Source organism: Panthera uncia, chromosome B1, assembly GCF_023721935.1.
Source record: "Panthera uncia isolate 11264 chromosome B1, Puncia_PCG_1.0, whole genome shotgun sequence".
NCBI classification, from domain to species: domain Eukaryota; kingdom Metazoa; phylum Chordata; class Mammalia; order Carnivora; family Felidae; genus Panthera; species Panthera uncia.
Window position 1 is genome coordinate 97,447,344 of NC_064811.1, and position 70,321 is coordinate 97,517,664.

At 36.6% G+C, this 70,321-nt stretch overlaps 1 long non-coding RNA gene across 1 annotated transcript; it reads right to left on the reverse strand.

Moving 5' to 3' along the window:
* Positions 1-26,646: 26,646 nt before the first annotated feature.
* Positions 26,647-52,709, reverse strand: LOC125923053 (uncharacterized). Its single transcript, XR_007457872.1, has 2 exons — positions 52,618-52,709; positions 26,647-26,741 (listed from the first exon to the last, which is right to left on the reverse strand). It is a non-coding gene; the product is annotated as an uncharacterized LOC125923053 (long non-coding RNA).
* Between the last annotated feature and the right edge of the window lie 17,612 nt (positions 52,710-70,321).

Genomic DNA, 70,321 nt, shown 5'->3' on the forward strand with positions numbered 1-70,321 from the left:
AAACACGGTCAAGTTAGAAGAAATAAATGGTCACTGACTCTTTTGCCATTTTATAACATTGAACGGAGACAAAGTAGAGATAGATAGTCATTAAATCTCATTAACAAATTAGAGATTATAAATCACACTGACCTAGCATCAATTATCTTCCTTCCTAGGTTTTAAGATATGAATACTTGAACAGAATATGGAGTGCTGAATTCATAAATGTGATAAATCTGGCTTTGAAAGCAAATATCCGCCTAGATTTTATATATATATATATATATATATATATATATATACACACACATATATGTATGTATATATATGTGTGTGTGTGTGTGTGTGTATGTGTGTGTTGCATATAAAGAAGCAATAGAAGTATGTCAAAGTAAATGAAGATGACAGACACCTATTTGTATTATAAAGAATTTACACTGAAAAATATCTTGCTTACCAAGTGAAAAAAAAAAAAGAACATAAACACAACTTCAACACAACTTCGCCAATTTTTCTTCCTTTCCTTTTTTATATCTCAAATAAGCTGATTTCCCAAGAAAAGTAATGTACCAGTAAATGTCACCACAATTCTACAGTGCCAGTGTACAGAATTAATTGAAGCTGCTGGTTTGGAAGGATGGTTGTTTTACTAGGCAGTTCGGAGAGCTTTATTTTTCATTCTCCTCCCTGTTTTACAAGAAAACAAAATGAATTGATTGTGGCTCAGTACATTCTACTTATGGCCTGCTTTATTATTAATGACAAGAACACAGTAAGTCATTTCCTGATTATATCAAAATTTAGAAAGAAAGGATAAACTGAGTTAACATTATTTTTCAAGTATTATAATGTTCTTGGCCATTTGAACCACATCATGATTTTAAGATGTGTTTTAAGATTCCCTCTTTAGTTAAAAAAAAGAGGAAGAGGGAGAAGAAAAAAGAAAAACTTGGGGTTCATTAAATCTTCTCTTCATTGAACTACACAAACTACACCTTTTAAAATTGTAAAACTAAGCCTCTTTTTTGGAACATATTTCAAATATTGAAGAATATTTCTGTTTGTTAAAGATTTAGAACTCTTGAGACTTTTTCATTAAGCATAGCTTTTGACCTTGAGAACAAATATAGCCATTTCTTCAATTAGAAATCAAAACGTATTGCAGTCATGGTTTGCTAAATATAACCTGTGTTTTGGTTGCCGGGTAGTGTTCCATCACTAATCAATCACAAAACATTTTTAAACATCATTGTTTCAATGCCTGTAGAAAGCATCATGAGAAAATATAAAGACTGTTAAAATATTCAAGATTTCTGAAGTTTCAGAAACTAGAAAGAAAAGAGCAGATGTGTGAGCTGTAAAAAGGAAAACTGATTCTATCTTATGCCATTTTATAATTTTGCACAGAGACAAAGGAAAGATAGACAAATAGCAATTAAATCTTTTTAAACAAATTTTTATCTTTGGAAATTTTAAGAAAAAACTTGTACACGAAAACAATATTCTAGTTGGGGGGGGGTTGTTTGTTTGTTGCTTATTGGCATTATAAATTCACTTTCATGTTTTGACTTTTCAAAGACTTTTATTTTTTTTCCAAATTTTTATTTAAATTCTAGTTAGTTAGAAAACAGTAAAATATTGGTTTCAAGGGTAGAAGATTCATCACTTACATATAATGCCCAGTGTTCATCACAAGTGCCCTCCTCAATACCCATCATCCATCAAACCCATCTCCAGCCCACCTCCCTCCATCAACCCTAAGTTTGTTCTCTATCTTTCAGAGTTTCTTATGGATTTTTTCCTTCACTCTCTCTCAAAGACTTTTAAATGTATATTGCATATGGATATTTATATTGGAATCTATCTTTAATTATAAATATGCTCAGATAGCATTACACAGAAATTTGTACAGGGGAACACATTTTAAATTTTTCTCTTCTTGCCTATTTTTTTAAGTACAGAGGACACTTTCTCACTTTATTCATGTTTAAAATACATAAGTTACACTGAATCTATGAGACTAAGAGAGTGCCCATGTGTATACAGACCCTTTGCAATTACCAACCTTAGTAGGAGTTCTAGCCTAGATTTGACCTTGAGTTAAGAAAAGAATGCTATAAATGCCTTCCAATATCTGAAAGATTTTCCCATGGAAAGCATGAATGGGTATAAGCTAAACAGAAAGGCAGAGTTTTATACAACAAAATAATGGCTTTCTAACAAAGTAAGTTTTTCAATAATGAAACAGACTATTTTTAAAACTTCTCATTACTGAATTTATAAAGCAAAGAATGATTTGAAATGTTTTAGCAAAAGAATCAGGAACCTCAGAGGGCATCTTAGAGAAAGGAAAAAGAGAGTGGAATGCTCTTCCATCAGATTTTATTTCTCCGATTTTAACAGGTTTATGGGAAAGACTCTTGAGTAGAATTTGGAATGAATAAAACAGTCAAGAAATGATATCTGTTCTGGAAGTGCTCATGACAACTAAACAAATGATCAAAAAGCAACAGGAAAAGTAGAGTTACAGAATAAACATCCAACTATCCTTTGAAGAGACATGAAGGAAAAACAAACCTAATATTAAGAGTTTAAGAAGCGGCCAGCAAAAGGTATGCATGCAACAGAATCCAAACATAAATATACCAAAAAAAGGGACCAATCCCTTGACCTCAAAGAAATGTCCATGACCCTGAACAGACACAGAAAGGCCAACAGTGTCACTGTGGTTGAAACTAACATGTATCAGTTCAGAGGCTACATGTACTAAAACTCTTTCCGCAGAGTAAGCACAATGGTCAACAGTCAATTTACTGACCTACCAATACATCCTATCGATATCTCAGAAAGAAAACATAATAATCAAAATCTCATTGGTGTCTTCTGCTGTGCAATCAGTTACTGCATCTACAGTTGTTAGGAATTACTCATTTGTACCTTGAGTAGGAAGGCAGTAACATCCTTTATGGGTCTAGTGTTCAATATACTCTCTTCCTCCACCTTTAGGAGTAAAACATGAACCCTGTACACAGCCCTCCAAATGCAATCATGTGGCTTTGGGCACAGCACGTGTCGTTTGTTTGTTTGTTTGTTTGTTTTTAATGTTTCACCTATCAAGTTTCAACCCCTTGAAAGGATTTTTGAAAATACTGACCATTGACTTCAGGACTTAAGGAAGAACTGAAAGCCTGATGCCTGCTGCATTTCAAACCTGCATTACTACATTTGTTAGGGCCCTAACTATAGTATTTATAACTACAAAACAAGAAAGATATATCTATCCTATAAAGAATTTAGCAATATAGAATTTCAAATCCTCTAAAATATTTCTCATTAAATAGTACAGTTAGCATGACCAACAGTTTTAAACTCTTAATGTCAATATTTATCAGCAAAGCAAGTTACCCTACATTGCCATAGAGAATAAAAGAATACTATACTGACCATTCTCCACCCTGCACAATTGCATCAAGAATGGAAGCAAAAGTCTTTATTTGCTCAAATCTTTATTGAAGTGCTTAAGGTTGAAATGATATGATGTCTGGGTTTTGCTTCAGGATACCTGAAGATCAAAACCAAAGATGAAGTACAGGGAGATCAATGAAACAAAAGTGATTCATGTCGATGTTGTTGAAGCTGGGTTACAACAACACAGGAATTCTCTATACTATTCTCTCTTCTCCCCCTATATTTGACATTTGAATTCCTCCATAATAAATGATAAATAAAAACAAACAAAAAATGTTAATGTTAATATGCCTATTTATTGTTCAATTCATTCCCTTCCTTTTAGCTTCCTCACTGGAACTGTGAGGACAACTTCATCTCATACAAAACTAAAAATAAAGGCTCAGAAGAACTTTCAGACTGACTACAGCAAAGAAATATTCTGCTGCTGTTTCTAGATTCATTTTCCACCCCAAAGACTAGGTACTAGTGGAAACAAAAAAACCAAATGGAGGAGAAACTGAGATGAAAGATGACAACAGGAAGTAAGTGGGGTCTTCAAAGTGGGAAGGGAGAGAAGAACCTAAGCTCTAAGGTGCCCTTGAAAGTTCAAGCTCTCCTAACCCCAACTCTGTCCTGATGAAAGAAATGGCACTTGATACACTTGTGTAGCTGGTGTCACAAAAAGATATCTACCTTTAGCCTCCAAACAAGGTGCAATAAACAAATCAATGGAAATCCCATTCAGCCCAGTATTTATGCCCAAATGGCATCACCACTGTGCACAGGGAGCTTTGCACAATCAGACTGTTTCTTGTTTCTTTCAGATATCTGAAAAAAAAATTTGCTTTGAGAAAACGTTGAAGCTTAACTCTCCAATTTTTTCAGCATTATTGAGATATCATTGACAAATAAAATTGCAATATATTTAAAAGGTACAACAGGAATATTTGATACAACTGTACATTATGAAAGAATTCCCATCAAGTTAATTAACACATCCATCGCCTCACATATTTACTTTATTTCTTTGTGTAAATTCCACTCTCTTAGCAAATTTCAATTATATAATACAGTATTATCAACTGTAGTCACCATTTAACTCTCCAAATTTTAATGCAATGTGAAAAAGACACATTTTAAAAAACATTAGAAACCCAAGTGAGAAGTAAATCTTGTATTTCTCATTACCTCCATTCTAAATAAGGGAAGTACCAAGTATATCAGTCCTCTATTTGTGATACAACTCCTCAACTTTGTGAAGTGAAAGCAATACACGTTCAGCAAAAAGCGTACTTTGAATTTTGAATTTTGGTCTTTTCTCAGGCTAGTGACATGTGGTATGATAGTCTCTAGTGAGGCTGGGCAGCCACAGTGAGCCACAGCTTCTAGTCAGCCACCAATTACAAGAGGAAACAAGGAATACATACATTTAAACAACCATTCTGTCCCTATACAACCATTCTGTTTTTCACTTTCAGTGAAGTGTTCAATAAATTACATGAGATAGTCAACATTTTATTATAAAACAGGCTTTGTGTTAGATGATTTTGCCCAACTGTAGGCTCATGTAATTGCTCTGAACATGTTTAAGGTAGGTTAAGCTAAGTGATGATGTTTGGTAGTTTGGGTGCATTAAATGCATTTTTTGTCTTACATTGGGTTTATCAGGACATAGTCACATCATAAGTTGAGGAAGATCTGCATTTTATTAAAAAAAAAGTTTTACACTTATTTATTTTTGAGAGACAGAGAGAGACAGCGTGAGCAGGGGAGGGGCAGAGAAAGAGGGAGACACAGAATCAGAAGCAGGCTCCAGGTTCCAAGCTGTCAGCAAAGAGCCTGATGAGGGGCTCGAACCCACGAACTGGGAGATCATAACCTGAGCCGAAGTCGGACGCTTAACTGACTGAGCCACCCAGGCACCCCAGGAAGGTCTGCATTTTATTTTATTTTTTTTTTCAACTTTTTTTATTTATTTTTGGGACAGAGAGAGAGACAGAGCATGAACGGGGGAGGGGCAGAGAGAGAGGGAGACACAGAATCGGAAACAGGCTCCAGGCTCCGAGCCATCAGCCCAGAGCCTGACGCGGGGCTCGAACTCACGGACCGCGAGATCGTGACCTGGCTGAAGTCGGACGCTTAACTGACTGCGCCACCCAGGCGCCCCAAGGTCTGCATTTTAAATTCCATTATTAGAATAATTAAAGAAATTGTTCATGTCATGGTGTGAGAGCTAGAGAATTCCAGGTAACACTTCATCTTTAGTCTGACTTTTAGATAGAACCATCTCTAGGCTGACAATTTGCCATATAATGCACCATCCATCTTCTTTTACTAAAGTAGTTAAAATCTGCATTAAGTTAAATACACACGTCATAGGTCCATATACTTAGAAACAAAGTAAAAACTTAAAACTTCAATGGAAATCCAGAACTTGAATAATAACTAACATAGTAGGTTCACATTTTTCCAGTTAATTTCCTGATTTGTATCAGATATGTTGTCCATTGAGGATATTTTGAAGAAAGAAATCTAGATCAGAGAAAACCAAATATTTGTCTTTAGGCACTTTGAGCTTTAACATATTAATAATGATAACTAACATTTATTAAGGGTTTTCTTTGCATGAGAATTACTTAAATATGCAGATCATCATGCAACCATCATAACAACTCTAGGAGTAGATGCTATCCAGAATAGATATTTGCAGGGGCACCTGGGTGGCTCAGTCAGTTAAGCATTTGACTTTGGCTCAAGTCATGATCTCATGTGTTGTGGGTTTGAACCCTGTGTCAGGCTCTGTGCTGACAGCTCAGACCCTGGAACCTGCTTCAGATTCTGTGTCTCCCTCTTTCTGCCCCTCCCTTGCTTGTGCTCTGTATCTCAAAATAAATAAATAAATGTCAAAAAAAAATTAGGGGTACCTGGGTAGCTCAGTTGGTTAAGCTCTGACTTCGCTACTTGTGGGTTCAAACACCACATCGGGCTCTGACAACTCAGAGTCTGGAGTCTGCTTCAGATTCTGTGTCTCCCTCTCTCTCTGCCCTTCCCACACACACACACTCTCTCTCTCTCTCAAAAATAAATAAACATTAATTTTTTTTAATTAAAAAAAAAGAATAGACATTTGCAAATGGAAACTGAGGCTTAAAGTATTCCTTAACTTGACTGAAGTCACAAAACTAGTAAATGGTGAAGCTAGAATTATCATATTGTATAACTTTTGAGACACCATTCGATTATACCTATCAGGTGTCAGTACAACACTTATAAACTTAAAGCTGTAGAACTGGACGTACTTGTTTCTCTGGACTGATGTACAACTTACCCAACCAATTTCTCATGATGGAAAATTTATGTCTCCCTCTCTTGGCCCTCAGGAGAAAGAGACACTCGTTGAGAAATTAACTAGCTGTAAAGGTAGTGACAGTCTATAACTGATGATTGTAGAAAAGGATCATTAGATTTAAGGATACCATTTACAAGGAATTTAGCAGAAAAATTACACTGGGGACTAACAGGCTACTGTTAAAAGTATTAACTGGTTCAGTTAAAAATATGGTTCCTAATAGAGTAGGCACTTAGGTGGTGCTTGGGCAAAAAGGGATATTGACCCTGAAGTTCAAATGGGGAAAATCTCAGTAGATTGCTCAAATAATTCTAGAGCTACAGACTTGTTTACTGATGAGTTTGATCACAGAAACTTAATTGTGCCCGTCATGACCATCTACAACCACATAAATAATCTATAGTGAATTTCAGGAGCACTGTAGCATATCCACTTAAGAAATATTAGTCCTTTTATACAAAATTTGATTTTATATAAGTAGACAGTAACTTAAAGACAGATACACTGATGAATATCAGGATTTAAATTCATTAATACATTTTTACTTATAAAATAGCTACAGTTCTTTAGGTCATGAGGCTAATGTTGACAACATGTAGAAAGAATAGTGTGTCGAGATGTGAACACATACATGTTCAATATAAAAGATTGGCCTTCCAGGTCAACCACCTTGAAGCATATGTAAGTTGAGTCCTTTAGGAAGCAGATGCCAAGATGGAATTAAATGTTGAAGAGATTTATCAGAGGAAGAGACTACTATGATGGGGAAAATATAGGATAAAATAGGCAGAGAGGGAAAGGATAGGACCTGAGGTCCCAGGGTGGGGGAAAACACATATTTTGGAACAATGCTGGGAGGGTCTGACTACAGCCAATCCCCATGGGCGTAAGGTTCCTCTTAAGAATGTAACAGACACCACCTACTCCCCCTCAGGTTTCCCTCAGGAATTTGACAAAAGACCTGACTAAAAATAAGTAGACCATAAACTGTATGACCCACAAGGAATGGTATGGCTATACACTACCCCTCATACAATGGAGATAAGCCAATCAGGAATGGACAACCCAGCACCTAGAGTTATCCAGCCAATAAAGGTAAAACTTGTGAAGGAACAAAGGGGAAGGTACAAAGGTCTTCTAAAACAAAGACCCTTAACTATAGTCTGCAGACATTCACTTTCAAATGTCCCCTCTCTGTAAAGAGAGCTTTCCTACTATTCTTACTTTCTAATCTTATACCCTAATAAACTTTTGTGTGCTGCTCATTTTATTTTGTGTCCACCTCTTCATTTTTCAAAGTGGTGAGACAACAAACCCCAGGTATTGAGGTAAAAAATCCTGCAACACCACCAAGGATAAAAAACAGAAGGCAGAAGGTAGGGAAAGCCTTCAGACCACAAGTGCAAGTTTCATACCAGTGAGAGGAGAGGGGAAAAGAAAGAGACTCCGTTAGGAAGAGTCTCAGAGCAGTTATAAGGATGTTTCAACCTAGCCAATGGGGAGCTAAAGTCATGACTTAGAAAAAGTGTGGCCTTTAGAATGAATAAAGTAGTGAATACAGAGGGGCAGCAGCTGAAACTGTCAGCCAATCATAATCTGAGCAGCCCATTTCTATGGCCATTTCCAAAACAATGTATATATTTTTATATAATTATTAGAGCCAGTTCTGTTTGCAGTGCCCAAATGATCATGACACTTTTTTCTCTCATGTTCATGGTTGTGACTAACTTTCAACACTCTGCCAAAGAATGTCAGAGGCAGCTGATATCAGAGATGAGGTAGCAAATCAGCCATTGACATTGTCCTGGAGAAAGCTTCCCTCTCCCCTCTCCATGCATGGGCAGGCCTTTCTAGGCATGAACTCAAAGGTGTGAATTCCCTTCTCCCCTTCTCTCCATTCCTTCCATGTCACTCTTCCACAGAAATAAAAATATAGTAAGCCTATATCAAAAACAAAAAACAAACAAAAACAAAAATAAAAATAAAGAAACAAACAAAAAGCAGAGGAAAAGAAAAAAAAGTAACCTCCTTTTTCATCTATTTGAAGCCTGCTTTGTCTGTCAAAGAAGAGAGATGGGATTTATTGCACTGTTTCAGAAATGTTGTATGAGGTGGTAAAAATCAGCATTAGGATTTGGATTTAAATAAGCTTAGGTCTGATGCCAGCTCAGCTGCTTACAAATTATGTGACAGTGGATATGTTCCTCATTATCTTTCTTTTCTGTAAGATGGGTACAAAATATTACCTTATGGATGTGTTAAGAGGATAACAAATAGTTTATATAAATGACCATGGCACAGAGTAAGTGCTCAATAAACTTCCTCACTGTTAAAAGATTATTAATCTTTCTGAGAAATAATCTCAAGATTCTGGGAGATATTAAACAGTAAGACCCTTTACAGACATTGAACCTTCCTAAAAATGTTCTCCAAAACATAAAAAAGGTCAACCTGTATTCTTAGACCATGTTAATTCTGTTGAGCATATGCATTATCTTAAAAGTAGAAACAATAACAAAAACAAAATTTAAGCACAAATTGGCATTCCTAAAATTCAGACTTAAGATTTGCAAACAAACATTGAAATATAACCATTCCTCACACCCCACTTTAAAAAAAAATGAAAACAATCTTGAATAAATTACATATAAAATAGCAGTGAGGCTCATTGGGCAGTAATTCTATCTTCCCTCAAACTGTGTCTCCCACCCCACAGTGTTGGGGCTCACAAATCCCTCTGAAACTAGAATCACATCCTAATGTAACAGAACTTTTGAAAAATGACCCTCAGTTTGGAAATTATGTTGAAACAGAAGTTGATGTCATAGATTTAGTATATACTGATTACTTTTATCTAATCTTAAGTGATGATATAACCAGAGATAACCAAATGACAGAATACATAGAAACTTCATTCAAATTGAGAGAGAATGATTATCACATGCTAGGCTCAGCAGAACAATTAAAATAAGTTCCTCATGCTACCTGAATTATATTTAATGCTGTGTTTGATTAAGAATTAAAAAATAGCACAAATCCTAAATATAAAAACTCACCCTACTGATGCTTCTTAGCACCCAAGTCACATCTAAGTGTGAAAATGTGTTCTGGGAAGATCAAATTTCCCATCTAGTTGTCTAAAGGATATTAACCCTCCATTATTTATTAGGTCTATTATAAAAGAAATTCCTGCATGGTCCCAAAAAAGAAAAAAAAGTGTCATGGTTCCCAGGGAGAAAAAATAAAAAAGCAAGGATTATCCTTGAAAGCAAAGAGAGAATAGATTTTTTGTCTTTTTTTTTTTTTTTTTTTACCAAGTTGTCAGAGGAGTTGCCATGGGTACCGGGAGGGGCCTAGGTTTAAATGTCAGATTTCTCTGCAACTACTGTCTTTTTAGCATTCTTTCTTTGTTATTCTGTTTTCTCCTCCATGTCCCCCCACCCCGCCCCATTTAACTAAACATCCATTTTTCTCTACCATTCTTGAAGTACCCTTTTTTCCCCAATAGCCAAAAAAACTTTTTTTTTCATTTAAGTAAATCATTGCTTCTATGTTCTCTCATTGTTTCACTGCACCTATATTTTTATGACATATAAGGGAAAGAAACAAAAGTATTTGTATCATATAGAGGCATCCAAATAGACTAGAATAGTGTAAGTCACTATAAATAACATAAAATTTAACCAAACCAAGCCACTTGGTCATTATGCAGAACGCTACTATATGACATATAGTGTCTGACATTATTTACATGATGGAGGGTGTATGTGCGTTCCTGTGTGTAAAATAAGGAAGTACCCATGAAGAAACAAATGGGAGAGATAAAAATCTTGCCCTTAGAGGCAAGATTGATATGGGCTAGCCACTGTGAGTATTTGAACCCATATGCTTTACATCTAAGTTTAAGAGTTTAAATCCAAGTTTTAAAATCCTGGAAAACAAATCAAGTTGGCTCATCTGACAAGAGGCAAATGGGCTTGACTACATTTTATTTTCAAGGAAGGTAGACTGGCAAGTAGATTTTGCTCCTAGGCTCTCATTGTCTAGAAAGCAAAACCAAGCCAAACTATCTGCTCTGGGATTTTCCTTCTCCCTTGTCCTCCTCCCTTCTGCATTCCCTCCTCCCCTTTGAAAAGTTGGGCATTCAAGTTTTGCATACTTTTTGCTAGTGTTAACATGCAAATGAACATTACTGAACACTGAAGCAGCTTCAAGAATAGGGAGGCAGGAGAGTAGAGGGATTTATATCTCTGTTGATGCAATTGTGTCAGGGTCTCTCTTGTGGGCCCCCAGCATGAGGGCCATCAATTTGCATAAGTGAAGGCCAGCTTTCCATTGGAAGGAAAGGAGAATGCTACATTTCTTTCAACTGAATGCTTGTGGGCTAATCACTACAGAAAAAAACAAAAAAACAAAAAAAACAAGTATTATGCGAGTGGATTTGAATAACCCTTCAGGAGAGGGGCACTACAGAATTACTTAGTAATCCATTTAACTTCCCTTAGACTGGCAACATGGCCCCTTTACTTCCTACTTAAAAAGGTGAATGTCCTCAAATTTAAAAACTTTTAGATTTAATTGCTGGAGTACCAGTTTGACTAGTAAATTGTGGAAATCAGATGGTCCCACAGCTCCCAGAAAAATGCTATATATGCAAGTCTTTAGTAAAACTAACAATATAATTGTAACATGTCACATAACAACAATTAAGATACTACTGTCCTAAAAGGAATAAACTGTTATTAACTGCATATCAGAAAACAGTCTTTGCAAAGCGCATGACAATAATGCTGTTTTAGTTTTTCCAGACAGAAATGAAAATGTAAGCCATTCAATGGAGAGAGGTAAAAAGAACAAGGAGAAGAAGCCATTTTAGTTTCTCTTCCTGCCAGAAGGGTGACCTGGCAGAGTTTTCCTCTATTTTCATCTTTGGTTTTTTGTCTTGTTTTAGTAGAGGAGAAGCATCTCCTTAAAACATAAATAATTCAAAACTTTAGTCAAGTGTGTATTGAGGGTTATACAATCAGCTCAACATTGTAAGTAAAAGAAAAAAATAAGACAGGGAGAAATAAGGCAAGTATAAAAACATGAAAGTAGAAAAATATAGAAATAAATGTACAACTGTGCTATACAGATCATCAAAGCTGCAGGACTTTCCAGGAGGGAGAATGTTTATAAAAGTTTAACTGGTTAAGTGACTTCAAGGAAGTAATGGGATAAGGTATAGTTCCTGGCGTGCTGTCCATTTGGTAACCACTAGCCATACATGACTCTACATTTAAATTTAAATCTAAGTAACATTAAATATAAGTAAAACTAAAAGGTAAATGTAGGTTCCTCACCTCATTTCAAGTGCTCAATAGCCACATGTGGCTGTGGGGGAGGCAGAAATTTTGCCCTGTACAATGTTCTTCTAGCTGGACTAATAACTAATTTTACATGGCAGATGAACAGGAGAAAATCAAATCTAGTTTTGTCCTTACAAGGAATACACACAGACATAAAATTCCAAAGATAATCAGGTAACATGAGGCTTGTATTACATCCTGAGCTAAAAAGAGGACTGGGGGTCTAGGGATACAAAAGAGAAGAAGACTATTACGAGGGTGAGAGAAGATGTTTAGAAAACAGAGGTAGCTCTATTGTGTAAATAAATTTCTTAAGTAAAAAGAGATCTCTGTTACTAGTTCTTTAGGCAGTTGAGGAGGAGGTAAAGAGGTTTTCCTGAATCTGCTGTGTTTTGATTCCTTTAACTCAAAACAATCTTCATGCCAAAGCAGCCCATCTTAGGGCAGCTGACCCTTGACCCCTACATTGCTATGCAGATACAGAATATGTCCATCACCACAGAAAGTTCTTTTGGACAGTGGAATCCTAAAGAATGAGTATAATTTATTGTCCTGAAAATATCACGTTAGCACATTCTAGAAAGGGAACTATGAGTGAACACAGAAAAGGGGAAAGAAGTCTGACATACATCTGTGGTCAAAGGAAAAGACTAGATTGATAGGACTAGAAATTTTTATACTGCAAAGTATAGGGAAACAATGTAAGGAAGGCCTAGCCTAAACCCTTTGAAACTTGGACAAACAAAGAAACAACATGACAAAAACTGGGATGATTATTCTGACAGCAGTGTGATTGGATCAAGGAGGGAAGAGTCTGAAGATAAGGAAATTTCTGCTGAGACTTACACAATACTCCTCTTGTGCAAAGATGACAACTCACATCAGAGGAGGGAGGGTGGGAAAGAATGGCTATTAACAAAAAAACTTAAGGAAAATCATTTTCTGGAAATTGAATGTGGAAAATAGAAAACAAAGGAGAGGTAATAAATAATTACTCCAAGTTTGTTAACCTGAGTGTCTGAGAGAATTGCAATCCTCCAAACTAGAAATAGGAATTTGATAGTTATTCTCAATCATTCACTCATTCTTCTGTATCTCCCCTTGTTAAAAAGAAAATCACAGGCCCAAAATGGCATCACTTAGGCCAAGTCCCCAAATTGAGGCTTAATACCTAATATAATTGCAGTTTCAACCTTCCCAGAAATGTAGTCTTAACCAGTCAGTCGGGGATTTTCTGACCAGCACCAATGAGTCTGCCACACGAATCCTCTCTATCCATCAAAAGAAAATGAGGTAACCTGAATGATAAGTCATCCTCTACTTCCCCCTAAGGTAAAGTAACCTTGCTCAAAACAGTCATTTTCTTTTGCTAATAACTGTCTTGACCCACTCTGCTTATAAAAACCTCCATTTTGTAATTCACCTCAGATCCCCCCTCTATTTGCTAGATGGGATACTGGCTGATTCATGAATCATTTAATAAAGCCAATTAGATCTTCAAATTTATTCAATTGAATTTTTGTTTTGACACCTCACATTTCTTTTTTACACTCTCCAAAATGATGATTTCACACCTTCTCCACTTGTGTCAATAATCCTCTGCCTCTCTGCCTTCCTCACCATCAACTGATGATCTTGTCTTTGCTTCCTTGGGAAAATAGAAGCCATCATGTGAGAACTCCTCCTTCCTCTGCGTGTAGCCAGCTTCTTTCTTCCCTAGCCACACTTTCTCCCTTTCTCTTCTCTGTGTAGAAGGTTACCCTCCTCCAAGCAGTCACCAGCCCCTGCACTTAAGCTCTGGAGTACTCCTCCTACTGTCTCAGAGATCTCCATCTACAATTACCTCTAGTCTCTGTTTTATTATTGATTTCTTCCTCTAGCTTCTTTCCCATAGCACACAGACAATGTATTAGGGTATGAAATTTGCCAGTCCTTCCTCTCCCCATTGTCCATCAGCCAAATGGTGGATGAGATTGACCTCCAGTTTCAGCTTCAAGATATAAACAATCCAGGTAATGTCATTCCCCTATACAAGTCACCCAGACCCTGGCCAATTAGTTCATGAAATTCCTCTGGACATTGATTGATTTTATATTGGTCCAATCAGAGTGAATGTCAGCACTTGTGCTTTCCTCTCACTCTGGTCTACATTTTGTAAATATATGAAGGCCAGAACTACTGTTATTATTTGACTATTTTAATAAAAACTGAAACTGGGCACAAAGTGTAGAGAACTGCAGAACTGAAGCTGCAGAAAAATGCAGTTGGAGTCACCAATTCTAGGGGTTTTTTCCAGTTACATGACCATTCACATTTTTTACTGCTTAAGCCAATTTGAATTGGAATTCCTACAACTTGCAACCAAAAGCAAGATAACTGATATCTAAAGTATCTCCATTCCAAAGGCATCCTTCTTTGACCCCATTTGCCCTGCTATAGCTATAGCAGTCTCTGTTCCCTATCACAACAAGACTACTTAAAAGTTTTATCTATAGGGATCCCTGGGTGGCTTAGTTGGTTAAACATGCTACTCTTGATTTCAGCTCAGATGATATCATGATTTGTAAGATCCAGCCCACGTCAATACACGTTGACACTTGTATTCCAAAACCCTTCTTTCTCATCTTCAATGAAACTATATTCTTGATTTCCTCAAGGCTCACACTATCAGAGTTGCAAAAGAGATCACTCTAGCATGTAAAAGATAAAGAAATTTAATATAGGGAATTAGGTGCTGTCCAAATGATTGTAGAAGCTGGAGGAGCAGGCTATGAGTCCTAAGAGGACTCCTAAAATAATACTCTAGAGTTATCAAAATCAGAACTTGGGATAATCAGAAAGTCATCCTGGAATTTCTTATCTCTAGGAATATATGCTTTAGTTGTCTCCATAAATCTCATCATCATCCTCTCAGTTCTTGAACCAAAAGCCCAGGAATCAACCTTGAGTTGTCTCTTTCTCTTCACTGCCTACAGCCAACCAATTAGCAAATCAGTCAAGTCTAACCCCTAGATAAATCCTGAATCTACCACTTTCTCTTATCTCTGCCACCACCTTCCTAGCACAAGTCTTCATAATTTTTCACACAAACAATGGGAAGATACTTTTAACTGCCCATCCTGGATCAGCCATTTCCCTTATTCTCCATATAATATCCAGAATGATCATTGTATAATCAAAACTGGACCATAAGTTTTCTTGCTCAAAACCCTATAGTGATTTTCAATTGTACCTGAAATAAAATCTCATAATTTCTCATATTCTATGTGAACTAGTTTCTGCTCACCTGTCTAACCTTCTCAAATCTTTCCCTTTGTCCATGGCTCTGAAACCACACAAGTCTCTTCCTGTTCTTGGAACACACCAACTTGATCCCACATTAGGGCACTCGCTTTCTTTCTGCTCAGAAGATTCTTCTCTCAGATATTCACAGGATAGTCTCCTAATCATTCAGGTTGCAACAATTTCAGAGAATAGTCTTCTCTGATTTCCAAATCTAACATAGCCTCTCCTATTCATTCTCTATCCCACCACCATCTTTATTGTGTTCATAGCACCCTCTCCATTTAAAATTCTTCAGCTTGGGGCGCCTGGGTGGCGCAGTCGGTTAAGCGTCCGACTTCAGCCAGGTCACGATCTCGCGGTCCGTGAGTTCGAGCCCCGCGTCAGGCTCTGGGCTGATGGCTCAGAGCCTAGAGCCTGCTTCCGATTCTGTGTCTCCCTCTCTCTCTGCCCCTCCCCCGTTCATGCTCTGTCTCTCTCTGTCCCTAAAATAAAATAAAATAAAATCCTTCAGCTTATTGTCTATTAATTCCAAAAATGTAATGACTTGTCTGGCATCTCCTCCATTGTATGCCTACCATTGTATGGCTAGCACATAGTCTTAAGATGCAGAAGGCACTCCATTAGTGTCTGTTGTATGCGTGATTGGATTCTTGGCAGTCACAAACTAAATACGTGCTTAGAATCCCAGGTATATATTTACATTGTATAATGTTATCTGGTAGGTAGCATAGTATACTGACAAAACTTTTCCATTGCAGGTATGGGACTGTCTTCTGGGACAGGCATGGGAAAGAGCCAGAACCTAGAAGGACTAATTAGGGTTAGGAAAAGCTATCACTCAGCAGTAACATCTAAGGAGAAGTGAAACAGTTTCCTTCCACATTTGAGAAAAATATTAGCAAGCATCATACTGATTTCCAAATGTCACTGAATATAGAAGATTATTTTACCTATAAACCAACTCCATGATGTAACACAGACCTACATGAAATAAACCAGAGCCTTTCTAATATCGTGGCAATATTCTGGTCATGAATTAGGCTCTCAAATTAACATTTAAACTATTTTAACTACTGAAAGGTGTCCTTTAACTCTACAGCAAAAGAATGCAAATTATCCTGATTCTTGCAACAGGTAATATAAATTTGAAAAGGTATATTGTTTAGAAGAACAGGAAACTAAATGACTTTGCAAAGAGTTCTAAATGTGGAGACAGATTGATTGATTGATTGATTGATTTAGAGTACAGGTGGGAGAGAGGGGCTGGGGGTGGGGAGAGAGAGAGAGAGAGAGAGAGAAAATCTTAAGCAGGCTCCACACTCAGCACAGAGCCCAATGCGGGGGCTCAGTCCCATGACCCTGGGATCACGACCTGAGCTGAAATCAACAGTCAGATGCTCAACTGAATGAGCCAGTCAGGCACCCTGTGGGATACTTTTGAAAGAAAAGAGACTTTGTCATGTTTTACAGAAAGATAGCCTCTTGGAAGGACTGATTCCTAGTATGGATTGATGGTATTTCAGAAAGACTCTAAGTGAAGTGATGGGCAAAAAGGAGAATACTTCCAGGAAGCTCAGCATATTTAGGGACATTAATATTTCCTGATGAGAGGAAACTTGGGCCTCTCTGGAATACATCAACCAACAATCAGTCCTCGATTGCTTCTGCATCAGAGAAAATACTAACTTGGGTTAGCAGACAAACGACAGAATACTTTCATTCATGGGTCCAGATTTTAAAAAGAGTAATATTGTTATTACTTAATATGTGCTTGTGCTTTGATATTTTTATACACAAATCCATGGTATTAATGTACTGGTATTCAGTAATATAACTTTTACCTAATTCCTTTTATTCATAACATAATGATTATCTTAAAATGATTATGGCAATTTGTATATATTTTTTATTCTTCTCAAAACTAAATATAACTGAGACATTTTATTCTCAACTATCAAGCCTCCTTTGTTTACAAAAAGATTGATACTATTAAATATTAATTACCCTCACCCCCATTCTTCCTCCTTTACATATCTCCATAGCTCTTTCTTTTTTTGCTTTTTAATTGAAATATATTTGACATATAATATTGTGAAAATTTAAGGTATACGACATTTTGATACATTTATATATAAGAATATGTTTGCCATTATAGAGATAATTAGCACCTCTGAAGCTTTATCTTTATCCCACTTTTTTTTCCTGTTTTCCATTCTTTTCTGATTTAAAGTTTTGTTTGTTTGTTTTCCAAGACTAACTTCCATTCTTCCTGGGTTCTAAATAACTTCACATATTTTCTTGGACCTCTTCAATTATCTCTTCCTTTTCTGGGATACCCTGTCTCTCATTTACCTGTGTTTTCAAAAGGCCCAGAAGATACTTAAGAGACCTCCCAGCCAACTTGATCTCTAAGGGCAGGAAAGCATTGTGTGAATAATCAGAAATACCACAGAAGTTAGCTCAGGTTTCTATGTACAACTACTCATAAAATTGGCAAAATGTAAAGTGGCAACTTTCTACAAAGTAGACAGCACTCTCAAGTAGACTTATCACTGCCAATCTTTTTCTAAAATTTAAGTGTCACTTTTTCAATGTTAAGCACAAATTTCTCAATATGACAATAAAACTCAATGTTTTCTCTCTTACCAGTGAGCTAATAGTCCTCACATGACCACTTTTAGATACTTCAGGCTTCAAATATTTTTTTCTATTACCACAAAAAAGAAAAGTTTACTTTATCCATACTAACTATTCTAGATTGTCATTAGCCCCCGATATATGATTGTTGATCCCTTCATTTTCCTAAAATTGTATACCTACAATGAATTAAAAATCAACAAATACAAAGACCTTTTGTCAGGCCTTAACTCAATGGACTCTATAGCCACTAATACTACTCTCTATAAACTCTCCCAAACGAGTTCAGTGATTTTGCATTCCTAATTGTCCCTGTACCTCTTTGACCCTCACTTAAAAACAGAAAACCCTCAAGAAAGCATTCTCTAAACATTCGTGCTCAGTGCTCACACATCCCCAAGTCAGATGTGTCCCATAATCCCACTTAGATTCCTAAAATCACTTGTAAGCCTCAGATCCATGGTTTAAGTGTCTGCTGACTCTCTTCCACTTTTACCTCAAAACCAAGTGCTCTTTCACCTACATGATGCTTTTAAAAGCAATGTCTTCATAGACAGATGAGAGTTATCTCTAAGTATCTGGAGAACTGGTATATAGAGGAGAAATTAGGCACCATATGAAGAGCACCTATACAAATGAATAGACATCTCAGAGAGGAAGAGTTTTAGTCACTATATATAAAAACCCTGTAAAAGTTGGATCAGTCTAAGAATGGAATGTTTTACAAGAAATTTTAGACTAATCTATATGTATTAGAAGTTTAGTAGGTATGTCTGTATTGCTTCCAGTAAACTTGTAGAATTCATGACTTACTATTACACCAATAATTTTTTAATAAAACTAGGATGTTGTAGTACCGATAACATGGATTAAATGACAATGCTTTTGATTTATGTCATATATAGGATAAAATTATGCTTCAGGTGAATTCATATTGGCATTCTCTCTTCCTTTGCTTTAAGGAGGCAGCAGTTTCTCAAATGGCACATGAAACAGCATCAATCATAAAGAAAAGAATGGCAAATTGAATGCCATTAAATTGAAGAACTTTTTAATAGAGAACTTTTGCTCATCAAAAATACCATTAAGGGAAGCCTGGGTGGTTTAGTCAGTTAAACATCTGACTCTTGATTTGGCTCACGTCATGATCTTAAGGCCATGAGATCCATGCTGAGCATGGAGCCTGCTTAAGTTTCCCTCCCCCTCTCTCTCTGATCCTCCCTCACTCGCATATGCTCTCTTACGCTCTCTCTCTTAAAATAAATAAACATTAAAGAAAAGAATGAAAAACCAAACTACATATCGAAAGAAGGTATTTATAATATATAACTCTGACAAATTATTCATATTCTAAATATACTGGTTAAAATGAAAAGGCAAACTTTTCTGTTTCTTAGACCTTACTTCTCATCCAATCCATAGGGCACAGTCTTTAGACGCTCAATGGAAGATCCAAGTGGGTTTATTTCTGTTACATGAGAACTGAATAATCATGAAGACCACGTTACCAGCAGAACTAAAGGGCATTATCTAGCCTTTAGTTGTGAATTCTAGTCAAATGTTACATTGTCACACTTGATATATGTATTTACTCTTTTAGATGAAAAAGATAACTTACCAAGGGGGATATTTCCTATATTTTTCCTGTCACTGTAGCAGAGTAGAACTCCAGTGTACTTTATTCACAACGTTTATTATTAATTCCTTTAGTAAGTACTCTTCAACAAAATTCAAACACGAGATGTTCAGATGGAATATGAGTAAGCAAAGCTGTTAGTTTTGCCTGAATTTCTCTTTCTCTTGTTTCTTGGAATAGTATCTTTTACAATGGTTACTAATACTCCCTAACTTCTGCATTCTCAGTAACAGTCTTTTTTGCAATAATTACAAATCTAAACTTTCCTAAGTTACCCAAAGTTTCATGTACACAGTTTTCATATTTATCTCCTGGTAGTATCTACTGGTAATTAAGCATGGATCTACTGTTTGAATGGTTTCCCTATCACTTAGGCCCTCAAACTGCTCTAACTTGCAAGACTACATTCATGTGCTTGATGGGCTGATGCCACAAACCTCCAACAGGAAAAGTCCATCCATATGATTAATATTCATGACTCTATTTTGGGAAGCCTGTGGTTGAATTCCTCATTTTAAGGTTAAAACTATCTTAAAATGCACAATACAATTAATAATTTTCCCTATTTTTGTGGAGAACAAATGGATTGGTAAATTATGACTGTTTGCCCCTGTATGTAATAAACCAAAGAAAATAACTACTATTGTTATCCCCACTTGATAGATGAAGGTGCTAACCACAGACTGGTTAAGTAATTTGCCAAAATGGTAAGCGGTAAGAGCTTTTTACATATCACCTCTTCTTTGTAAAAGTTCTGAACCGAGAGAGAACTAATATAAAATACAAAGACAAATGGGAAAACGATGACTATAAACCCTTGTAATGCTTGTCCAATGATAATGTGAATTTGGACATGTGATTGCAGTTTGACTCCCTCCCTGCCTAAACCTTGCTTCCAAAGTGAGGTGCTTTGAAGCATGTACCCTTCCTCAGGATGTTGTTATATAGGTGCTGGCATCAGTAATTCAACAATGAGGAGACTTTCAAGTTGAATAACTTGGCCGAGATCACATTTCCTATAAGAAGAGAAGCAGGGCTCTGGATTTTGAGCATAGATATGACTGAATTCAGAGCCCATGTTCTTTCTAACTTGTATACTGTTTCTTTCAGTTCTTTGCATACGATGAATTTCTGGTATTATAAAATAACTCATTAATACTTTGGAAGAAAGCATGTCATATATTTTACAATTTATTTCTTATCCGGATGAAATTATTAACAGATCCTAAGTGTAATTTCCTGTCATATTAAATTTTTACTTCTTTCTACTCAATTCAGCACACACTATTTAAAGTCTAGTGGCCAATAAGTAATTGGGGAATTGGGGAATTCTTTGGAATGAATGTAATTTATCTTCATCAATTAATATGCGTAGAATTCTACGCCTACATTTACCAACTAATTCCTGATAAGTACTTATATCAAACACATTTTGTGTTAATTTTTAAAAGCTTAGCCACCAGTTATTTGATTTTACATATTTAATAAGATTAGGCAGCTATATTAAAAAAGCAGAAATTAAGGTAAAACTTATCCCTGCATTATCAAATGTTCCTAGGATTTCAGTCTAGAATTGAGGTAACAATAGTTCAAATTCAACTTTGCATGAAAACTTTGATATGCCTCAACAAAAGCCTTTTATTTAATTTTTCTTTTCTCTCAAAACAAACACCCTAGTTTACTAATTTAGAGAGAACAGTGAAGGAAATAACATAATAACAGAGTTAACTTGATAACTTCATCAGATTATTTCCTGATAATATGTGTTCTCCACCTGAAGAACTGAACTTATAAGACACTGGTAATTGCATTTAATTATTTAAATAGTGATTTTTATAGTCACTTTTTAATATAAAAGTCACTAGATTTAACAGTGACTTTTATAGTCACTATTTCTGATTTTTGTTTAATTGGAAGTAAGAACCATTAGCTTCTATTCTTGTTTGTATAGCTCTAAGCAAACACAGTATTTCATATTATATAACATTACAAAATTATATAAAACCACTGCCACCAAACAAATCACACATACACATCAAAGTTCTGGCTTTATCTTACAATGAAAATAACATAGTACAACTCCTTATTCTCTTCTCCTTTTATCACCCCCAGTACTCCTCCTCAAAGCTGTCTCAGCATCTCTCAATTAAAGCATTTCTTTACATTTACCAAGGTGTACAGATACCCAGTCCTGGAGAGTTGTTTCCAGCAAAGATTCAAAACTAAAAAACGAGAGTGAAATTGGACTTTGTAATATTAAAAATTGAATTTCAAGAATTGTTCAGATTTTTTATTTTAAAAATAATGCATTAAACAATAATTTCTCCCTTCTTTCTCTTAGAAACCATCCAAAATAATAAGAAAGAGAAAAAAAATTCAAATTCCATCTCTGATGAAACTCGAAGATTTCTACAAGCCAGAACTACAAAATTATTGAAGGACTGTGAAAAATAGGGAAGGTCTACTGAGGTACAGGGTGGCTCAAGAGAGAATGTCCCAGGCTGCGGTTCTGTAAATGAGAGGAGCACTGGATGTGCCAGATCAACAATGTCTGTTTGGGAACAATAAGAGCAGAGACAAAGGGAGGGAGCCTTCGTAGATCCAGTTTGTCATCAAATGTTAAGAAGCAGGGAAGAAGGCACTGAACAAGGATCCACATGGCCAAGCCAGATCTGCAGAAAGCATCTGTCAGTTGGACAGGGGAGTAGAAAGACTGCTTATGAGAAACCCATGAGGTCAGTATCAGTGAGCTGGGGGAAAATAAAAGTGAAAAGAATTCACTTACAAACATAACCACATGTCATGGCATAATTACTACTAGAGGGAGTACAGTCCTGGATCTACCTTCACACAGACATTTTGCAAATAGCTGAAATATAAAGACTTTATCTCATTCAAAAGATTGTATTAATTAAACAGAAACCAGGGTAGGTCCCATATGACGATTAAAAGAATAGAGAAGAAAAGAAACAGGGAAAAGATCCAAACAAAGTGCATTTGACCCCCAAATATTGTCATGTTACCAGTGAAAATTGGGCAATAGTAGAGTTACCATTTTAAATAAATTTGACAAATCATCAGGAATCAGGGAAGAATGAGAAGAAAAGAAATAATAATATTATAGAAATGAGGGCAAAATTAGAAACATCATTAAGAAAAATAGACACTTCTAAAAAACAGGAAAAAAATCATTTCCTTTTTAAAAAATTTTATTTTAGACAGGGGGTAGTGTGAGTTGGGAAGGGGCAGAGGGAGAAGGAGAGAAAGAAGCTCAAGCAGGTTCTGCACTGTTAGTGTGGAGCCTGATGTGGGACTCAGTCTCACAACTGTGAGACCATGACCTGAGCTGAAATCAAGAGTTGGAGGCTCAACCGACTGAGACACTCAGATGACCCAAAACAGTAAAACATCATTCTGGATCCATATTTTCTATTAAATTTCTGTAAAACTTCTGTTAAACCAAAACTAATTCAAAAAATAAATTCTATTAATTTCTTTAAAAATTATTTCTAGCAATCCACAGATTTAATGCAGTCCCTATCAAAATACCAACATTTTTCACAAAACAAAAAAAAAGGAATACTAAAATTTATATGAAACCACAAAATACCTCAAATAGCCAAAGCAGTCTTGAGAAAGAACAAAGCTAGAGGTATCGCAATCCCAGATTTCAAAATATACTACAAAGCTGTAATAATCAAAACTATGATACTGACACAAAAATAGACACATAGGTCAAAAGAACAGAATAGAGAGCCCAGAAATAAACCCACACTTACGCAGTCAATTAATCTATGACAAAGGAGGCAAGAATATACATTGAAGAAAAGATCGTCTCTTTAATAAATGGTGCTAGGAAAACTGGACAGCTACATGCAAAAGAATGAAACTGGACCACTTTCTTACACCTTACACAAAAATAAACTCAAATGGATTAAAGACCTAAATGTGAGACCCGAAATCATAAAACTCCTAGAAGAAAACATAGGTGGTAATTTCTTTGACACCAGCTGTAGAAACGTTTTTCCATATATGTCTCCCAAGGTAAGAAAAACAAAATTATTGGGGCTATACCAAAATAAAATGCTTTTGCACAATGAAGGAAACCATCAACAAAATGACAGGCAACCCATTTGCAACAACATGGGTGGAGCTAGAATGTAATATGCTAAGTAAAATAAATCAGTCAGAGGAAAACAAATACCATATGATTTCACTCACATGTGGAATTTCAGAAACAAACCAGATGAACATATGGGAAAGGGCAAAAAAAAGAGAGAGAGAAACAAACCATAAGAGACTCAACAATAGAGAACAAACTGAGGGTTGATGGAAGGAAAAAGGAGGGGAATGGGCCAAATGAGTGATGGTTATTAAGGATGGCACTTGTTGGGATGAGCACTGGGTGTTATATGTAACTGATGAATCACTCAACTCTATTCCTGAAACCAATATTACACTATATGTTAACCAACTAGAATTTAAATAAAAATCTGAAAGAGAAAAACAAATGGCAAGGCAACCTACTGAATGGGAGAAGATATTGGCAAATGACATATCAGATAAGGGGTTTATATTTTAAATATATGAAGAATGTATGCCACTCAACACCCCAAAAACAAATAATCTGATTAAAAAGGGCAGAAGATCTGAATAGATATTTTTCAAAGAAGACATATAGATGTAAGAAGACACATGAAAAGATGCTCAACAACACTAATCACCAGAGAATTGCAAACCAAAACTACAGTGAGGTATCACCTTATACCTGTCAGAAGGGCTAAAATTTAAAATACACACACACACACAGACACACACACACACACACACACACACACACACAAAACAAAAACATAAGCAATAACAAGTGTTGGCAAGGATGTGGAAAAAAAAGGAACACTCATGAACTATTGGTTGGAATGCAAATTGGTGCAGCCACTGTGGAAAACAGTATGAAGGTTCCTCAAAAACTTAAAAAGAAAATTATTATATGATCCAGTAATTGATTTCACTACTGGGTATTTACACAAAGAAAATGAAAATCCTAATTCAGAAAGATATATGTACCCCTATGTTTATTGCAGCATTATTTACAAAGCCAAGATATGAATTGCAATCCTTTATAACAGAAGGATATCAATTATGTGAACTAATCAATATTTTAATATGACCCCCCAAAAATATCATTAAGAAAATCAAAACAGGCAGTTCTAAATATATATTCAAAATCTATATGCAAAAATAACCAGGATAATGTCAATCATAGGGACATAGAAAAAACTAGCTGTCCAGATAGTAAAACATTTCATAAGCTATAGTCATTAAGCATGTGTGATACTTATGCATTAGGCACATTTATGCATTAGAAAAATAGCTCAATAGAACAGAAATGACAAAATCCTGAATTCAATCTAATACATACAGGAATGCAGTATGATAAAAATGATATAGTATTTCAATGATACAGAATTTGTGTAAAATAAAATAAATTCCAAATAGATCAAAGATTTAAACATAAAGACATTTTAAAAGTACTAACATAAAACATAAACACATTTATAATCTCAGAAAAGGTAAGCCTTTCCAAGTGAGTTGCAAAACTCAAACTACAAAAGAAATGATACATTTAGCTGCACCAAAATTTAAATTTTCTGCATATAAAAAATACCATAAATATCAAAAGACAATGACAAGTAAAAAAAAATTACAACTAATGTCACTCACAAATGACTAATTTTCTTATATACATGAATTTTACAAATCAATGAGATAATAATCCAATAGGAAACATAAGCAAGAGAAATTAAAAGGCATTTCACAGAAAGGAAATACAAATGTTTCTTAACATAAAAAAGGGCATTCAACCTACTTAATAATAAAAGAAATCAAAGTAAACTACTGATCCAATGAACTATTTTTTTCATCTAACAGATTATTGAAAATCAAAAAGTAAGTCAGCCAGGTTGTCAGGTAACAGATTCACTCAAACATAACTTGTGAGAGTATAAATTAGTAAAACTCTAAGAATAGTATAATCTCTATAAAAATTATAAATTCTCAGACCCTTTATTTCAGCAATTCTACTAAGAATTGATCCTACTGACTTGGTGACATATGAGAAAAATTTGATCTATAAAAGGATATTTATTGCAACATTATTTGTATTAGCAAAGATTGACCTCCAAAAATGCCAAGGTCTATACCAAAATCCTATCCTGAAGGTTGGTTAAATAATTGATGGCATATTCCTAAAATGGGTACTATACAGACATCAAAATATTGATTCTATTATATATATATTTCAGCAAGGGAAAATGGCTAAGATACACTAAGTTAAAAAGTAAGGTGTAGAACAGGCAGAACGGTATGCACATTATATTACTATTCCTGATTATGTATCACATACATAAAATATAATATTATAAACTATGATCATGTATTATATACTAGATATATCATAGACCAGTTATGAAATATAGTTATATACTTGACATAGAGTGATACTTATGCACATGTATGTATATGTGCATTTATATGTACATACAACACCTCTGAGTACATACAAACAACAGGTGTTATTGTTTGCCTTTCAAAGAAGCACTTTGTACTATTTGTATTATCTATGGCACAAATAATTAGAATACATTTCTAATTACAAATTTAAAGTTGAATTTAAACAAGTATCATTGACAAAAGACCTCCTCCCTTCAATCTTCCTTTCTTGGTGTTCCTGTACTCTTTTCTCTGCATGAGAGTGAACAGAGCAATGTGAAGCTGGTTAGGATGATAAATAGTCTCTCCTAGGCTGGAAAAGATCAGATTCAGAAAAAATAGAGCCATAAAATTTGAAATATTTTCTGGTTAGGGGTCTGCCATCTGTACATTAAAGAAAAAAAATGAAAGGTGTTCCAGACTCCAAGGTCAGAATAAGACAGAGAAAAGGAAAAAATGCTTGGAAATTTATGTTTGCACAGACCTTTTTTTATTTCTCCGGTTCTTTAGGCTAACACAGCACACATCAGCAATAGTTTCCAAGCCAAACTGCCCAGCATTTCTGAAGAAAGAAGAAAAAAAAGTGGTGGGCCATTCATTCTAGAACCTGCAAATTCTGCAGACATCTCCATGGGAGTGGCTGTATCTCTAATTATTCTCCTGTGCTAATGCAGACACAAATTACAATTTATTTTAATAATCATTTAAGTTAATACAATATGCTAACCACTGAAATTTTCATTTTATTATGAATCAATAGCCAAAAATAAGAAAAGTTTTATCACACATAAATGCTAGCAATCATGTCATTCATACCAGTTTTAAGGCAGCCCAGTAAAATGAAAATATAAACATATATATTTTCAAAATTCTAAGCACTTGGTTTCCTTCTTCTCTGCAGGGAGTGGAAGCGGGTGATATGAGGTCGCAGTTTAATATTTATGTGGGAGTTGTCTATTTAGTTTTCTCCCAAAGTGGAGCCTGAGATAAGGACTTCAGTGCAAGTAACTGAAGGGGAGAGAGGGGGGAAGTGAGAATCTCAGGAAGCAGAAGTGAGGAACCATAAAGCGTGACACAGGGAAGGGAAGACAGACAGTTAAAGGTGTATTCCTAAACTGGTTACCACTTACAGCAACTGAGATTCAAGTCCAGCTGAGATTTTCTAAGGAGCTGTGTAGACCATACCTCTGCATTGTTCTTCTGGCGGTTGGGAGGCCGAGGCTTTCCTGCATTAATTTCAACCCTCTTTGGTTAAGATTGCCCAAGCGGCATTAGCTCCTTGTACTTCCAGGCTGCTCTGTTTGGGGGCTTAATGAACTGCCCAAAGCTTCAGAAAATGCCAAAAGACACAGTAAGTATTTGAGGTGGTAGGCTCTCAGTGTGATAGGAACAGCCTCCTACAACCACTACCAAAATCACAGGGACCAAGGGGAAGAGCTGGGTGGCCAAAACAACAACAACCACAAAACCAAAAGTGTCTGCTCCAGGGGTAAAGAAATGAAAAGACTGAAACAAAAGGAAAACTAACTGCATAAACACATTTATATCATCCCAAATGCTTTCTCCCTAAAAGTTTTAGGAGATTTCTAGTTTCTCATATGAAGATGGTCACAGAGATATCTGGCAGGATTTTAGAGACCAGCATGTAGTGATTGTATAGAACCGTGATAATAAACCCCTGGTATTTTGAAACACATTTGACAATTCAGACATTTATGATGAGGTTTGTGAGAGTACAGAATAAATCCAGGCTAGATAAAATACCCAAAGTAAAATAATTTGATTTGAGAGTTCCCACCAAAAAGAATATGAAACCAAAAATTAAGATTATTCCCACACCAAGTAGTTAGTTGTATTTATAAAGTTACTTAAGGTTAGTGTTCCTCATAGTGAAGCAGAGACAGTGCATAACCCACAATTCCTACCCCACAACGGAGCTGTCATTCCCAGCCAGTGAAGGTCTACATTTCTCACTCTTGTTGCTTGTACTTATGAACACGTGACTTGTGTCCCTGAAGCCATTGTCCCACAAGTTATTTCTCTCCAGAGTCTCCAGCTGGCATGGGGTATGTGCATTCACCCAATTTTTCAGGGTGACAACTGGGATATGAGGGGTCAGATTCCTTTCTACATAGATTTTCAAACAGACCTCTTGTTTTCAGCCCCCCTACCATCCCCTTTTTCAGCGGTTCTTGCTGTTTTCAATTCTTAGATTTCCTGGCACTGCCTAGTGGGAACTAGCTATTTCTAAGTTTTCTCCACAGTCAAGTGAAGTTTCCATTTTTTTTTTCTTTTCGGTCAGCTAAGTTAATTACCATCTGTCCATCTACTTGCGATGTTTGAAACTTTGCTTGCTCTTTCTTCTATGATGTTCCACTATTTTTAAAAATTATTTTTGTAGCTTTAAATCTTCTAAAATTCCTTTACCGTCATGTTAGTGTGGTTTCAACTGTATGCTGGGGATTTTTAAAAAATGAATATAGCCAGGACTGTTTCTATGAGGGCTTTCTAATTGAAAAAATAAATCTAAACTAACTATATTCCAGGTAAGGCAGTCTTCCAGAAATTCCTTTACCCACCCAGCCAAGGAAGTCACAATATTTGATACATATTAGAACATCTCTTGCTGTTTTATACTATTCCTGGATACCTTCATGAATAAAAATCTGAAAATGTACGATGCCTGATAATGGTCAACCTTTTTTTATTTGCAAAGTTACTCAAGGTAGTATATCCAAACCTTGAATATTTCAGCAAGATGTCTTTCCTAAAACTAGTTACTTTCCAAAGTTATCTTTCAACAAAGAAAAATCATCCATCACCAAGACAGGGACTTTTGGATGAAATTCTGGACATCTGCAAGGAACCAAGTATCTAAAGTGATCTACCCTTTTCACAGAAAGAAAAAGCCATTAGAGAGAACTGACAAACAGCTGTGGCAGCTTATATAGGATATAATACTCAGACACAAATCAAAAGAATGAGGGCACAGGAAGGAACCCAACACAAGAAAATAGACTGGGGAATTTGTTAGTGTCGTTCATTTGCTTGATCGTTATTCACATAAAACATATAAAAATATACATGATGATGCTAGAAAGTGGCAAGGACTGCATATATCAATTATATACATTTACTGCCTGAACACTATATACTGGTAATACATCCAAAAAACTCCTCTTCTATCAATGTGCTACTATTGATTTGTGTAGCTTTGCAGCAATTTCCTAAAAGAAAAAAATACCTAGGAAAAGGATTGCATGCAGACCAGCTTCCTGTTGTCTGTGCTTTAGATTAATTCACCAGTAGCTTCTGTGAAGCAATGTTAAACCCATAAACAAGGCTCAGTATGAATCTGCCAATACGATTAAATACATGTTCTACTTTGACAAAATCACATGCTCTTTATAAGAAAATAATGGAAAAAATAATGGTTTTGAAGTATATTCGATGATACTTTGTCCACCTCAATAAGATTGTTGCCTTCTCAACCTCCATAAAAACTTCTGGTTTGGTCAGGAGGAAACAAAAACAGAATATAAAATATGGTGATCTCTCATTTCACTGGAAAAACATACTCTCTGCCCTTGCCCTAACTATCTACACATTTCAATTAGTGAGAAAATGAAGAGGAAAGGAAGGGATTCTGACAATGTAAGTGCTGGTCATCTGAGTCAAAAGGATGCTTCCACTGTCCAGCACAAGGGGACAGTCTCTTTTTCTTTCATTTGAAGGTTTATTTGAAGTCATTGAACTTGGTGGGAGTCAATGGCCAAAACCAGGTACAATAAGAGATGCTTACCTGATCCTCTTTCCTTTAAGTATCACTCATTTGCCAGGTAATCCAAACAGTAAGAAACAGAACTAAAAAATCAGTCATGACATGAGCCAGGAAGAAAGCCGATTTAGGAGCTTTAGATATACCGATTTGGCTTTTTAACAATTAGAGTACTTGGTCATCTATACCTTCAAATTACTGAGAGTCAACCTTTATTCTTAGATTAATATACTAGAAATTACTTTTTCAACAATTTAACTTTGTGAAATGTAGATGAATTGTTTCACTAGGGTTTCATTTTCAACTTTGCAGTAGGAAAAAAATCTAGTTTAGTCACAAGATATATTCTGTGTGGGCAGGGAGAGGAAAATCTGAAAGGTCAAAAATATATAGCTTCATCTCTATGTGGCTGTCATCATTGAGTCTCTGAGCCAAGTCATGAAAAATATGTGTCAACCCCAAAGTCTTTGGAAAAAGGGTTTCTTTCCTTTCATTTTCTTCCTCAGTTCCATACATAGAAGAATTGGATGACATCATGCACATTAATCCAAATTTGTCTTTCTGTCTTCTTTCTCTCTCCTGCCCTCTCTCTCCAAGTTCTAGCTCTCTGGCTACAAACCTGAAATGATTTTCCCTGTTATCTATCCTGATGAAAAGAAAATTTTCATCTGTTCAGAAGGAGCCCCCCACCCCCATCATCCACACCAAGGAAACCAGGACAGATATTGGAGAAGAAAATAGGATGCCAGGTTTTCTTTTTGGTCCCTTGAATTGGGGGAGGAGAATGGTCAATTCTAAATATACTTCCAAGTAGATATTAGTGCAATCAAGAGCACTGGGGGAAAGTAGGAGAGGCAATGACAGTAGGGTTGAGGAAGGTGGCTATATAATATACCAGAAGAAATAATACTGGCTTCCAATATTGGTTGTAAGTGGTATTAAGGGTTTCATAATCTGCCAAATCTCCCTGTGTGAAAAATTAGAAGTGTTGATGGGTTGGAGACCTTAGGAACAAGTAATGAAAATAACACTTTCGGAGTAATCTATATCTTATTTCCTATACTACCAAGAGAACAAAAATAACAAAGGCTCAATGTGTATAAACAAACACTCTTAATTTTCCACTTGATGTTATGCAAAGATTAACAACCTCCCAAGCAAAGGGGCATTGCCAACTCCTTTTTGGAACTTTTTACTGTAAATACATCGTAAAATATGCTTTCTGTAGCTTTCACAATATCTGACACATAAAAGTGCACTGTGAATGTTAAAGGAAAAAAGAAAAGAACAGAAGAGGGAAGAAAGAAAAGAAAGGTGGTGGGATGAAATGAAGGAGAGAAAGAAGACATAAAAGTGGCAAGAAAAGATGGACAGAGGGAATGAGGGAAACAGGTAAGGAGGGAAAAGAAGGAGAAAGTGAGGAGAAGAAGGAAGAAATAAACATTTCTATTTCTTTTTGTTTTTAATGTTTATTTATTTTTGAGAGAGACACAGAAAGATCACGCAAGCAGGGGAGAGCAGAGAGAGAGGGAGACACAGAATTCACAGCAGGCTCCAGGCTCTGAGCTGTCTATACAGAAGGCCAGCGTGGGGCTTGAACCCACAAACCATGAGATCACAACCTGAGCCGAAGTCAGACCCTTAACTGAGTCACCCAGATGCCCCTAAATGTTTCTATTTCTTAATACTTAGCAACCGGATCAGTGATATCTGTTCCCCTTTTCATTCCTATAATGAAGAAATCTGAGGCTTCTAGAAAAAGACACAAATATATAAATTCATGTTTTCTAACATTATCTGAGCTTTTAGCACTACCCATTTTTTTATTTGTCTGTGGTCAATGTCGCTTCCCATTTCCTCCAAGATCTGTTTCTTACTTTGTCTTCTTTCCTCTCATTTCTTTACTTACAACAGAAATGTAGGGAAATTGAAACTATAAAGTGAGATTTCAATATTCTGCCATAGTACCTATAAATTAATCTACATCCATATCAGTGCCTAATTTATAGGCCCAGAAGTTGGAGAGTTTCTCCTTCTAATCAAACTTAATTTGTCTTCATATTTTCTTGACCTTACAATCCCATTTTCTGGAACACTGCTTTTTTCCTCCATCTCATACTTTTCCATCACATACCTTTATTCACTCCCTTTATACTGTGTTCTTCTCAAGTCTAAAAACATACTGAAGTGCTCTTTGTCCTAAAAAGCATAATCTCCTCCAAGACCTCATGCCATCTTACCGTGTCCAGTCACTTTTCTTCCTTCCCTAGCAAACATATTTTTAAAATATGGCTTTACTTCTTCTTTTCCAAGTTTCTAACAACTTTTCAATTGCCTCCAGAATTTTGACCTGCAATAGTCATATACAATTGAGTTTCCTTTTCTAAATTATCATCTTGTTAGCTCTCTCTGTTGCATCTTGACACTGATAATGACATTCTCCTTTTTTAAAATGTTCCATCCATCTATTCCCATTATGCTCCTCATTCTTGCTTGTCTTAATAATTTGACGTTTGTGCCTTCCCTCTCTCCTTCAGTAAATCCCAATCTTATGCCTGCCACCTCAGTGTCTGTGTCCCCAGTATTCTATCACTACCCTGGTGCTCCACATGGTTGATCTTCTACTTACCTATTCTCTTTTGAAATGTCCTCAATATGAATTTCCACGACCCTCAGATTCAATGCATCCTAAACTATTGGCCATCTTTATCAGTCAGGGTCCCCACATGAAATTGCTGATGTACTTGAAATAGGATAATTTAAGGAGAATTCATTATAAAGACACTGTTTATAAATGTGTAGGTACAGAGGAACCAGAAAAGATAGTCCAGGAACACAGAGCTTCCATCCCACACCAAAAGGAATGAAGAGAGGAAAAGTTAATGAAACAATGAAATCTGACAGAAGAAAACCTGTATAAAAACATTGATGTGTATTCGGGTCCATATGGGAGAGAAAGGTAGTACAAGGAGGAGCAAAGCAATGATATGTCACACAATATATTGCTTTTTCTTCTTCTCATCCTCTCTTACACTTTGTTGGATGAAGTGTGAAACAGCAATGAAGAGGACCCACGAAGCCCCACCAGTGAATGTGTAACTGCAGAGTGTTAGCAGTTTGGTCATAACTAGGATTGTTATGTGAATCCTAGAACATTAGATGCTACTGATATTCTTTATGTAAGATTCTGGTAAAGAGGGGATAAAATGAACACTTAAATAACCAAAAGGCATATCTGGTATGCTTCGTATGCTTCTGTTATCTGTTACTTTTCCATGGTGACAAATTTGGTAATCCTAACTCCTTTGTCCCATACATATTTCACACACCTCTTACCTCCTGCCTTACACTTTAGCTGCATAAGATTCTTTACTTAGCAGGGTGACCCAAACCTTTATTTCTGCAGAATCGGTATCCTTGGTGGTGGTGTTTTTTGTTTTTGTTTTGGGTGTGTTTTGGGGTTTTTTGGTTTTTTTTTTTGTTTTTTGGGTTACTACTATTTTACAATGACTACAATTTGGAGGCAAAAGAGTACTGAGATGCCCCCCAGTGAATCTCCTGGATTCCAGAAATAGTCTTCTTTTCACTTATGTTTCAGCAGCAAACCAATTTGCCCCTAGTTATTACAATTAATCACCCGAAAGTTGGATTCTTGTCATAGAGTCCAAAATGGCCAGAGCAAAGCCTCACATTTTAATTCGTTAGAACTAAGACTGTTTTCCTTAGCAGAAGTCCTACCTTGGGGACTAGGACAACCAAATCCATAATGCAAGCTCATGAAAAAGGGAAGCAAAAATTCTAGCAGATTATAAGGTATAATGTGAGATATGGCTACTCTCATCTCTATGACTTGTTTGGCATACCTGTATACACTCTCTATGGGTGAGATAGCACAATACATTAGTTACTTGTATAAGGTATATACCACATACTACATAATAGTTCCCCAACCTCTCAGAATGTTTGCATCTCAGCTTCCTCCAAAACTGAATCTTAGCATCTTTATTCCATTATTCTACCATGCCAACTGCTTCTACGTGACAGGGAATCTAGTAAGATAAATAAAATCTTTTGTACATTGCCACATTTTCTGTAACCATGCATGACCTCAACTTAGAGGCAGTACATGTAAGATAACATGGCATAGATAAAGCATTCTGAAAGTATAGGAAGATTGGTGCTGGCAGACATGCTGGAGGCAAGGAAGACAAATCCATGTTAAGAAATATGTGTTTATCCCTGTGAGAACAAAGCACAATGGAAAGTGTTCAATGTAATCAACCTTCCAAAAGGCAGTTTACTGATCCTGCTAGAAGATATTGGCCTCAACTGTTGGTAGTTTAGGCACTCAACCATGATAATATTATTCAGATGGTATTGCTGCATCCACACACAACCTCCATGCCTGATGCCTTGATCAATCCATATCTGTGGCCAATGAGAAAAGCAAAGGAAGCTAAGGCATAGTCTCCTGGAGGGTACCAGGAGGAAAGAGCCACATTACTGATAGCAACAACTTAATCATTAACACAACCTATACTAGGTTTCTTCCCCTATTTGTTTTACCTATTCACTCCTTTACCAGTGCTTCCTAGAATCACATATCAGCACTACTTTTATTCAAATCATTATAACCTCAGGGTTAGCCTGGCAGGCCAAATGGTGCTTTGTGGAGCTCCTAGCAAGCCCTGGTAAAATAATCATAACTCAGAATACTAGATCATACCTTTGCAGCAGAGAACTACTGACTGTTTGCAAAGTAGTTTCTAGCATACTACTGGGTTCTAGGACATCATGAGTGTCTGACTACAGGATATTAAATATGACAAGAATTTCCAATTTGGGGTTGGGTATTGTCAGAACCACAAAGTTGTAAGTTTGGGTGGACACAGCATCAATTTGCCATACACAGGCACACCTTAAAGATATTGTACTTTGGTTCCAGACCACCAAAGAAAAGCGAGTATGACAATAAAGTAAGTCAAAGGAATGTTTTTGTTATCCAGTGCATATAAAAGTTATGTTTTAACTATACTAAAGTCTAGTAAGTGTACAGTAGTATTATGTATTTAAAAAAATGTATATACCTTAATTTGAAAATACTTGATTGCTAAAAAATGCTAACCATCACCTGAGCTTTCAGCAAGTGGCAATCTCTTTGCTGGTGGAGGGTCTTGCCTTGACGTTGATGGCTGCTGACTGATCAGGGTGGTGGTTACTGAAGGCTGGAGTGGCTGTAGCAATTTTTTTAAATTTTTTTAATGGTTATTCATTTTTGAGAGACAGAGAGAGACAAAGCATGAGCAGGGAAGGGACAGAGAGAGGGAGACACAGAATCTGAAGCAGGCTCCAGGCTCTGAGCTGTCAGCACAGAGCCTAACACGGGGCTTGAACTCACGAACTGTGAGATCATGACCTGAGCCAAAGTTGGACGCTCAACCGATTGAGCCACCCAGGCACCCTGTAGCAATTTCTTAAAGTAAGACAACAATAAAGTTTGTTGCATCAATAGACTGACTCTTTTTCTCACAAATGATTTTTCTATAACATGTGATGCTATTTCATATCATTTTATCCATAGTAGAACTTCTTTCAAAATTGGAGTTAATCCTCTCAAAACCAGCCACTAATTTATCAAATACGTTTATGTAATAGTCTAAGTCTTGTGTTGTCATTTAAACAATCTTCATAGAATCTTCACCAGGAGTGGATTCCATATCAAGAAATGACTTTTATTCTAGAAGCAACTCCTCATCTGCTCAAGGTTTATTGTGAGATCACAGCAATTCAGTCCTATCTTCAGTCTCCACTTCTAATTCTAGTTCTCTTGCTGTTTCCACTACATCTTCAGTTACTTCCTCCACGGAAGTCTAGAACTGCTCAAAGTTATCCATGAGGACTAGAATCAATTTCTCCTGTTAATTTTGATATTTTGACCTCTTCCCATGAATCACTCATGTGCTTAACGGCATCTATAATGGTGAATCCAGAAGATTTTCAATTTACTTTGCCCAAGCCTATCAGAGGAATTACCATCCTTTAAAATTTATTTCTTAAATAATAAGATATTATTAAATCTTAAATATTTCAAAGTCAGAAATATTCCTTGATCCATGGGCTGCAGAATGGATGTTGTATTAACAGGCATGAAAAACATTAATCTCATTGTACATCCCCATCAGAGTTCTTGGCTGACCAGGTACATTGGCCATGAGTACTAAACTTTGGAAAGGAATCTTTTTTTCTGAACAGTACATCTCAACAGTGGGCTTAAAATCTTAAAATATTCAGTAAACTATGTTGTTAACAGATGTGCTGTCATCCAGGCTTTGCTATTCCATTTACAGAGAACACACAGAGTAGATTTAGCATAATTCTTAAGGTCCCTAGGATTTTTGGAATGGTATGTGAGCACTGGCTTCAGCTTTAAGTCACCAGCTGCATTAGTCCCTAACAAGAGATTCAGCTTGTCCTTTGAAGCTTTGAAGCCAGGCATTGACCTTTTCTTTTGCTATGAAAGTTCTAGATGTCCTGCTCTTCCAACAGAAAGCTGTTTTGTTTACTTTGAAAATATATTGTTTAGCATAGCCACCTTCATGAATTATCTTAACTAGTTCTTCTAGATAACTTGCTGCAGCTTTTACATCAGCACTTGCTGTTTCACCTTGTACTTTTATGTTATAGAGATAGTTTATTTTCTTTTAACATGAACCAACTTCTGATAGCTTCCAACTTTGCTTCTGCAGCTTCCTCATCTATCTTGGCCTCCACAGAATTGAAGAGAGCTAGGGCTTTGCTCTGGATTAGGCTTTGGTTTAAGAGAATAGTGTGCTGGTTTGGTCTTCTATCCAGACCACTAAAACTCCCATGTCAGCAATAAGGCTGTTTCATTTTCTTACCAATTGGGTGTTCACTGGAATAGCACTTTTAATTTCCTTCAAGAACTTCTCCTTTGCATTCACAACTTGGCTAACCATTTAATGCCAGAGGCCTGGCTTTCAGCTTATCTTGGGTTTCAACATGCCTTCCTCACTAAGCTTAATCATTTTTAGCTTTTGATTTAAAGTGAAATTAGTCAGTCAGAGAAAGACAAAAATCATATGACTTCACTCATATGAGGACTTTAAGAGACAAAACAGATGAACATAAGGGAAGGGAAACAAAAATAATATAAAAACAGGGAGGGGGACAAAACAGAATAGACTCATAAATATGAAGAACAAACAGAGGGTTACTGGAGGGGTTGTGGGAGGGGGGATGGGCTAAATGGGTAAGGGGCACTAAGGAATCTACTCCTGAAATCATTGTTTCACTGTATGCTAACTAACTTGGATGTAAATTTTTAAAAAATAAAAAATTAAATTAAAAAAATGAATAAATAAAGTGAGAAGCATATAACTCTTCCTTTCACTTGAACATTAAGAGGCCATGATAGGGTTATTAGTTGGACTAATTTTAATATTGTTGTGTCTCAGGGAATTAGGAGGCCTAAAAAGAGGGAGAGAGAGATGGGGAAATAGCCAACTGGTGGAGCAATCAGGAGATGCAATTATCAATTAAGTTTGCTGTGTAATATAGGTGTGGTTCATTGTGGGGAATAAGTTTAGGAATTCCCCAGGCTTATACCAATGGGTTAACAAGGCATAAAGAAGTACAAAGCCATAGGATGCTCACACCTGAGTTTGGGTAAACAAGATTAGGGCCCCAGAATAGGGAGGTACAAAGGCACCCCAGAATAGAGAGGGGGTGCAGAGCCCCCAGAATAGAGAGGGAGGGGCAAAGGCCCCAGAATAGAGAGGGGTGCAAAGGCACCCAATGCAAAAGTATATGAAGTAAGCAAGATTAGGCATTCAGGGCAGAAGCGCCCCCCCAATTTAGTACTATAACAGAAAGCTGCATTCACAGGAAGAAAGGACCAAGTTAGGTAAACTGGTAAATTGGGCTATAGACCACTGCACTGCACTGCTGGTGAAGTTGCACAGAGCAGACATGATTAATAAAAAAAAAAGGTGCCTTGTTAACCCTGAGGTTATTCCCCCTTTCTGTCTTGTCCCCTAGGCTAGCTAAGATAAACAGACATGGCACCTCCTGTCTGCCATTAACAACCATCTGCCCATCTGCCCGGTGCCAGGATTTTGTTTTATATTGACCCAAACCCCAAACACCATATATCTTCAAAACCCCCTTTTCCCTCATGCCCATGAGTTGATGTTCACCAATTCGTTGTCTCTTTGTGCATGCCCATCACATTTGTAAGCCTTCTGATCTTAATAAAAACAGGGCAAGGACCCTTATTCAGGGCTCTTGTCTTTTCCTGGACATTAGCCATCTCTCGCTTTTCATCCTGTGTCCCGCTCTTTTGCTAGACAAGAGAGAACTTTAAACTTAGAGTCTACAACAGTTCATGATGCCTCAAAACAATTACAATGGTAATATCAAACATCACAGACTATAGTACCATAACAAATGCAAAAATAATTTAAAAGTTTGAAATATTGAAAGAATTACCAAATTGTGACACAGAGATAGGAAGTGAGAACTGCTGTTGGAAAAATCTCACTGACAGACTTTTTCACTACAGTGTTGCCACAAACCTTCAATTTGCAAAAATCACAATATCTGCAAAGTGCAATAAAACAAGTTGTGTGTGTAATGGAAGTGGTAAATTCACAACACAAGCAGGCCTAGTGAGCACTGTGACACAAATGTGTTGGCTAGACACCCAGGCAACTTGACTTTGCTGCACTTATGCTTTTGTTCATCTCATACATACGGCCTCAAGGTGAACCATGAGTTGAAGGGGAGTCCCAAAGACCAGCTAATGAAGGAAGAAGAAATTTAGGTCTGTTACTGATTGGTTGACTCAGTATTTTGTATAAATTGAAATTAACTGCCATAATACTACAGTTCCTCTCAATGGTGGCCCTGAAAAACAGTGACTGGATAACAGTGTTTATTTATTTTTGACAGAGAGAGAGAGACAGACAGAGAGCACACAAGCAGGGGAGAGGCAGAAAGAGAGGGGGACAGAGCACCCGAAGCAGGCTGCATACTGACAGCAGAGAGCCTCATGAGGGGCTGGAACTCACAAACTGAGATCATGACCTGAGCTGAAGTTGGAGGCTTCACCCAGGCACCCCTGGATAAATTCTTTCAATACCCATGTTTTCAGTTGAAAGAATTGAAAGAAATCAATTGAAAGAATTGAAAGAATTAGAGGCCACAGAGTGGCCTGAGATAAGGTAGTAATATACTACAGGACTATGGCTTGTGTTTTTGTTTTTTGGTTTTTGGGGTTTTTTTGTTTTTTTTGGGGGGGGGTTTGTCAGGGGTTTGGAAGAGGCAAGTTTGGAAGACCTGTCATAAGATAATCTGTGGAATAGTCATGTACATGTGTTTATGTCAATGGACACAAAACATATGCACATTTGTGTCCTATCAAAATCCACTGGAGAGCATCTACCACAAAGTAAGAATTCATAGTATGATTTACATTGTGAATGTCAGTTGCCTCTGTCCACTCCAGTGGACAGTTGCCTAATCCACTCCAGTGCTTTCACAATGGGCCTATGAGTGGGATAGGCATGTTGACAGGTATGGATACTAAACATGGGCCCAACAGAAAGGCTCCTTTTCACGAAGTCTTATTGAGTTACTATATTTGTTGAAAGTCCAACCTGTCAACCATCCAAAATCAGAGACAGAAATAGAAAGAATAGAAAATTCAATAAAGTTCTATTCCATATGGAGACTAACCAGACATTTAGAAGAATAGATTATTTCAGATATTCTCTTCTCAGAAAAGGCAACAACTTGTCCTTATTGAGAATATTTGTGTTCTGGGTATGAATTTGCCTTTCTTTGTGCACTGACTTAAATAATACCCCTATTTAGAGTCTCACTAACGTTCTAATTTACCAAACAAGGTCCTATAACATGTTGACTTGGATGTGAATAAAGATTTAATCATGTAAGAGGTGTGACAATATTCACATAACTACGGAATCTACCACTCCTACCATGTACTGCTTCACTTGGAAACTGCCAAACTAATAGAACACAGGAATGGACCCTCAAAGGTACATGTAAGGCATTATTTGGGGATAACACCTTGTTTATTTGGAACACTTTCCATAACAGGCAGTTAGTACTTTGAAGCGGCTATTACATGGTGCTGTGTTGATGATAGTTACAAAATATTGGTCTGGAAACCATGGGGTGGAAGTAGAAATGGCCTCCCTTGACATTATTCTTGAGGGCCCACTTGAGGAAATTGTATTTTCTAGATAAAGGAATGCTTCTAACTCTGGACACAGTAGGAACTTCACAAAACCTAAATCTACAAATTCCCCCTTATTCTATATGCCTACAGGTCATCAAGCAAAAAAAAGGAAATTACTATATTGTTAGAGGTAATTGTCTCTGATTATCATAAGAAGATAAGGCTGTTTCTACATAATGGGCTAGGGAGGAAAATGTTATAACTTAGGGAACTCCATAGGACTTCTCTTAGCACTTCCATTTTTTATAACCAAGAATAGGCAATTACAGCAAGCACAGCCTGACAAGGACACTGTAAATAAGGCTTAAATCCTTTAAGGGTAAATATTTTCATTACTCCAGTTGGGGTGGGGGATGGACAGACCTAAAGAAGTGCTGCCTGAGAGGAGGGAGATCTGGAAAGAGTAATATAGAAGGGATATAATAAATGTCAAATATGGCCTTGGAACCAACTGGGACCAGGGACTGTGGCTTACTCACTGTATTCTCTGTTTTGACACACACACCACACACACACACACACACACACATATATACAAGACTTTCTTGAAAAATCAATGAAAGAACAGAAAGTTAACATAGAAACAGGTAGATCAAATTCTAAGGGGTAGACTATTACAGACATTGTCAGTGCCTTCATTCCTCAACATTTCTATGCATGTTAATGGTTTCTTACTGCATGCGTATGCCATTTTCCATCTGAAGGCTTCCCCTGGCTTCAGACACATTTTCAGTTAGCACAGTAGGAGAAAGCTGGAAATGTTAAGCAGTTAATACCTTTGTAATCCATGCTTAATAATCATGAAGAGATGTTGGTTGATAACTATTCCAATTTTTTGAGACAGGTCTGGGGCAATTCTAACGGGTATTTTTCACTGTTTCCCAAAGATTTCCAATAGCATTGAGTCCTAGTGGTCCACAGAATTAATAGGGAGTGGTCCACCTCCTTATTAATATATTCTCCTATATCTACTTCTGTATTAGCTTGCTATTACTGTTGTAATATATTACAACAAACATAAAACAGTACAAATGTATTATACTACAGTTCTGGAGATGAGATGCCCACAATGATTTTACTGGGTCAAAGTTAGGGTTGGCAGGGTCACACATTCTCTGGAGTCTCTAAAAACAATCTATTTCTTGCCATTTTCAGTTTCACTTCCTCCATCTTCAAAGTGCATCACTCTAATTTGTGCTTCTACAGTCACATGACCTTCTTCTCTTCTGTACACAAATCTCCGTTTCCATCACCCTTATAAGGACACTTACAATAACATTTTGAGCCCACTCAGATAATCCAAGATAATCTGTCCACCTCAAGATCTTTAATTTAATGACATATGTAAACCTTTTTACCATATAAGGTAAAGGTTCCAGGCATTAGGACATGGATATCTTGAGGGCCATTATTCAGCCTAATTGCTTCCCATCCCTACCATTCTTCTGGAGTCATTTCTCAAACTACTTCCACTTAAATGCTAATCCCAGAGTCTGCTTCTGACATTAGCAGGCTTCCTGACATTAGGAAAGCTACAATTATTTAGTGGTGATACCTGTTACAAAGCCTCTCTCCCTAGATTCTAGCAATAAAATACCTCCAAACATTGCCTTATCCCCTGTGCACAACTTTCTGATAGTATTTTTTCAATTCCACATACCATTGTTGATATTTTAATACCAAATACAAATTTCCAAGCCCTTAACAAGGTCTCCAATGGCACACAGGGCTTGGCCCTGCCTTTCTCCTAAGCAACATTCTCTCCCAAACATTCTGGACTGATTTCAGTTGTACATATGCACCAAGCCTTTTCTTCCTGCTTTAGATATTTTGTTCTTTCTATCCCAAACTTAAATCCTCTCATTCAATGCTTGGTTAAGCCTTACTGATCCTTCGTCTCATTGTAAATATGCTCCAGAATGGTCTTCTTTAACATTTCATCAAAATTAAGTCTCCTGATTATAGTAGCTCATAATATCTTATATTTTCCCTTTTTATTTCTTGTCAAAATTTGCAGTTATATATGTATCTGATTAGTTCTTAGCATCTGTTACCATGGTAGCCTCTAAGCTCACAAGTCAAGGATCATATCTGATAAGTACTTAAACATAGTGCTTATTGCCATGTCTGGCACATACAATCAATGCATATTTGGTGAATAAATGAATAAAGAAGTAAATGAATGAGTAGAACTTTAAAGCCACTTCAGTTTTGTGAGATGCATTGTCTGGGAAGCATATCTCACATGGAGGGAGTGAGCATGCTTTTTATTTTATTTTATCTGTTTTTGTCAGGACTGTGGTACAGAATATCTTTTTTAAATGCAATGCATAAAATATTTAAATTCCACAAATAAGCTTTTCTTCTCCATTTTATTCTGTAGGCTATAAATATTTAGTGCTTTATTCATTTTCATATTTTCTAGCATAAGCTAATTTCTCTTCTCTGCAAACAGATAAGCAGTGTTAGAATCTGTGTAAATAGGTGGCATTAGCATTTGTGGTTCCTAATCTTAGCTAAGCCCTAGAATTCATTAAAGCCATTTATCTTCTTTCTGCTTTTCCCAAATTTTTGTCTTTTCCTTTGTTTTCATTTCTGTATGCTAATTTTTCCTTCAATTGCTTTGCTTTTCTAGTCAGAGGCAAGATAGACAATAACTATCAATATTGATTTTAAAATTGATCAAAGCAAATCAAGAAGTTATTAATTTCTTTTTTTAATTTTTTAATGTTTATTTATTTTGAAGAGAGAGAGATAGAGCATGAGCTGGAGAGGGGCAGAGAGAGAGGGAGACACAGAAACCAAAGCAGGCTCCAGGCTCTGAGGTGTCAGCACAGAGCCCAACGCATGGCTCGAACTCAGGAACTGCAAGATCATGACCTGAGCCGAAGTCAGACACTTAATTGACTGAGCCACCCAGGTGCCCATTAATTTCTTATTTTTTATCATTATCTTTTATTTTATTTTTTCTTCAATTTACAATAAATTTGATAGTTATATGCTATAATAATTTCCTCTTCCTCTCCACTATCTTCCCTAGTGTTGAGTTAATCTTTTTTTCCATGCCATTGCAAGGACTCAGTCATTGCCATGGATTTTTCAACTAACTCAGAAACTCAGTTTATTTAAAATTTATTCATTGATTGATTCATTCAATAAATATTCACTGAGTGCCTACTATAAGCCCAACACTCTTCTAGAGATCTGGAAGAGGACAGAATGAAGTCTCTATCTTCATGAAACTTAGATGTTATAGCATAAGCTAAGAAAAAGTATAAATAACCATATGAATATAATATATATTGGCTCTGGAGAAAAATAAAACAGGGTACACGAAATAGGGATTGCATGGGGCAAATATATGGGGCTGTTGCTATTTTGAAAAGAGTTGTATGTGAAAACTTTGTTGAAAAGATGACTGGCTATTAGGTTTCTCCAAAGAAATGGAGCCATATATATATTTTTTTCTTTTTTCTTTGAGTAAAACATATTATCCTCATAATGTAGCCAGGCCTCACTCAGTTAGAGGCCTTAAAAGAAAAGACTGGCATCCCCTAAGGAGGAAGGAATTCTCCTTTCAGACCACCTTGGAACTCAAGACTCTGCAACATCAACTCCAGCCAGAATTTCCAGCATGCTGGCCTGCCTTGCAGATTTCAGATTTACCAGCCCCAACATTCACATGACAGATTTATTTTAAGGAATTAGATTTTGGATTTTGGACTTTGGATTTTACCCTGGGTTACTATCAGAAAGGTAACATGATTTAACTTTTTTTAAGAGACATTTTAAATGTTAGGTGAAAAATAGACTATAGAGAAGCAAGTAAGTGTGAAGAAGGAAAACAAATTGAGGAGCAGTAATCTAGGAGAGAAATGATTGTGGTTTTAATGGAAGTGATGAGAAATATCAAATTTTGAAAAAATATAATATATAATACTATATAATATATATGCTATTTTACATAGTTCCTGCATTCAAATCATAGGCATTGATTGCAAGCTTGAATGATGAAAGATACCATGTATCCAAATCCCTCAAGTTACTGAGCTTTGGAGAGAGGTAATTTGTTTGCCAAAGGTTACCTCTATTTTGAAGGTAGAAATCCCTTATTCCATATCATTTATGAGCGTTCTGCTTCCCTGATCAAACCCTAATGGATATACATGGTACTTAAAGCCATGGAACTAGATGAAATTACTTACAGATTATAGTATAACTATAGAAATAGTCTAAGAATTGGGTCATTGGTCAGCCTTCTCTTTAAAGATCAATTTTAGGAGAAGAAACAAGCAAGTGAGACTGAGAAATAGCAGCCTATATGGTAGAAAAAGAATTAGAAATATTTTTCAAGAGAGTGTTATGGATTATACCAAATATTACTGACAAGTTGAATAAGATAAACAATGAGTTGACCATTGCACTGGACAGAGCTAAACAGGCAAGGAAGACATTATTCAAGACTATTGCAGTAGGGGAGAGGGATTGAACACAACTCTGTTGAAACAAAAAAATGGAGAGTTTTTAAGAACAGGGTGAGCTATTGGGAAAATACTAGAGGATATAGGTGGAGGTTGATCACTGTGATTAGGCCATCTGTATTTGCCAATGGATGCTTATCAAAATTAGGCTCCTACCCTCCCATGGTGATTGGGAGATGGGGCCCTATCTTCCTTGATGATTACATTTCAAAAGGATGGTTCCCAGTCCTTGAGAAATACAATCTTGGTTTATAAAACTGGCAAGAAGCTGGGAAAAGATTTACATCTCAAAGGGGAAGTTTACAGTTGTAAGATTTTTTAAAGTAAATGCTCTAAGAAAAAGGAAGCCAGGGAGAGGCCTATATTCAGGAAGGTACCTGTTGAAAGTTTAGTACGCTAAGGGGGACATTAAAGCCTATCTTGGTCAACTTATCAGGGTAGAGATCATGAATGGCCTTGGTGAGAGCAGTTTGGGTGGAGTTATGGGAGGAGAGGGTTAATCACAGTAGGTTCAAGAGAGAAGAGGAAATCAGGATAGAGAGCAGAGACAAGACTCCTGGAATTTTGCTGTTAAGGAGCAGAGGAATGGCCTGACAGCTGCAAAGGGAAGTGATGGTCAAGAGAAGATTACGTAGGATGAGAGAAATAACTCCCAAGTTTGTATGAAGAAGAGAATGATCCAGTAGGGAGGGAAATATTAATTATTCAACAGAGAGGACAAATGCTAGAAAGAGGTTCTTAAGTAGTCAAGAGGGACAAAATCTAGTTCACAATTTAGGGGGTTGACCTTAGATAGGAACACTAATTGCTTATCATAGTTAAAAATAGGGAGGGCAGAGACTTTTCAAATCAAGGGCAGGAAGGTAAGGACATGCATTGGTGAGAATCTGTGGAAGGTCTCTTCTATTTACTATGACAGGAAGCTAGATTTTTAGCTTAAGCTTAAGGATAGGGGAGACACAGATAAAGGATTAAGACACAAAGAGGGGGTATGAAATGGTTGGCCAAGGACAATAAGAGTAGATGGACTAAAAAACACGGATTGCTCAGCTAGCACTAGTGGTTCACTAAATATTACTGCTCAGAGTGTAAACTAAGATCAGTCAGCATGATTGTCCAGATGTTGTCATGGTTGGTGGCAAATATGGTTTGACCAGGTTTGGGGACCTACCTAGGTAAATATGACAAAGGGAGAAACTTTGAAGACTACACATTTTTACTATATACAAAATATACTATAAACTATACACCTTCTTCATATCATCTCTCACGGCAATATATTCTTCTGCCTATAAATATTTTATTTGCTTGCCTGTTTTCAATTAACAAGTATTTATTTAGTACTATTAATAACAGCTAATATTTACTTGGCACCTAACTATGTTGTAGTCACCTTTCTAAACACTTTGCCAGTATTTTTTACTCCCTTAATCTTCGTATCAATCCTGATAGAGGTAATATTATCTGCTCTTTCCAGATGAAGGCACTGAGGCACAGAGAAATTAAGTAACTTGCCCCAAGATCAGACAGTAAGTAGCTGAGATATAAATCCAGTATGAGGTTTCAGAATCTGGGCTCCTAATCACTACACTGCAGTTGTCTGTGAATTAAATAGCCTGCCAGCAATTATACAGCATAAAAAGCAGATAAGGTTTAATTAACAAATTAGTTAAGAAAACATACACCATGAAACAAAGTGAGAAAAACAGATTGATATAATTATATTAGTACCCGATGTTTACTAATTGGAAATTCATGTATGGGATAAGGAATTGTCCGAATGGATTTTGACATGGGTGGGATATGAAGAGAACAAAGTAAATCATTCCAGGTGGTGGAAGAGCAGAAGCAAAGTCTGGGAGGTGGGTTTACACCTAATGCACTAAGGAAGAGAGAAAAGTGCATGACTGAGGCGAGGAGAGATTGAATTTGCACGGGAGCACTAGGAAATAAATTTAGTTGGGCGAAGGGGAAGGGACTAATGGGAAATAGATTTGTGAGTGGGGGTATTGCAGAGGAAGGCAGAAACAGGAGGAAAGTGATGTCTTAAGATGTATGCAAGGTGTTTCGGTCTGATTGGATGGTACTGAGAACCCCTCCTGGTGAGTCACATAAAGAGCAAAACCACACTGACCCCAACAGCATGGAGGAGGCCAGCAGCCAGGGAAAGGATGGAGAAGAGGGCTGTGGCCATGTTATTTTCATCTTTCCCTTCTCCTCTCCTCCTCACTTACTTTCTTTCCCTATCAAAGGTTTAATGGAATATTCATGTAATTGGGTGACTACATGAATAAGGAAATGAAGAAAACAATTTCTGTGTTTTAAAATTTTTCATAGACCAAGAAATTATTAATGTTAATAACAAAATGAGAATGTTGTAAAAGGGAAGCAGTTTAGAAAGAACAAAGTTTCAGGGCACCAGGTTAAGTATAAATACTATGCTGTCAGCAATGTACTCAGCAATGTGTCAGAGTTGCTCATTAGTTGCCTAAGAGGAGTCATATCCAGCATTTAAACCTGGTAGAAAATGGTGTTTCTTGGTCAAAATTCACTGTTCAGCTTCAGAAGAATAATGAAGAGAGGTGTGTCTTTTTTTTCCCCCTCATCCCTAGCTGGGAGGCCTGAGAGTAACACATAATAACAGCAGCTGTGCTTATAAATATCCCCCTTCCTACTGAAAGAGGGTTGTTCAGCTAGATGCAAACCCGGTGTGTAATTATATATTTACAAGACATACATAATAATAGTTAGATGGTAAACACTAAGGAAGTAAAATAAGGGGAAAAAAACTGAGTAGTGAATGCAAAGAGATTTTAGAAATACCCTGCTGCTCAGTGTACCATGCACAGTTCTTTATGAATAAATTTCATGTGTGCAAATAAAGTAAGAGAAGTTAATTTGACAGCTAACAATATCAAGTGGAAAAATTACCCTTTAGAAAATTGGTGAATTTAGCTTCCCCCCCCCCCCCCAATTTTCTCAAGCTTTGGACGTGAAATTGTAAAGGTTGGGTTTTCTCTCTTCTAAAAATAGAATTATAGTGATTCATGTCTACTGAGATGGTTTGTGCTGTGTCAGCTTGGTTCATCTGGAATGTGTTTTCCCAGAATTCCCTGCAGGGTTCTGCATTAGAGGAATCTGTGCCTGATTGGGAAAACAGAAGAGGCAGCCATTAACCTCTGCAGGTACTGTGCTTACACACAATAACAGAAAGGAACTCTTGTGCCATGGTTTTTAAATCATCTTCCATCTCTAATCTATGAAGTGTCTATGCTAGTCTTTTTTTGTTGTTGTTAAGTTTATTTATTTTTAAGAGCAAGAGAGAGAGCACACGTACGCACATGACTGGGGAAGAGGCAGAGAGAGAATCCCAAGTGGGCTCTACACTGTCAGTACACAGAGCCTGAGCCCCACGGTGGGGCTGGATCCCCCAAAATGTGAGATCATGACCTGAGCTGAAATCAAGACTCAGATGCTTAACCAACAAAGCCACCCAGGTGCCCCTAGTCTTGTGTCCTTATAAAAATTTTTTAACGAATTACTGATTGTAGTAATTATTTTTATTTTTTGGTACAAGTCCTTGTTCAAAATTACATACTATAAATAATTACTCCCGGTTTGTGGCTTACCTTTTTTTTTATGATATCTTTTGAAGGGCTAAAGTTTTAAATTTTGGTGAAGTCCAGTTTATCAATTTTTATTATTTTATGGCTAGTGCTTTTAAAGTACAGTCTAGAAAAATCTTTGCCTAACCTAATATTGTGAGATTTCCTCCTATATTTTTCCCAGTTTTATCCTTCTTGACCTTTTTGTTTAGACCTATGACCAATTTCAAATAATATCTGTATGTGATATGAGTTAGACTGAAATTTGCTTTTTTCTATATGGATAACCAGCACCATTTGTTAAAAAGATTTTACAAAAATTAATATGCTGCAATTTTGACTGCGATTATGGTAGATCTATAGATCTATTTGAAGGAAAGTGACATCTTAAAAATACCAAGTCTCCTAACCCATATATATATATTATGGGTTATATATATATGGGTTACATTATGGGTTATGTATATAATATATATATTATATATTTTATATATATATAATAGCTGTCCATTTATTTAGGTTTTCTCTAAGTTCTCTCAGCAACATTTTGTAGTTTTCAGTGTAGAGGTCAGCAAGTTTCTTGGCAAATTTGTTTCTCTAAGGATTTTATGTTTTTTTGATGCTGAATCTTGGAGGAGAGGATTCCAGAAGGTTATTGTTTGTTTTGTGGTTTTTATGTTTTGTTTTGTGTTTTTTTTTTTGTCTTTTGATTCCTTAGGACTGCAAATAAAGTCAATTTTACTTCTTCCTTTCCAATATCTATGCTTTCCCCGCACTCTTTCTTTCTTTATTAGAGCAGCTAGCATCTCCACTATAATGTTGAAAGCAAGTGGTGAGAGCAAACATCCTTGCCTTTTTCTCTGATGTTAAGAGAAAAATGATCCATCTTTCACCATTAAACATGATTTTTGTTCTAAGATTTTTCGTAGATTTCCTGTATAAAATTGAAGATTCCTTCAATTCCTAGTTGTCTTTTATTCTTAGTTTATCATGCATTGATGTAAAATTGTATCAAATTCTTTTTCTGCCTCTATCAATAAGATGAAATGATTTTTTTTTCTCCTTTATTCTGCTAGCCGTGGTTAATTGCATCCTTTTCAAATGTTGAAACAATCTTGCATTCCTAGGATAAACCCCACTCAATCATAACATATTTTCTTTTTTACATAATTCTAGATTTGATTTGCTAATGCACTATTGAGGATTTTATGCCTGTGATCATGAGGAATATTTATACATAACTCTTTTTTGTAAAGTTTTTGTTAGGTTTTAGTATCAGAATTGCACCGGCCTCATAAAAGGGATGGTTCCTTCCTCCTGTTTTCTGAAAGATATTACACAAGACTGGGATTATTTCTTCCTTGAATGTTTTCTAGCATTTACCAGTGAAGCCATCTATATCTGACTTTTTTGTTTTAAGGCTTTTCATTGCAAATTAAGTTTCTTTAATCACTACAGAGGTCTTCAGATTTTATATTTCTTCCTAAGGCACTTTTTGGTAAATTGTATTTTTTAAGGAATTTGCCCATTTCATTTAAGCTTTCAAATTTATTGGCATTGAGCTGTTAGAATTAACCCTGTAATATCTTTTTTTTAATTAATGTTTATTTTTGAGAGAGAAAGAGACAGAGCATGAGCAGATGAGGGGCCGAGAGAGAGGGAGATTGAGCCCTGCATCACGTTCCATGCTGACAGTGCAGGGCTTGCTTGGGATTCTGTCTCTCGTTGTCTCTCTGCCCCTCCCCTGCTCACACACATGCTCTTGCTCTCTCCCTCTCTCTCTCTCTCTCAGAAAAAAGAATTCAGTGTTTCAATTTTACTGAGATTTATGGTTTAACATATATTAATTATATCTTGGTGAATGTTTAGTGTGTACTTGAAAAGAATTGTAATCTGCAGTTACTGAAAGTATTGTTTCATAAATACCAGTTTGGTGATAGTGTTCTTCAGAACTTTTATATCATTACTTTTTTAAAAACTGAGATATAATTGACATACAACATTATTGTAATTTCAGGTATACAACATGATGATTTGATATTTGTATTTGTACTTTTGTTTGTTTATTCGTTTACCTGTTTTATCATGTACTGACAGAAGAGTGTTAAAAATCTAAGGAAGCGGGTCACCTGTTTGGCTCAGTTGTTTGAGCATCCAACTCTTGGTTTGGCTCAGGTCATGATCTCACAGTTCATGGGTTCCAGCCCTGCCTCGGGTTCTGCACTACTGCACAGGGCCTGATTGGAATTCTCTCTTCCTCTATCTCTCTGCCCCTCCCTGACTCATGCTGACTCTCCCTCTCTCTCAAAATAAATAAACTTAAAGAAAATCCAAGGAAGTTATGATTGTGAATTATCTATTTCTCCCATTAAGTGTCAATTTTTGTTTCATGTATTTTGAAGTTCTGGTATTAAATGCATACAGATTTGCGATTATTATGACTTCTTGATGAATTGATCCTTATGTTGAAGACTGCTTTGTCTGAAACAAACATACCATATTAGCTCTGTCTTACATTACCGTTTACATGGTATGTCTTCATCCTTTTACTTTCACCCTACCTGGATCACCTTATGTAATGCACCTTCCATGCCATTAGTATTTATTTGGGTCTTGTTGTTTATCCACTCTGACAATCATTGCCTTTTAATTGGGATGTTTAGACAAAATAAATATAATTATTGATATAGTTACATTTAAATCTGCCTACCATCTTGCAATTTTTTTTCCCAAGTTGTTTTCCCTCAAACAAATAAATGTATCTGATTAACCCAAAGTAGTTAGGGTTGCTTTTTCCTAACTACTTTGGGTTAATCAAATACATTTAGTGTCTGATTTTATTTCCCATAATGACTTTAGCCATATGTAGAGATAATATAATTTCCTATATGTGCAATCATATGCATGCTTTACTAATCACAGTCTCTAAGTGTTATTATTTTATCACTTTACAATTCCTATTTTACAAATATAAGCCCCCTATTCGGTACGATTCCATATACCTGCCATCTCCTATCCTTTGGGATATTGTTAACATCATTTACTTCTCCATATACTATAACACCCCCATACAATACGTTTTGTTTTATTTAAAAATGCCAGTTGCCTTTGAAGGAAGTGAAAAGAAAGATACAATCTTTTATATTTACTCACATATTATAATTTCTGGTGCTTTTTATTCCCATAGATCTGAATTGCTATCTGGTGTTATTTCCCTTCAGCTAAAAGAATCTACTCCTGAAATCATTGTTTCACTATATGCTAACTAATTTGGATGTAAATTTTAAAAAATAAAAAACAAAATTAAAGAAAAATAAGTAAAAATAAAAGAATAAATAACTTCTTACATATCTTATAATGCAAGTCTGATGGAAATGCATTCTGTCTGCTTTTATTTGTATAAAAATGCCTCTTTTTTTTTTTTTTTTTTTTGTACCTCCGTTTTGACAGACATTTTTGCTGGCTGGAGGAATTTGTATTGACAGCTTATTTTTCAGTACTTTAAATAAATTTGTTCCATCATCTTCTCCTTCCATTGTTCCTAGAGTAGAGTCAGATATTATCCATAACGTTGTTCAACTGTGTGTAATTTTTCTTTTCTTCTTTGGCTGCTTTCAAGATTTTCACTTCATCTTTGGTTTTCAATAATTTTGCTATGATGTGCCTAGTTATATTTATTCTGATTAGGGTTTGCTGAGCATTTGAGATCAATAAGTTGTTTTCTCATCAAATTTTAGAGTTACACTATTACTTCTTCAAATACCTCCTAACCTTTTTGAGACTTTAGCCACGTACTAGACTTGATATGTTACTCAGATTACTGAGGCTCTGTTCGTTTTTGTTGAATCTCTTTTTTCCATGTTCTTCCCATTGGAAGAAACTTGATCTACCTTCAAGTCAACTAACCTTCCTTCTGGCATCTCCAATCTGGGCAAGAGACCAGAAGATTTTCATGGATTTCTAAAAGAAATCCTTATCTCTGATAGCTACAAGGTCAAAATTTCTGAAAGTCGGAACCAAAGGGTAAACGTGTGGATGTTCAGAACATTATGTACCATTGTGACACACTTTATTCACAAAGAGACACTGGAGATGTAATGACCTGTACTTGAGAAAAACACCTTCACTGCAACATTAATAAGTCCTCTCTCTCAGTTATTATCATGCTATTCTAATTCTAATAGTGCACATTTCATATGCATAATTATTTCATATGCACAATTATATAACTTTCATATGTATAATTATTGCTTAAAATTATAAAATGAAATTATTAATTTATCTCTACTTACAAAAATTCTCAAGTGTCTTCTTTGCCCATCTGTTATGGTTTTTTAAGGCACTTTGAAAATTTCAAGATTGGCAGGACTATATTAAGTCTTTGTTCACTGTTCATAAGAAAAAATATTTAATTTTTAATTTTATACATTTGATTTTATCTCAGATTTATCTATATTTGACTATAAGGTTCTAAGTGAAAGAGTAACAGGTAAAATTGGAAACTATGTTGTCTATTATAAACAGTTTTTGATGTACTCAACAAAATTGGGAAAGTGAATGACTCTAATGACTGGGTCACAAAACCAGTGATTTCCAGTTATTTGTTTTGACAACTTGGAAGGCCTAGTCAAGTCATCAGGTGAGAAAGTATTGAAAACAGTTTGTAGATCTGTATGCTATATTTGGTATTTAGCCAGGAAAAACTTAAAAGAATTGAGTGACATTGCTTACACAAAGTTCCTGAAATTTCCAAGTTCCACCTTATGATAATGAATTTAAACATTTAATTTCAGTTCACAAACATATTTGGTATCAGAGAAGCATGAAATAATTGTGAAAAACTACAGTGAAGCCATTCAGAAGTAAAATGGAAATACTAGTTGAAATAAAAAGAAAAAAATGACCAAATTTCTGACTTGAAGAGTTTCCATGATTTACAAATGGATGAAAATAGTAGAAAAATCACACACTATTTAGATAACACTAGATACATTTAAAAGTTGAGGTTACAGATTTATTTTACTGCTAAAGTCACAAAATACCTATGTGCCAGTTATCAGTTTATTGCCTCTCAGTCTACATTCACTATCTATCCTGTGATAATGGATTTAAACCCTTTAAGCGTCTGTCCTTTGCAGCAAGCATGACATTAGGTGTTATCATTAGAGGGAGCACGAGGAATATTGCAAAAGGAAGAGGCTTTTCTTCCCAGTTCCAGCGTACTGCTCTTTGGGGTTGTTCCTTGCTCCTACTTTATAGTTGATGTCTATGGGGGCATCCATTTTCTCTCTGTCCCAACTGCATGCCCAGAACATGCAGTCCTTCAGTAAGATCATGATCCCAGGCCCAGCTTGTGACAACATCACTTTGTTCCTTCTGACATGGGCACTGCCCCTGCTTGGTTTTGTGCTGCTCTGCTGGTAGACAAGTTTCTGATGCCATGATTCCCTCTGTGCATCCATCCACACATCAGCGCTCAGCTCCTAGAGTATGATTTCTGCAGTGCTATGTCCTATAGGGTGCAGCTTTCTCTGCTTCTGGTTTTTGTAGACTGTCATTTTTCTGATGCTGAGTTCCTTCAGATCACCATTTCTCAAGCACTGGGGTCCTGCAATGTGTGGTGGTTTTTTGTTTTTTGTTTGTTTGTTTGTTTGTTTAGTACCTGGTTCCTATAGAGGGCAACTTCTTCAACTCAGTGCAGTGTGCAGTGTGTAATGGCCAGCAGTTAGCAGCCTTCCCTGGCATCTCTTCCAGTTAATTTTTAGTACGTCCTGAGACATAGCATGTCCTCATGAATGGCTCCCACAGAACCCTAGACAGATTCCCAGCAAGTCTCACCAGCTACAGTGACTCAGTGATTTCTCCAACATTCAGTAAGCCCAGCCCTGCCCTCTCCAAAGAAGTATGGTTCTCAGCCCAAGATGGGTGGGGCAGGGGTGGGTAATTCATCCTTGAGTGTTCTTTCTCAGCCCCAGAGATAGGAAATGATACTCACTATATCTGATATTCATTCATTTTATAATGTTTGGGGTTTTTTTAACTTCTTATTAGCTAATTCCCTGTTATTCCAAATTCTGCTTTAGTTAATAATTCTTTGCTTTGTTTTTAGAATTAAATTATTATTCATATTAAGCATCTTTGTTTTAAAAAATCTACCTTTTGCATTATATTTTGTGTTTTATTTTCTGTGATTAATTGGGTAGAATTCTGGTTAAATGGAAATTATTCACCAGTATACATTTTACCAGCGAGTAGGTAAATGCTTTACTTCTTGAACTTTGGGCTGTCAACTTCATCTTCATTTTATGTTTATAGTGGATGACAAGTTAGCTGATCATAGGAATGTTGGATTACATTTATTTCTTTTTTATATATTGTAGAGGCTTCTCCGTTGTCATATGCCACCTAAAGTTGCTGAGAATTCTAAAGTCATCTTCCTATTTTCCTTTCTAAGTGAACTTCTGTTTCTTTTCCCTGGATACTTGAAAGTTTTCTTCTTTAAACTTGAAAATCAGTCAGTGTACCGGATAATCTCAGTATTTTTTTTATTTTTATTAATTTTTTTTAGTCACTGAAATACAATGAATGTTTTGAATCTGACTATTCAGTTTTTCTTTCATTATGAGAAATCTTCTTTTCGTTCTTATTGTAATAAGAACACCTAATATGAAATCTATCCTCTTAACAGATTTTTTTAAGTATGCAATACAGTATTGTTATCTATAAGCATGATGTTATACAGCAGACCTCTAGAACTTATTCATATTTCATAGTTGAAATTTTATATCCATTGATTAACAGCTCCCTTAAGCACTGAGCTCCTCCAAGGCGTGATTTTGTTTTTTAGAACCCAGTTCCTATAGAGGGCGACTTCGTGAACTCCATGCAGGGTGCCCTGTGAACATTCCCCTCTTTGGTTCTATGAATGTGACTGTTTTAGTTACCTCATGGAAGTGGAAACATAAACTATTTATCCTTTGCTGATGGGGCTTATTTCACTTAACATAATATCTTCAAGGTTCATCAATATTGCTGCAAATGGAAGTATTTCCTTCTTTTTAAAGGCTAAATAATATTTCATTATATTTCAAAATGTGGCATGTGGGTACTTTATCATTCATCTGTCAATGAACATTTAGTTGTTTCCACATCTTGACTATTGTGACTTTAGTTCTTTTAGATAAATACCTAGAAGCAGGATTGCTGGATCAGCTGGTCACTCTATTTTTAATTTTTTGAGAAGCCTCCATATTGTTTTCCATAGCAGCTGCACTATTCCTACCAACAGCATACAAGGGTTCCGATTTCTGCACATTTTTGCCAACACTTGGCTCCTTTTGTTACTGTTGTTGTTGTTTTTATATAATAGTCATCCTAACAGATGCAAAATGATGTCATTATGGTTTTGATTTGCATTTCCCTGATGATTACTGATGCCCAGCATCGTTTTCTATTCCTATTGGCCATTTGTATGTCTTTCGGAAAAATGTCAATCCAAATTCTTAGCCCATTTCTTAAATCATGTTATTTGTCAGTTTTGTTTGTTTGTTTGATTGTGTTTGCTGTTGAGATGTAGAATTCCTTTATATATTTTGGAAAATAACTTCTCATCAGATATACTCATTATTATTACAGGACACAAAAATATACAGAAATCGGTTGCATTTCTATACACTAATAATAAACTATCTGAAAAGGAAATTAGAAAAACTATCCCATTTATAATAGCATCAAAAAAGAATAAAATACTTAAGAATAAACTTAACTAAGGAGGTAAAAGACTTGTATGCTGAAAACTATAAAACATTGATGAAATTAAAGATACAAACAATACAAACAAAAGAACAATATTCTGTGTTCATGGGTTGGAAGAATTAATATTGCTAAAATAATATGCTAACCCAAAGTGATCTACAGATTCAATGAAATCCTTCTCAAAATCCCAATGGCACTTTTTTTACAGAAATTAAAAAAAAAATCCAAAATTCATATGGAATCACAAAAGACCCCAAGTAGCCAAAATGATCTTGAAAAAGAAGAAAGTGGAAGGCATCACACTTTCTGATTTTAAAATATATTACAAAGCTATAGTAACAAGCATGGAACTGGCATAAAGACAGACAGATAGACCAATGGATAGTATAGAGAGCCCAGAAATAAATCCATGCATATACAGTCAACTTGTCTTCAATAAGAGTGCCAAGACTGCACACTGAGGAGAGGATAGTCTTCAACAAATGGTGTGTGTGTGTGTGTGTGTGTGGCCGGGGGGTGGGTGGGGGGGGTGGGGGCTGGATATCTACATACAAAACAATGATATTGAATGCTTATCTTACACAATACACAAAAATCAACTAAAATGGATTAAAGACTTAAACATAAGGTTTGAAACTGTAAAACTCCTAGAAGAAAACATAGGGGAAATCTCCATATCATTGGTCCTGTCAGTGACTCCATGGCTATGACACCAAAAGCACTGGCAACAAAGCAAAAAATGACAAGTAGGACTAAATCAAACTTTTAACACTTCTGTATAGCAAAGGAAACAGTCAGTCCTTCAAGTGAAAAGGCAACCTACAATGGGAGAAAATATTTGCAAATCATATATCTGATAAGGGGATAATTTCCAAAATAATTCTTATATTATACTTTCCTTTTCAAATTACCACGTGGTTTCTGTTTACTGAGAAGACATTGGCTGAAACAAACTGACATTTTATTATAAGCTTTTAATATGTTTATATATTTTATATACATTATAATATGTTTATATCTTTATTTAAATATGTGATAGTTGGGGCGCCTGGGTGGCGCAGTCGGTTAAGCGTCCGACTTCAGCCAGGTCACGATCTCGCGGTCCGTGAGTTCGAGCCCCGCGTCAGGCTCTGGGCTGATGGCTCGGAGCCTGGAGCCTGTTTCCGATTCTGTGTCTCCCTCTCTCTCTGCCCCTCCCCCGTTCATGCTCTGTCTCTCTCTGTCCCAAAAAAAAAAAAAAATAAATAAATAAATAAATAAATAAATATGTGATAGAGTTTTTCATGTTAATTTTAAAATATGTATGAGGGGTGCCTGGATGGCTCAGTCGGTTGAGTGTCCGACTTCAGTTCAGGTCATGATCTCACTTTTCGTGGGTTTGAGCCTCATTTCCGGCTCTCTGCTGACAGCTCAGAGCCTGGAGCCTGATTCAGATTCTGTCTGTCTGTCTGTCTCTCTCCGTCTCTCTCTCTTCCCCTTCCCCACTTAGGCTCTGTCTCTCTGTCTCTCAAAAACAAATAAACAAAAACTTAATTAATTAATTATGTATGTATGTATGAGAGTAAATAAATTTTATTTTTCTTTTTTTGATTTTTTTTAAATGTTTATTTATTTTGATAGAGATAAAGACACAATGCGAATGGGCTGGGGCAGAGAGAGAGGGAGGCACAGAATCTGAAGCAGGCTCCAGGCTCTGAGCTGTCAGCACAGAGCCTGACATGGGACTCAAACTCAGGAGCTGTGAGATCATGACCTGAGCCGAAGTTGGACACTCAACTGACTGAGCGACCCAGGTGTCCCTTTTTTTAATTTTTTTTTTTTTAATGTTGAGAGTAAATAAATTTTCAAAACTACTTTATAAAAGGTACTAACAAAATGTTTAAATCCACTGACTTATTTCTGGGCTCTGCAATTTATAGACACTAGCCACATGTGACCATTTAATTTTATCTACGTTAAAATGAAATACAATTCAAAATGCAATTCTTAAGTCATACCAGCCACATTTCAAGTGTCAATAGCCACATATGCCCAGTGGCTATCATATTAGATAGCACAGATGTGGAACATTACTATCATTGCAGACAGTTCTATAAGACAGTACTTTGAGGAGAGATTTGGGTTTGGCTTTCCTGCCGGCAGTTGACTTATCTCAAGCATTTTATGGGCTCACTTACTGTCTGATTTGTCATCATGGAATACTACATTTATCATCCCTGAACAAGGGTCCACTTCTTCAGCTAAAAAGGTGTGACTATGGGAGCAACTGGATGGCTCACTTGGTTGTGTCTAACTCTTGGTTTCAGTTCAGGTCATGATCTCAGAGTTTATGGGTTCAAGTCCCACATCGGGCTCTGTACCAATGGTGTGGAGCCTGCTCTGTCTCCCTCTCTCTTTGCTTCTGCCTCTGCCCTACTCACTCTGTCTCAAAAATAAATAAAACATTAAAAAATTTTTTTCAAATAAAAATTTTAAAAAGATGACACTATGACTCCATGATTACATAGTCACTGTTCCTCCAACTTATCACATTATCCAAACTCAGCTGCCTCCTAGAACTTTAGAATGGTCTTGGAAATGGTCAACTAAAGCATTGTCTTGGAGATTATATTATGCAATGTTGGGACATTGTCATTAAATATGTTACCCATACTTTATCCCATACAATATCCATAATATGATGCTATATCCCCAAAAGAAGTGATACTTCTCACTATTACTGTTACCTGCTTTAGAAGGGGTACTACAAAAGGGCATACTAAGGTACCCACTAAGCTAAACTTAGGGCTAGGCCACTATCTGGTCATTTGGAACTTTTTATGCCAGTTTACCAGTAGGTTAAAAAACAGATTTACTACACTGACAAGGGAAGTTAACTTTGATTATCATGGGGGGATGGTGCTATTGTTTCACAGTGTGGCAGGAATGAGTGTTTCTGGAACTCAGGAGTTGTACTGGTTTTCTTGGTGCTTCTAAACCCTAACTGTGCAAATGTCTGACACACAGTGTGATAAGGGAAAGTAACCAGAGGTTCCACCCACTCCAGATAAAGGTCTAAGTCTGGATTTCTTCAGAAGCAGACACTGAGACAAGTATTCTTATGAAAAATTATTTATACAGGAGATGTTCCTAGGAAAAACTAGTAGGCGATTAGGTGAAATGGGACTGGGCAAGGAGGAAGCCCAAGCAATAGCATGATATCAAGCAAAAACCAATGGAAAGAAATTTGCCAACCCACAGATGTGTGTGACATCTCACAGCGCTACTTAGCAAGGGTAAGAGAACCAGAGAGTTTCATCCTTGAACCTCAATCGTTGGTTAAGAGTTGCCCCCATGTGGGTGTAAATTCCCATGTACTTCTCAGTTTCCTCGTTTGTAGGCAAAGTGGGTCCCAGCAGCTTCATCAGTTAGCCCAGTGCCAAAGTGTTGAAAGTACTGGCTGCTGGATATGAAAGCACACTGAGATGCAGTGTGCACAAAAAAAAAAAAAAAAAAAAAAAAAAAAATTATGAAGGGATCCGAGAGGATGTAGACAAGGCATCCATGAAAGTCTATGTTACCGCACTGGGCAAAAAGAGATCAGCAGAAATGCTAGGTGAGAGTGTGGGACAATCTGGAATGTTGGTAGAGGAGGAAAATGATAAACACCGGTTGTGGACTTAGGACCAAAGGCAGTAGCAGGCAGCAGAACTTCTATCTTACACACTCAATCTCTGTATTGTAAGTCTTTTTTCTTTAAGAACTTGTTACCAGCCACTACCTTGACACAAATGGAACCTAAACATGCAAGTCATAGACTGTAGCAAATAATGTCAGTATCCCCACCCATATCCCTTGAGTCTTTCTATTTAGTGTTATCTGGAGATTTTTCAAGTGCCAGGATCTGGGCATCTGTGGTTTGAAGGCTGATTCTAGGATCTCTACAGAGGAGTTCTACTCACAGGTGCAGCAGGCTGGAAGTGCCAGGAAATTAACACCGTTTTTTCTTTCTTGCTTGCTAGAAAGAAGCATTCTGCAACCAATTTTGGTACAAAAATATACTTTCTCTCTTACCCCACTTGTGGAAAAATTCAGAGGCATGCATTTTACACAATTTCTCAGAGGTTCCCTGCGCGATTAAGCTTCAATTCTCCATCATGGTAGCTGTTTTAATAGTCTATCTTCTTTCTAGAGCCTTTCCTTCTTTTCTCACTTTACTTAATTCCCTGGCCCAGCTGATGTTTTCTATTCTTTCCAAATAAACTACTTGCATGCAATCTTTATCTCAGGGCCTGCTTCTGGGGGAATACAAACTATGCTAACCATTTATATGATTCTTGGGCCCTTTACACAGAGGTCTCTCACCTAATCAAGTATATAAAAGCATGGAGACTCAAGACAACTATGTGCATGGGAATATTTTTTGGAAAAAGATATTAGAGTGCTATATGTCTCAGCTCCTAAAGAAAAGGGGAGGAAAAAGTTACTCCTTTCTGTCAAAGATAATTAAAACTGGATACTAGTTAAAGTGTCAAGGACAGATTTTAATCAGTCATATCTATTGCAACAGGAAAGTCCAGCATGAACTGAACTCAACTTCCATTTTACAGAAGTGACTAAGTGTTTTAAAGGGAGAATGAGGGACTAGGGAGAAGGCTGAACACAGACTCAGAGTCAGGGAAATAAAAAATTACAAAAGGCAGGAAGGGGAGGTGTTGGTTCATGTGAAAGTCATCTGGATTTGCTAACTAGAGTTTATGGAAGTCAGGCTCCTACTTGCCAACAGAGACTGAGAGACAGGAGCCATATCTTCAGGTGTTGTGTGTAACAAACAGAAAATTCTTTTGGTGGCCTTAAGTTTCATCAGACAGGCAGTTTAAGGGTGAGAAGGGTCATCCTAAGGATGTAGCCTTGAGCTGTTAGAAACTATGATAGTGTTTATTCAAGTCTTTATAGGCCAAGATTGAAGCCTACTTAGGAAGAGGGCTCAGAGGGCCTGGCCAGAGTTTGGTCAAGGAGAGAATTCTTGTCACCTCTTCACCTAACGTATATTAAGACAGGCTACAATGATGGGAGGTAGGTATTTGGTCTTGGTAGTTTAGAAGCACAGAGAACTGAACCACCTGAGAAATCTTAACTGAGAAGAGACTGGCTAGCTAGTTGATTCCTCTGAAGAGAAGTAGCTGACCTTTCTAGACTATAACATACTTTAGTACTTCCCAAGAACCAGATGTGCACCAGGCTGTATAGAAAGCCAAAATGAGATAAGCTTCTTTCCCAATAAAACTGCCAGCATGGGAGGGCAAATAGTCTCCAACAGGGACTATCTGCTTGGAGTCACTGCTGGAAAAGCAGGAGCCAAGGAGGGAGTAAACAACCGGAGAGAAACAGTATACAAAGAAGAGATATCACAGGATTTATAGTCAAAAGGTTCCCCAGAAGAGCCTCTAAATAAGCCATGAAAGATCAATTTAAAGCATCATTTAGGTGTAGAGAGAATGATGGCAGTTTACAACTCATCCTAGTAAAATAAGAACACTCACCCTTCATTTACCTTTTCCTTGTCCATTCCAAACCAAGAAGATTAGAAACGGCATCTTACAAATGGGAGAGTTCCCTGACAATAATGAGAAAAAGAAATCCACCTTATACTTTTCTATGGAGAGCAAAAAATCTACAGGCCCTACCTTTAAATGTGTGTGTGTGTGTTTGTGTTTAGAGCACAAGCAGGGGAAGGGGAAGAGAGAGAGAGAGAGAGAGAGAGAGAGAGAGAGAGAGAGAGAATCCAAGTGGCTCCATGCTGAACCAGATGCAGGGCTTGATCTCACAACTGTGAGATCATGACCTGAGCCTAAATCAAGAGTTTGACGCTTAACCACCCAGATGCCCCTACAGGCCTACCTTTGTCATGAACTAGACATTCTATTTTTTAAATCAAAACTGAGTTTTATAATGCAAAAAAGGCATTGTACTTTCTATTGCCTCAGAAAACAAGGAAACCTCACGGAATATGTTATGGATTGAATTGTGTGCCCAAAAAACATATGTTGAAGTCCTAACCCCTGGTACTTGTCAATGTGATTTTATTTGGAAACAGGATCTTTGTAGATGTATTCAGGTTATAAAGAAGTCACTAGGCTGGGCCCTAATCCAATAGGAGTAGTGGTCTTTCCTTATAAGAAGAAGAGAATCCCATGTGAAGACAGAAACACAGGATCAATGACCAAGTGATGACAGAAGCAGAGACTGGAGTGATGCATCTACAAGCCAATGAACGCCGAGGATTGTCAGGAAGAGTTAAGTAAGGATTCCCCTACAGGCTCCAGAGGGGGCATGGTCCTGCCAACACCCTGCTTTTGGACTTCTGGCCTCCAGACTGTAAGACAGTAAGTTTCTGTTGTTCTAAGCACCTTTGTTTGTGGAGCTTCATCATGGCAGCTCTGTGAATTAATACACCTACCAGAGTTTCAAACCATAGCTGGAGGAAACTTCCTTCACTAAATAAATGTTAAAAGATCTGAACAATCTGAAAGCAGAATCTCATTGGGAAGGCATTGTAAACAGGGGCAAAGAATGAACAAGCCCTGAGAGCAGAATGGCTGGAGAATGCAGCCATGTGCTATCCTTAACTCTTAAACAAGTCAGAGAATCCCAAAACTGGTAAGAGGAGGCAATCCAGTTTCAACATATTAGATCTGGACTAGACACATGTCCACTAAGCATTGCATATTAAACAGAGAAGAGACTACCAACCTGATTTTCAGAATTACATCTGGGAGGTGAGGCCTCTGTTAACCAAGTTATTACTTGGAGGTCAAAGGACATGTCATCAACCTTGCCAAGGCCATTCATTAAAGCTAGATCTAGGTAGCTCTCCTAGGATAAGTAATAGGGGAGAAAATAAGGAATATAAAAAACACTATAGCATAAGAACAAGCAACATAGCCCTAACGACACCAACGAAAATGAAGTTCATGTCTATGAAAATGACTTTCTTCAAGAAAAGTATGGAAAAAAAACATTTTTAAAGAATAAAAATGTGTTTGACATTCTTGACATTTTTTTAAAAGCAAGATAAAATTCAATGGGCTTAGCTTTAAGGATAATGTAAGGAAAAAATAGATAAAAGTAGAATTTCATGAAAAAAATCTAAAATTCGTTACTTGGCAATCAAAAAGAATGAAATCTTGCTATTTGCAACTATGTGGATGGAACTGGAGGGTATTATGCTAAGTGAAATTAGAGAAAGACAAAAATCACATGCCTTCACTCATATGAGGACTTTAAGAGACAAAACAGATGAACATAAAGGAAGGGAAACAAAAATAATATAAAAACAGGGAGGGGGACAAAACAGATTAGACTCATAAATATGGAGAACAAACTGAGGGTTACTGGAGGGGTTGTGGGAGGGGGGATGGGCTAAAAGGGTAAGGGGCACTAAGGAATCTACTCCTGAAATCATTGTTGCACTATATGCTAACTAATTTGGATGTAAATTTTAAAAAATAAAAAATAAAAAAAATTCAGTGACAATTCAACTGCTCATTGAAGGCTGTGAAAATAAAAACACAGCCTAAAATTGAATTGCTAATGAGAAAGAGGAAAACAAAACAAACAAACAAAAAACTCCTTCACAGAATGCAGAGAGAAAAGACAAGAACAAACATAAGTAAGAAATTATTCTAGGCTAGAAATTACAGATGTGCCAATGGAAGTATAATATGCAGATACTTAATATAAGGAAAATTCAGATTCTTCGAGCCAAAAAATCGCACTTGGATTCCAGGAAACTTTAGTGATATAAGAAGGGTAAAACTTGAATCTAACCTAGTAATTTTTTTATTTGAACATTAATTGTGTTTTAATCCTGAAATCCTCAATGCAAAGGGAACAAAAAACATTATGACAGAGAGAGAAAGAGAAAGAAAGAACAAACAAAATGGAGACTGAGAAAGGGGATAGATGATACAATGAGAGTTTGAGTTTTGTTACAAATTTGGTGTTTATGTTTTATAAGAACATAATGTACAGTTACATGATAACAAACTTGAAAATTCTAACATAATAGACACTTTGGTAGGAAAAATACAAGTTCTAAAACTGATCTAAGTAGGAAATCAAATAAATGAAAAACCATGAAACTGAAATGTTTATCTTAAAAGGTTACCTCCAAATAAAGTTCCTAATATCATAGTAATTTAAACAAGCTCTTTTAAATCTCTGAGTAGCAGAAAATTTTTAAAAACTGTAATAATAGCTGGAGGCTAGAAAATTAAGGAAAATGGCTCAATTCACTTTATTTCTGAACTTAATACCACAAACATATTCACACACACCAGTAACAGATAAATTTCATCGGAAACACAGCTAATACTTAGGTATGCTTCTTTTCATTGCAATTTTTTCTCAGAAGTCCTGAAACCATAAAGCAGAAAATAAAAAATGATTGATGTACCCTTAGGCAAAGAGGATAGGATTGTCAGAAATAAAGGGGAATGTTTGGTTGAGGCATGTTTATTGCATTATTATTTAACAGTACTAATAAAAGTTGGAACCAACCTAAATATCAAACAGTTAACATATACTACTCTTTATTTATTTATTTTGTAAGCAAGGGTACTACTCTTTCTCTTTATTTGTAAGATTATTATTATGGAATGTTTCACATGTTTTCTTTTATCAACATAAAAAATCTAATGTCTGAAAGTTTATTATAGGAAGTGAAACACAACTATAGTGATATATAGCTGTAGATGCTTTATCAACAGCTCACACAAACTATATGTAGCCTAACTAATCTACACGTTCACTGGTTGGAATGGGGACAGGCCTCTCCCCTGTTCCAGTCTTGAACTTCTGATATGTACGATCCAAGTACTTGATCGTGAACTTCAGCTTTTCTACTTCCTTCAACCTATGTTTGCTAAAACTCTTTGCTACATTTAACACTAATTATAAGCATAATAATCTAGTCTTGATTAATTACACATAATAAGGGCTCTGTGGAATTAAAAAATGTAACTAATAAGCTACAAATTGATCTATGACTTTGTGATGACTGTGCAGATATTTTCACATAGCCACACACAGGACAGTCTGACCCAAAGCAACGAGGCTGCTGCTATTATTTTCCCAAGTTTTCCATCCATCCGACTGTCCAAAGGTCCTACTATATTATCTATTATGCAAGTATCTTAAGTTCAAGTTGAAGTTATTGATGCGTCATTCACATCCATTTCTTTTAACTAAATTTCTCCAGCTCTGAAAAGAACAGTAATCTATTAATTAACACAAGGTGAGGTGAAATGTTTGCTGTATTAACGATCCCACGGTGCCAGCATTTTGAACAGTGATGAGTTCATTTGCTCACAGAATAAATTCCAAAAGGCAAAATTTTAGCCAATTTGTTGAAGATGTGTGGTCCTTTCTGGCCAAATTCTGATACGTGCACCACAGACACGCACACGCACACAAACACATTATTTTAGTATACTAGACCCTAGTAAGTTATATGTAGAGGATAGTGGGATGCCAGTCCAACAACCCGTTTGCTGGGCCAGCACACTCACCCCCAGCCACTGTAAGTGCTGGCTGCTAATGGCTCACAGCTGCACCTTCCCCTGGTGAATTGGCCTTAGCAGATGGGAGCTAAGGGGGTTACCACCCCACCTCACCATCCAGACTCACACACAACCCCACAGCAATGAATAATGATAAACCGGCCTCCCTGCCTCAAGGGGAGGTCTACTTTGTGTCACAGTTGATGCTCCTGAACCCACCCCTTGTAGGCCAGGCCAACTCTGAGCTTTACCTGAGACAATATCCTTAGTTCTCTCCCCTCTGCTCTGCTTCTCTCTCTCTCCCTTAGAGGGTTTTCCTGAACAACACCACTCCTTCAATAAAACACATGCCCCTCAGCATAGGGAATACAGTTAATGGTATTGTAATAGCATTGTATGGTGACAGATGGTAGCTGCACTGTGGTGAGCACATCATAGCAAATAGACTTGTCAAATCACTACATTGCACACCGGAAGCTAACATAACATCGTGTGTCAACTATATTTCAATTAAAAAAATAAGTGTACCTGAATCTCCGTCTAAAGCTCTGTTTCGAGGGAATCCAACCCAAAGCTGTAGACCAGCTTTTTTCTAGGATAACTTGACATTTAACTTCATTAATTCCTGAATTGAGTCATCTGATAAAAACATCACAACCATTTATCAGTGAAAATAAGAAAGAAATGAAGGCAAACTACAGGAAGGGATGGGAGATGCATGTCAACTCCTGTGACTTTTGGGGATTTTTTTTTCTTTAAATAAATATATCTATTCCTGAGTGATGTAGATGATGCTTCCGGCTAACCCTCAGCTCAGTGTTACTCATAACTTTCCTGATTTGGGTTTGTTTGCTTTTTTTTTTTTTCCACAAGTCACCTCCATCCAAACGCCTATTCTTATTACCAAGCTGAATGTATACATATATTTTTACAGTATTTATCTCAGAATATAAATCTATGCTTCTGCTGGATCACTTATTAAAATCTGTTGGTAAATTTCATGTTTTTATACATTTAAAAGATTGTACACATCCACTACATATACTTACTGAAATGTAATCTTTGCTTAGAAAACATCAGTGAAAACAGAGCAATGATGTGTATTCATCATCTACTGGGGAGAAAAAAGAAAAGCTCAAGCATTTATATTTAGCCTAGAAATGCATGTGCAGGCTTCAATATTTTCAGAGATGTTTTCCTCTGTTTTGAGCTTCTTTGTTAAACGAGCAAATAAAGCAGCCTGTCACCTAAAATATAAAGGTAAGGGATCTGAAAGCAAGACAGGCCGCGTGAGCACTTTCCCTCCCAAAGCCAGAGTCGAATCGAAGGAGAAGAAAGGAGGCTTGTAATGAGACATAAGTAGTTGTGAGAAAAGACATCACAGGCGGTTTCCTGACAGAAAGACTGAGATTTAATCACCCGGAGCTGCTTTTGCAGCCGCTGCCGAGGCGGGTTAGCTGCACCGTCAGGGAGCAGGATGCCTGTCAAGTCTGCAGTAAAGCAAAGGGAATTGCTGCCATCGCGCTGCCTACAGACAACAGATGATCCTCGTCCGCCATTTATTTTACTTCTGCACATTCTGATCTCGTGTTGTGGTATCTATAGAATACACCGAGCCTGCACATCACTACAAAGGGACATCGGAAAGATTGCTATGAGACCTATGGAAAGTGGGAGGGGCGGGGGGAGCTTCTTTGGAGTTTAGACTACTCCACGGAATCCTCCTGCGTAGCAGATCAGAGATTCATTTGAATCATAACTTCAAAAGCTGCTACGTTTTAGAGGCACATAATTAAAATTTCTGATTTGGAAAGAGAGGTGGGATAATGAGCTTACATATCTTGTGTATTATACATATAGCTCCACATGTAGAGGTGTCCTTAAGCTAGCCAAGACACTGATACCACTTATGTGACCTTGAGTGACTTCACCTCTGAGTGAGTCTGTGTGGAGAGTGGTATTAAAACAGGTACCTCATAGCTTAATACAGGAGCAAATAAGATATTGTATGTAAAGATCCTGACGGATCAGCCCACTTCCAGTCCATGGAGCAAGAGTTAATTCCCAGATTATCAGATTTTACACCGTGTATCACCTTCCAATTCGCTCTTACCGTCATAGTTGTTCAATACTTATTTGTTATTAAAATAACATATAAAATAAAAATAATGACTGTATGTTCTAATGCTCACCCCTGCTTGGAGAATTTGAGGCTACACGGTAAATTGGAAGAAGGCAAAAGAGAAACACTAACACAGTGTTAGGAAAAGGGCTAATTAATTACAGAACTGCCATTAATTTCAGAAATTATTTGTCTTCATCCATTATTGTGCTTACAGGAGTAGAATTACGTGAAATCTGAGGCATTCAAACAATTGTTACAGAAGTTACTTCTTTAGCTCTTATGAAATTATAAAAATAAAATCATGAACATAATAGCTACCGAATACTGAGCTGACACTGTGTTCTCTCTAAAAGTACTTGTAGTGGGTTGAATTGTGTCCCCACCCCACCCAAATGATATGTCTACCTGTCACTCTGAATGTGTCACTCTGGATATGTCACTCTGAATGTGACCTTACTTGGAAAAAGGGTCTTTGCTGATACAATTAAGGATTTTGCAGCAAGATCATCCTGGATTAAGGAGGGCCTAAACACAATGACAGGTGGCCTTATAAAAGGAAAGGCAGAGGGAGATCAGACAGAGACACACAAGGGAAGGTCCTGTGAAGACAGAGACAGAGATTGTAATGATGCAGCCACAGGATTCCTGACCGTCACCAGAAACTGGAAGAGACAAGGAGGGGTTCTCTCCTAGAGTCTCCAGAGGGAGTGTGGCCCTGACAACAGCTTGACTTTGGAATTCTGTCCTCCAGAACTGTGAGAGAATAAATTTTCTTTCTCTCTCTCTTTCTTTCTTCCTTCCTTTTTTCTTTTCTTTTCTTTTCTTTTCTTCTCTTTTCTTTTCTTTTCTTTTCTTTCTCTTTTTTTCTAAGTAGGCTCCACACCCAGCATGGAGCCCAGTATGAGGCTTGAACTCACAACACTGAGATCAAGATCTGAGCTGAGATCAAGAGTTGGATGCTTAACCAACTGAGCCACCTGAGTGCCCCTAAATTTTCTTTTTTCTTTTTTAATGTTTATTTATTTTTGAGAGAGACCGAGCAGGGGAGGGGCAGAGAGAGAGGGAGACAAAGAATCTAAAGCAGGCTTCAGGCTCTGAGCCTTCAGCACAAACCCATTGCAGGATTCTGACTCATGAACCACGAGATCATGACCTGAGCTGAAGTTGGATGCATTAACTGACTGAGCCACCCAGGTGCCCCTAAATTTTCATTTTTTAAGCTACCAAGTTTATGGTAATTTGTCAACAACCCTAGGGCATGAATATTTTAGTGTTTTAGTATTCTCATAACTATAAATAAATGCATTGTCCCATTTTCTATACTAAGAAACTGTGATTCAGAAAGGAAAATAACTGATCCAAGGTAACTGTGCTAGAGAGTGACTAAGCCAGTTTGTCCAGTTTTAAGGCCTTTTTTTTTTTAAGTCAATTTTAAACTTCTTTTTTTGAAAGCTTCCTTCCTTTTTCTAACTCCAAGACAGAAGCTATCTCTCTTTGGCATTTTTCTTACCATTTGCTTACCATTTCCTGGAAAAATTGTTTATGTTAAGCATGCATTAAGTCCTCAGGTTGTTACGTCAAGAAGCTCCTGAGGTAGGTTGAGGAGGAAAGAAACATTGAATCTCTTCTTAGATAATGAGCAAATTCCAAAAGGTCATTCCTAATGTTGGCTTGGCATCTCAGAGTCTGAGGAGATGTTGCTCTCTGACATTGTATTGTTAGTGCTGAAATTTAGCTGCAGCGTTAAGCCTTCTACCTCTTATTCATAGTTTCTGAAAGGAGCCTCTGGGTTCCTAGATGATAGTTCCCAAGGATCTAGGGGTTGGCAGATCATCTTTGAGACAATTCTGACTGGCCTCACTAGAAGCAAGCTGCTGTGTAAAAATAGTAACTGCCACAGGATTTTCCCAAGACAAAAATCAGACCTGCCAATCACCTCCAGCCTTGGGCTTCCACATCCACTTCTTCGAGGTCAACTGTCACAGACTATTTACAAAGATGGGTCTGAAAATGTCTTCCTCATCCTATCCTCTATATTATATTCTCTTCCTTTTTCTTCACATCTATTTTTAATAGCTTTCTTGATGTATAATTTACATATAATAAAATTAACCCAATTTAAGTATACATTTCATACATTTTGGCAATGTACACAGCCATGGAACCACCACTACAGCCAAAATATAGTACATTTTAATCACCACAAAAGTTTTCTCATGCCTTTCTGAGGTCAGTCCTTCCCCCCCATGCCCACCCTCAGGCATTCACCTGCTTCTTGCCACTTATAGTTCTATCTGTTCAAGAACTTCATTTATTTTTTTTTATTATTTTTTTTTAATAAAGAACACTTCTTTATTTTATTTTTTTTTTAATTTTTTATTTTTTAATATATGAAATTTACTGTCAAATTGGTTTCCATACAACACCCAGTGCTCATCCCAAAAGGTGCCCTCCTCAATACCCATCACCCACCCTGCCCTCCCTCCCACCCCCCATCAACCCTCAATTTGTTCTCAGTTTTTAACAGTCTCTTATGCTTTGGCTCTCTCCCACTCTAACCTCTTTTTTTTTTTT